The sequence below is a fragment of the Choloepus didactylus genome, chromosome 6 (assembly GCF_015220235.1).
Source record: "Choloepus didactylus isolate mChoDid1 chromosome 6, mChoDid1.pri, whole genome shotgun sequence".
NCBI lineage: Eukaryota > Metazoa > Chordata > Mammalia > Pilosa > Megalonychidae > Choloepus > Choloepus didactylus.
Window position 1 is genome coordinate 31,215,313 of NC_051312.1, and position 72,089 is coordinate 31,287,401.

Below are 72,089 nucleotides of genomic sequence, written 5' to 3' on the forward strand. Positions count from 1 at the left end.
TTGCTGAGGTTTTGCCCTCCACTTGGTGTGCATACCTTGCTTTTATTCTTCCTTTAATGTTCAGGTTAAGCATCACCTATCACTCCACACACAGCCAATTCTCCTTCATGCAATATATGGCATTCTATGGCATATTTAATGTGAGTATTTAAATTACTGTTTCTCTGTCTCCCTTACCTACTTTATTCATCTTTGTATGAACTACACACATGGTAAGTGCCTGATACATATTAACCAGATTGAATTTTAATTTAAAAACTAAGAACTTCTTCTATCACCTACACTTGGAAACACAAAATATTGTACCTTATTTCTAATTGTATCGCTCAAAATGGTTTGTGTATGATCTGTCTGTATTCAAGAGCAGAGTCTGTTACTACTTGAACCCCTTAAATACATGTGTTAACTTCTCCCAGTGGGTTCTCTCTATATATGTGTGTGTGTGTGTGTGTGTGTGTGTGTGTGTGTGTGTGTGTGTGTGTGTATTTACTCCTGCTTAAAGATAAAAGGATTAACCAGCATATTGATAAGAATTGGATTCCTTAAAGCTCTCTGTCTACATTTTCCTTTCAGTCTGTGCTGACCTCAGGTAACTCTGATGAGGCTCTATCTCACCTTGTAAAGCAATGAACAAAGTAGATCGTTATTTCGAAAGTGAACATTGTACTGCCCTGGGTCAAAGCCAGAGAAGCTACAACCTTGCATTGAAGCATTTTTTCTGCTTCATAGATTACTTAACATAAACCAAGATGATAGAATCTCAAAATAATTATTTTGTTTCACAATACACATCATTTTCCTCTGTATCATCCTGGGTTCCTTGGCAATTTTCACTTGAAATGCCAAATCTCTTATACACACAGAAACATCATATTGAGTATTCATGTTGAGAACATTACCGTAAAGGACTACATGGTGATGTTTTTTAAAAAAGCAAACAGAAAATTAATTGTGGAACTTAAGATAATTATATCAATCAGATGGTTTCATGGGATCATAGTAAGAGGAAGGAAGTGATGAATTCCAGAGATATTTTGTTCAGACTTCCGGATATTTTGTTACATTTCTATCGCTTTCTCTTTCACTATTGACCAAGAGACACACAGTAACAAACTACCTCCTCTCTCCCCCAAGACCACCTCAAATAAAACTCTTACCCTAATATCATAGATTAAATGTCACTGAGGATGTAAAATCTAGGTGGGTAAATGATGGTGTGAACTCTAACTGAGTATAATTTTATCCTCTACCATAGATCCCCAATGGGGAAAATTTTACAAGGACAAAATAGTAACATGAAGGCTGAGCAGACCTATTGCTATGAGGTCAAATTCATACCACAAGGAACTTCTTCCTCCTTCTTCCCACACAGGACCTCCATATGGTACTGCATGGAATCCCAGAACATGAGTGATGAAAGATACTTTAGCAGCCATTCTGCCCAGTCCCCTCTTTTTACAGAGGCACGAACTAAGGCTCAGAGAGGGAAAGTAACTTCCCCTAGATTACACAGTGATTTGAAGCCACTTACACTCAGTCACCCTGGAACATCCTTCTGGATGAGGAATTACCTACATTTATGTCAGGAATCTTGTTTGGGCCCTATTCAGCCTTAGAGCAAGTAATTGAACCTGGAGGCTCTTTTCCTCTCATTCAGCAAACCCTTCGCCCTCTGTTCTAAGAACTTGTCACTCAGGGGGATGTCTCAGATGAAGAGAATGAAGGGAGACATCTGGAGCACGAGGAGCTCCCCTAGAACAAGACTCTTCCACCAGGCTCCTTCATCTGCATGGAAGTTTCCCAGTAGGCTCAACACTTCATCTCAGCTAAACCACCAGGTTTAATCATTGAAACTTAAGAACTATAAGGAAAATTGGAGATCTGCTAATCAAAATCCCTCCATTTACAGAAGAAGCAACAAAGGTCCTGAGAGGTCAAGTGAATTCTCAAAGTCACACAGCCAGCTATTGGCCAATGTTCAAACGCATTTATGCACAAACAAGAGTTGCTTCCACAATACTGAGATTCTGTTCTAGTTATTCTGATTTTGTGACTGATGATGCCAAATGCCACTGATAGCATTGCTTCCACACAAAAAAATTCCATGGGTCCTGTGATGTTTAGAAAGAACAACCTATGGCGTATGGATAAATTATAAAGGGAAGGATTCAGAAATCTGTCCCATGTCCAACATTGGATCTAAGTTTAGAAACCTGAAAAAGTCTACAGGAAGCAACTAATGAGTGATTTTTAGATCTTGCTTTTTAGTTTAGTAATCCCACTCACTATCAGATCAAGACTGTGTTTCCATACTGAGATGCTTGAACTATTTAAAATAAATTGAGCCACACGCTGTGATCAGGGGACCAAATTCCCCATGGACCCTTTAGTCTCTAGCATGAAACTTTGCCAAGCAACTGTGAGTAAGGAAAAATTTCAAAATGTGCTCCAATTAATTCAATTAGAGAATGTGAAAAGTTAAAAACACCCAGTAGTTACAGCCTGAGACAGGGAAGCTAAAGATAAGACATTAGGAGAGGTTTCACCCCCAATATTCTGAGTCATAATGAGAGTACAAGACTGAAAGGAAAAAAAAAGATAGGACTGGTCTGAGGCAGGGCTGCCAGCTGGAGGACTCTAGGCAAGTCCCTTCTCCTCTCCGGTTTGATGTTCCACAGCCATAACATGATAACTGAACTAGATTATCTTCCATGTCCCTTCTCACTCTAACATTCTACACTGCAAGATAGTCTCTGAAGACATAAGGCCCCTAAATATCTTTATATTTTCCTAGAGTTCCTGAAGACTCAGTTCAGAAATTTTTGTCCCCAATCTTTTTCTTTTTCTTTTTCAGGTGGTAATTTGTATTGACCTATCTTGAGATAACAATTCTTTCTCTGCTGTGTTAAATTTACTGATGAGCTCATCTAAGCATTCTTAGTATGTTACCATTTTTGTTACAGCAGCCAGGCTTTGACCTTTATCTTTCCTGGTTCTTGTGTGGTGGATTTAAGTGTCCCTCCCCCTGAATCAGAAGACTTTTAGTTCTTTATATAGGATTTTGGGTCCAGGCCTCTTTCCTGCTCCTTCTCAAAGGATAGTGTGTTTTATTTTACCTTGTACCCTTTCCCCTGCCCCAGTGGGTCTTCACATGGACCCCAAGTAACAACAGACAGACCTCTCCCCCAGAGATAATTCAAAGAATAATTAACACCACTCCTGCCCAAATTCTTCCAAGAAACTAAAAGGAGGGAACACTTCCTACTCATTCTATGATGCCAACATCACCCTAATACCAAAGCCAAATAAAGATATCATTCAAAAAAAATTGGATACTAATTCTTTTATAAATATAGATGAACTAATCCTCAACAAAACACTAGCAGACAGATCTAACAGCATGTTAGAAGAATTATACATCATGATCAAGTGGGGTTAATTTCAGGAATGTAAGGGTGGTTCAACATAGGAAAATCAAATAATGTCATACACCACATAAAGAATATGAATGAAAAAGACCACATGATCATCTCAATTGATGCACAAAACAGTTTTCAAAATCCAGCAGCCTTTCTTGTTAAAAAAAATTTTGAGAAAACTAGAAATAGAAGGAAATTTCCTCAGTATGATAAAGGGCATATATGAAAAACCCACAGCTAATATCATACTCAAAGGTGAAAGACTGAAACCTTTCTCTAAGATCATGAAAAAGATAAGGATGCCCACTGTCCCCACTGTTATTCACCATTGGAATGGAAGATCTGGCCAGACCATTAAGGCAAGACAATGAAATAAAAGGCATCCAGATTGAACAGGAAGAAGTAAAATTTTCCCTATTTGCAGATGAGATGATGCTATATATAGAAAATTCTGTAAAGTTCACACAACAAAGCTTCTAGAGCTATAAAGGAATTGATCAAAGTGCTTGGGTACAAGATCAACATGCAAAATTCATTAGGGTTTCCACACACTAGTAATGAACAATCTGATAAAGACATCAAGAAAAAAATTCCATTTACAATAACATCAAAAAGAATTATAGATCTAGGAATAAATCTAACCAAGCATATAAAGGAATTCTACATGGAAAACTAAAATTAGACAACCTAGATGAAATGGAAAAAATGCTAGAAAACACACAAACAACCTACACTGACTCTAGAACAAATGGAAGATCTCAACAGATCTTCAATCACAAGAGATTGAACCTGTCATCAAAAACCTCCCAAGATATAAGCCCAGGACCATATATCTTCACAGGTGAATTCTACCAATCATTCTAAGAATAATTAATACCAATATTGCTCAAACTATTCCAAAATATTGAAGATGAGGAAAAACTTCATTCTATGAAGTACTTGAAAATAAATGTTAGTTATTATTCATCACAAAAATGTTGGGCATTTGATGCTGAAAGAGTACAGTATGTTCAACAGGATGGATTGTAAAGATCCAGAAAAGCATAGCACAATACTACCTGATAGTAGCACAATATTGTAAATAAACTGAAAAAAGCTGAGTGTGAGTATGTTTGAAAGATGAAGACTAGGAGCATGTCTGACACCAGAAGGAAAGATAGAAGATAAGGACTGGGACTGTATCACTCAGCGAAACTTAAAGAGGACAACGATGGTAATTAAAAGTACAAATGTAAGAATGTTTTTACATGAAGGAGAAGAAATGAATCTCAACATTGCAAGGTATTGAAATTAGGATGGTGTATGGAGAAATACAATCAATGCAAATAAGAGTCTATAGTTCACAGTCACATTGTAATATTCTTCCATGAAATGTGACAAAGGCAATATACAAAAACTAAATGTCAATAAGAGGGGGATATAAGGGAGGGGTTTGGAATTCTTGGTGTTATTGTTGTTGTTTCTCCTTTTTATTTTATTGTTTTATTTTTGTGTTTTTTATTCTTCATTTTTTTCTATTCTTCTTTCTTTGTGGAAGAAATGGAAATGTCCTCCTAAAGATTGTGGTGATGAATGCAAACCTCTGTGATTATACCAGGAAACATTGATTGTTCGTTTAGGAAGGATTGTATGATGTTTGAGTAAAACTGTTTCAAAAATAACCAGAAAGAGGCAAATGATGGAGAAAATGTGGAGAGAGGGATGTACCTATTCACTGTCGATAGGGAAGTAGAATGGTGCACCACCTCTGGAGGGCAATGTGGAATTTCCACAGGAGGCTAACTATGAGGTTGCCATATGATCCTCCAACCCCTTTTTTAGGTACACATTTGGAAGAACTGAAAGCAGGGACATGAATGGACATTTGCATACTGCTGTTTATGGTGGCAATATTCACCATTGCCAATGGATGGAGGTGGCCTAAAGGTACATCAACTGAAGAACATAAGGACGAACAGTGGTTTATACATACAATGGAATATTGAGTGGCTATAAGAAGGAATGAAGTTGTGAGGCATGAAACATCAATAAGAAGTTTGGAGGTCAGTGTTTTAAGGGTTGGTCTGTTAATTCTCTGATGCCAGCCCATTGGGTTGCTGCCTCTTCAATTCTCTTACTCTCTACTCATGGCTTCAAGGTGGACACAGCATCTCCAGGCATCATATCCCCACATGAGGGAAGGTAGAACTCTCTTGTTATTTTAGGAAATATTTCCCAGAAACTCCCCATGACAATTCCTCTCATTCTTATACGTATTGGCTAAAACAAGGTTGGTACCAAGAAGGAGGAAGGGAGAGAAAGCTGCATGACTATTCCTGACGTATCAAAGGAGGTTGAGTAATGTAATTTTTATTCCAGATGAAAGAAAGAGAAAACCAGTGTTGGGGAACACCAGAAATCTCGGCACCAGTAAATAAAGCACCTATGCTGGGCACAATTTTAGATATTCTGAGCAATTTTAGGTAAGATACTCACTTCTTTGTGGCCTCCCACCCAACTAGGTTTTGTTTTGTAATTGAGGTAAAATTCACACTCACTTAAATGCAGAGCCCTTCATTGTATTATCCAATGAATTTTGACAAATGCATACTTCTGTATAACCAACAGCCCAACCAAGATGTAGAGTATTTCAATCACCCTAGAAACTTCACTCATGACCCCTTCCAGGCAATCTTCTCTCCCAGCAGTTAATCATGGATCTTACTTCCATCATCAACGATTAGTTTAACCTGCTCTTGAACTTATATAAATGGAATTATGGAACATGAACCCTTTGTGTCTGGCTTCTATTGTTCAACATAATGTTTTCAAGATTCATCCATGTTTCAGGTTGCAGTAGTTTGTTGCTTTCATTTGCCGAGTAGTATTCCATTGTATGAACATACCACAATTGTTTTTTTATGCATGCTCTTGTTGATGGTCATTTGGTTTGACTCCTGTAAACCAAATGAAGTAAACCTTCTATGAGCATTCTTATACATAATTTTTTTAAAGTATAAATTTATATCACTTGTTTATTTTACATGCAAAATAACTTCACAAAGAATGTATGTGGATGTCTTTCTAATTATAAAGAATCTGATAGAACTAGAGAAGTGAGGGTATAGACAAGAGGTTAATTGTCACAAAGTTTAGGAAATACAATCACCTCTAGTGACAAATTGAATTATAACAATAGGTGAACAAATGCAACTTTCTACCATAATATTTGAACAGTTTTAGTTTCCTATAACAAATACTAATTAACTCAAGTTTAAAAATCTAACTTCCTTTGATATATTGACCAAATATTCAATATAGAAAAGATTTTGACTGAAAGGTTTTCAAAAAATAAACTTCATGATGACATACTACAATAAAAATATTTGCATAATTTCATTCCTAAGTTTCATTCTATAAAAAAAAGATGTTTAAATCAGTATTTGCATTCTCAAAAGCAATTATGCCAAAACCATTTTATCTTAAAATCTCACCAAAATTTTCTTATTAATCATTAGTAGAAACATGTGGCATCTTATTTCAATGCTAGTCTTAATTAAGGCTAAATCAGTGGTATTTGTGTAAAGCACTTGTGTAGAGGACATTGCATTTTACAAAGCATGCATATGGCATTTGATAAATCTTTCATTATGGAAAATTTCAAACATATACAAATGTGGTCAGAGAACTGTAATGACCCAAAACCAAGTTCCAGTGATTATCAACACAGGACTGTTTCATCTGCACCAGTGTATCTCAGCAGCAGCTCTCTTGACATCTAGGTCAGATAATTCTTTGTTGTGGGAGACTGTCCTTGCATTGCAGGATGTTTTGCAGCATCCCTGACCTCTGCCCACTTAGATGCCAGTAGCACTCCATCCTCCCAAGGTTATTACAACAAAAATGTCTCCAGACATTGTCAAATGTCCCCTGGGGGCAAAATTCCCCTGGTTTACAACTGCTGAGTTACACCCTTGCCCACATCAAAGCATGTAATTTCCATTTCCTGACTCTTGTGGCCCCTGTTCCTTCAATCTACCTGCCCTTGTGAGTAGTGCCATTTCATATAAATCCACATGACTGAACTCATGGTAGGCAGGAGCTATAACTAATCAAACTCTGAACAACCTAGAGCCCCATCCAGAATAAGCACCTATGAACACGGGTGAATTGAATTTGTTCACATTTAATGTTGATTACTGAAGTTGTTTCCAAAAGGAAGGTTGAGCTTCTTTAACCATGTTCTGATTCCCAAGAGGAAATCGCTATGGTTAGAAAAGGGAAACGGGTACGATTCACTGGGGACCACCCTCTCTTGCATGATAATCATGCCTGTCCCCTGGTATCTCTTGATCTGTTGAACTCAAGGCTAAGCTGCCAGGGTTCTTACATCTGTGGAACACCTGGGATGCAGAAGAGAGGCAGGTCTCCTTTGCTGTTGTTTTAACTCAGGTAGAATTGAGACCACATGTGGATTAGTCTCAGCATTCCCGAGCCTGAGACTGCAAGGATGACAGATTCAGAGCTCTTTGCATCCAGCAAGGTAGGAGCACTGGTTGGCATCTTACTTGTGATGCTTCTCAGTTGGTTAAACGGGAAGCCTGGGTGAGCCAGGAGCTGTCCTCAGGGTTTTATTTGTATCTCTGGATCAGAATAGAAAAGGTAACTGTGGGGAGACCAGCGCAGCCACGGAAACACTTGGGTGAGTTTGTTTTGTGGCCATGCTTTTCTTTAGCGTATGGATATGATGCACCCACTTTGCAAACATAGGAATGTTGTACGAAGCCCAGGGCATCTACAAAGTGCTCTTCGAATGGTCAGGTTACTGACTGAACACCTACCTGGAGGTAAGCTCAGTGTAGGCACTGGGATTCAGGGATAGAGAAGACATGGATTCAGTCATGAGGAACTGGTATCCTTTAGTGTTTATGGAACAGCTACAATGTACCTAGGATTCTGCTGAGAAGGTTAGGAAAGAAATATATTACCTATAATTAATTCATTCCTTTTAACCACATTTATTGTATGTTATTTCTTGGCAGCCTCCTCATTAGACACTGGAGACAGAATGGTGAGCAAGATATAATCCCTGCCCTGAGGAAGCTCACTGTCCAGTGGGGTAGATGACCACATAAGACAGTGATAATTTAGTGTGGTAAGTGCTGTGATCTCAAAATGCCCTGAAAAAAGAAGGGCCACTGATTGTCAGGTTTTACTGATTGGGTTGTTTGATTCTCTTCTTCAAAAATAATCCAAGGCAGCACAGAGGATGGGACATAATTTATCCTGGAATGGGGCTGGCAGCACATTTAATATATTTAGTACATTTAACGCCTGTGAAGTAGGTGTTATTATCTCCATGTTAAAGTGAGGACTTTGTGTTTCTGAGAAGTAAAATAACTTTCTAGATGTCACAGTGAAACTATGTGAAGAACCCTGGATGGGAACCCGGACTCCAGGCTCCCAGCTGTGCTTTTGTCACTGAGCAGCCCCTTGGTAAAATTCCCCCGCTGATCTGAGGAGGTAAGCCTGCTCCCTGACCCTGCTCTTTGTCTCTGTGATTTAAACTCCATCAGTGATTTCCTTGTGGCTCATGTCCTGAAGCACCTGGCCTTGTCCTAAAAGCTGAAGGAAGGAGCTTTGTGGTACGAAAGGAAGTCATGTGACTCCTGATCCAGGTCCCCCAGGTCTCACTCTATGAGGGGTTGTGTTGACACACACAGACCTCAGCCTCCTTGAAGGAGTCCAGCATGATGGGGAAGCCTTCACATCAGTCCCTGAGCAGTCACTGTGATGCCCTGAGTGTCTGGAGGGCTGGGCTGTGGAGAAGGACTTGCCAGAGCCTGGGCAGACCCTCACATGGGCTAATTCAGAGCTTGTCCTGACTGGGGGGCACGATTGAAAGAAATGAAGGTATCATTAAGGAGAAGAACTTCAAGGGAATAAGCTAGACCCTTGGGAAGGGACAAGGTAACCCATTGACCAAGTGTAGAGGAGAGAATACAGAATTGAGGCAGAAGTAAGAGGGTAGTGAGAGTCAACATGGGTGCATATGGATATCTCTTCAGAAGACTCTGAAGGTGGTGTGGAGAGGATTTCTTAAGGCTTTCTGAAAACCAAGGCCAGAAAGGGAGAGGGGGAGGGGGTTGAAAGAAATCTGCAGGAAAAATCAATTAAAACCATACAGTGGTAACAGAAATGCATCTAAAAAATGGAGATAGTAACTCCATCCTGGTTGCCCCATATGATTCTTGCAGATTCCAAAAGAGGCACTAATCACATAGACTTCCCTTCCTGGCTCTGTTTCCATTTAGGGATTTTACTTTCCAGTTGACTAAGATCCCTGGTGATTTCCCATTGTCTACAGGATCAACTCCGAGGTCTGTAACTTTCCTTCATAAACTGGTCCCAGACTGTATCTCCAGGTTTTTCTTTTGCTATTACCCCCTTTACTCTAGCCACACACAATGAATTCTCAGAGTTTTGTACTTGCTTCTCTGCCTTCTTGGAATGTTCTTCCTTCTACACATACTCCCACTCCTCTTTTGATATCCAGCTCACACACTTCACAGATGTGCCAGAGTTTAATACATAATTCACCCACCCAACTTATCGTCTGCTGGTGGTGACTTCATGGCTAACACACACAATGTGACTGAATTCATTTTTCTGGGACTTTCTTGCTATCAGGAGGTGCAGAGAGTTTGCTTTGTGATATTTCTGCTCTTATACCTGGCAACTGTGGTGGGGAATTTTCTTGTTGTGCTCACTGTGATGACCAGCAGAAGTCTTGGCTCCCCCATGTACTTCTTCCTCAGCTACCTGTCCTTCGTGGAGATATGCTACTCTTCTACTACAGCCCCCAAACTCATCTCTGATTTGCTGACTGATCAGAAATCTATATCTCTGTGGGGCTGCCTGACACAGCTTTTCTTCTTCCACTTCTTTGGTGGTACTGAGATATTCCTGCTCACCATGATGGCCTATGACCGCTATGTGGCCATCTGCAAGCCCCTCAACTACACCACCATCATGACCCAGCAGCTGTGTGCCACCCTGGTGGGAATTGCATGGTTGGGGGGCTTTGTGCATTCCTTTGCCCAAATCCTTCTCATCTTCCACTTGCCCTTTTGTGGCCCCAAAGTGATCGACCACTATTTCTGTGACGTGATTCCACTGCTCAGTCTTGCTTGCTCTGATACCTTCCTCATCAGTCTGCTGGTTACTGCCAATGGGGGCACCCTGTCTGTCATCAGCTTTGTGGTCCTCCTAGTCTCCTATGTGGTCATCTTGCTCCATCTGAGGAACCAGAGCTCTGAAGGGAGGCACAAGGCCCTCTCCACCTGTGGGTCCCATATCACTGTGGTTGTCTTGTTCTTTGGGCCCCTCGTCTTCATCTATCTGAGGCCTTCTGCCACTCTGACTGTGGACAAGATAGTGGCCGTGTTCTACACGATGGTCACTCCCCTCCTCAGCCCTGTCATCTACACCCTGAGAAATGCTGAGGTGAAAAAGGCAATGAAGAGGCTGTGGATCAGGGCAATGAGAAGAGATGATGGTTGGAGCTGAGTAGTGGATCCTTGGATTTAGAATGGGGCTGCATCCAAATCAAACCCGGAGAGAAGACATATGGAATGAAGGAAACTTCACAGCATGTGTTAGTTCTAGAGTTATTGTAATTCGTGCCCATCTCCAAAAAAGACAGGCTGAAAGGAAAAGACAGAAAAGAGTGGCTTGAGGCAGTTTAAAAAATTAAAATTAATTAAATTATGGGTGACAAAAAGAGTAAAATGAGAGACAAAAAAGATATGACATATAAAAAGAAAGTTTAAAATGGGTGAAGTACATACTGTCTTTACCACCAAACTGTTTTCCACAGTGGGTCACCATTTTACATTCCCACCACAGTGTACAAGTGTTCCTATTTCTCTGCATCCTCCCCAGCACTTATTATTTTCCTTTTTTTTTTTGATAATAACCATTGTTATGGGTGTGAGGTGGTATTTCACTGCTGTTTTCATTTGCATTTGCCCAATGACCACTGAAGTTGAGAATCTCTTCATGTGCTTATTGGCCTTTTTTATATCTCCTTTGAAGAAAGGTCTATTCAAGTATTTTGCCCATTTATTCATTGGGATTTTTCTGTTTTTGTTCTTGAGATGTAGGAGTCCCTTATATATTCTTGATATTAAACTCTTATCATATGTATAATAACCAACTATTTTCTCCCATTTTGTAGGTTGTCTATTCAAATTCTTGATAACGACCTTTAACGCACAAAGACCATTTTGATGAAGTTTAGTTTATATTTTTTTCTTTTGTTGATCATGCTTTATGTGTAAAATATAAGAATCCACTGCTTAATACAAGTATCTGCAGATATTTCCGTGTTTTCTTCTATGAGTTCAATAGTTTTACCTCGTACATTCTGCTACTTGATCCATTTTGAGTTAATTTTTTTATATTGTGTGAGTTTGGGGTCCACTTTCTTTCTTGCATGTGGGTATTCACTTTTCTAAGAACTATTAGTTAAAAAGATTATTTCTTCGTTAACTGTCAGGGAAATGCAAAGCAAAACCACAATGAGATGATCTCATTCATATTAGAATGACTGCTATTAAACAAACAGGAAACTACAAGTGTTTGGAGAGGATATGGAGAAAGAGGAAACAATTATTCACTTCTGGTGGGAATGTAAAATTGTAGAGCCACTGGGGAAGACAGTCAGCAGTTCCTCAGGAAGCAAAGTATAGAATTACCATATGACCTAGCAGTCCTGCTACTAGTAAATGCCCAGAAGAATTAAAAGGAGGGAAGCAAACAGATATTTACACAACAATGTTCATAGCAGCATGATTAACAATTGACAAAAGATGGAAGCAACCCAAGTCCCCAAAACTGATGAATGGATAAATAAAATGTGGTATATACATACAATGGAATATTATTCAGCTGTAAGAAGGAGTGAATTCCTGATCATGCAACATGGATAAACTTTGAGGAAATTATGCTATGTGAAATAAGCCAGACACAAAAGGACAAATATGTATGATCGCACTGATATGAACTAATTAGAATAAGTAAACTCATATAGTTTAATCTACAATATATTTTACCAGGGATAGATTGGGGTTAGAGAATGGGGAGTTGATTCTTAATTTGTACCGAATCTATATTTAGGTTGTTTTTAAAATTTTGGAAATGGATGGTGGTGTTGGGAACACATTATCGTGAGTGTAATTAATAGCATTGAATTATATATGTGAATGTAAATAAAAGGAAAAACCTGGGCTATATATGTTAATAGAATAAAAATTAAAAGATAAAGCATAAGTCTATATAAAACAATGAACCTCATTTTAGCTGAAGGACTCTAGTTAATAGTACAAGTATAATAATGTTATTTCATTAATTATAACAAATATATGATACTAATACAAGGAGTTAAAAACAGGGTGATGCAAGTGAAAAATACATCTAATGTAAAATACGAACACTAGTTAATAGTACTATTTGAATGTTTTTCATCAATTGTAACAAAGGTAGTTAATGTTAAAAAAAATAGTACAATTACAAAAAGTGCTATCATCAATTTTAGCAAATGTCCCACACAAATGCCAGGTGTTGGTGGTAGAGTGGTATATGGGAATCCTGTATTTTACATATGATTGATCTGTAAACCCACAATTTCTCTATTAAAAATTAAAAAATAATTTCACTATAGCACTCATCAAGATGGCAGCATAAGACACCACAGGGTGTTCTCCCCCAACAAAATCTTTGAACCGACAAAGAGAATAAATTCAAAGAGAACCACAACAAGACACACACAAGCCATATTTTCTAATGTCAGGGACAGGAAGAGCATTCTGAAAGCTGCAAGAGAAAACCAAAAACTTATACACAAGGGAATCCTCATAAGATTAAGTCCTGATTTCTCATCAGATCATGGAGGCAAGAAGGCAGTAAGAATAATTACTTAAAGTGTTAAAAAAAAACAATTGCCAAAAAAGAATTTTGTATCTTTCTTTGAAAAATAAGGAAGAGACTAGATATTCTCAGACAAACAAAACCTAAGGGAATTCATCATCACAGGACTTGCCTTATACACAATGCTAAAAGGAGTTCTACAGACTGAAAGAAGGGACACTAGAGAGTGGGTCAAAGTGGCATAAAGAAATAACGATCTCTGGGAAAGGTAATCATATGGGTAATTATAAATGCCAGTATTATTGAATTGTCATTTTTGGTATGTATCTCCACTCTACTACTTACAGCCTCTAAAATGCAAAGAGACAGAGTGTAATGATAAATCTGTAGTTTGGGACATACATTGTACAAGACATAATTTTGTTGTTTGTGTTTATATTGTTGAGTGGTAGCATTTCTTTACATATTCTGGATATTAAACACTTATCAGATATGTGGTTTCCAAATATTTTCTCCTATTGATTAGATTGTCTCAACATTTTATTGACAAAATATTTTGATGTGAAAAAGTTTTAATTTTGAGGTCCCATTTATCTATTTTTTCCTTCATTGCTTGAGCTTTAAGTGTAAAGTCTAAGAAACCAATGCTGACCATAAGATCTTCACAATGCTTCCACACATTTTTTTCTAGGAGTTTTATAGTCCTAGTTCTTGTATTTAGGTATTTATCCATTTTAAATTAAATTTGTGTATAATGTGAGATGGGGTCTTCTTTTGTCCTTCACATATGGATATTCAGTTCTCCTGGCACCATTTCATGAAGAGACTATTCTTTCCCAGTTGAGTGGACTTGGCATCCTTTTCAAAAATCAAGAGGAGCTAAGATGGCAGCATAGAGAGGAGTGGAAGACTGTTAGTCCCCCCTGAAACAATTCATAAATGACCAAAAAAACTAGTAAATAACCTGGAATAACTGCACGGAGACAAACGTGACTGTCCACTCATCATCCACCAACCTGAATTGGCAGGAATGCCCGAGATCGGGCATAAAATCTGTAAGTAAAAACTGTGGACCCGCGCTGAGAGCCAAGAGCCCCTCCCTCACGGAAGCCTCGCTGTGCTAGAAAGTAGCACTCTCTCAGCCCAGCTCCAACTGGGGATTTAATATTAACCACTCAATACAGACAGCAAATCCCCAACAAGCACACAGAGGCTTTTGGAGACAACTGACCTTGGGAGAATTGGGGCACATATCTGTCTCAGGACAGGGATCCCAGAGGATTGGGTGCTATCTCTGGCTGATGGGTGAATCTGGGAGCTTTCTCTCCCTTTCTCTCTCTGTGGAGAAAACCTCAGCCATTTTCAGTCCACAGCACTTTGCAGTAAAGAAAGCCTCAGCCATTTTAAAATCAAAACACTCTGATCAGCAGAGTGAGAGAAACAAAGAACTTATTGATATGCAGTGACCTCTCTGGAGGGGCCATAATATTCCAAGAGGAAAGGGAGGGGCCCAGCTCTACTGCCTGCCTTACTGGAACCAGACCCCAAGGCCTGGGGGAGGAGAGCCACAGGCCACACCTCCTTACAACAGCCAGTGACAGGCTGAAGGTGCACCTGCCAGGCAGAAAAGCACAGGTGTCTCAATCCTCTAAGAAAAACCATCAGGGAAACCAGATACTGAATATTTCCTCCTTCTGTGATCTGACCCTGTTCTCATCTGGGAAAACCCAACTGGGGTGGCCTAGGAGGTCAGATGCCTAGACAACAGAAAATTACAACCTACACTAAGGAAAACAAATTTATGGCCCAGTCAAAGGAACAAATGTACACTTCAACTGAGATAAAGGAATTTAAACAACTAATGCTAAATCAATTCAAAAAGTTTAGAGAAGATTTCACAAAAGAGATAGAGGTTGTAAAGAAAACACTGGGCATACATAAGGCAGAAATTGAAAGTTCAAAAAACAACTAGTAGAATCTATGAGAATGAAAGGCACAACACAAGAGATGAAATACACAATGGAAACATACAACAGCAGATCTCAAGAGGCAGAAGAAAACACTCAGGAACTGGAGAACAAAACACCTGAAAGCCTACATGCAAAGGAGCAGATGGAGAAAAGAATGAAAAAAATATGAGCAACATCTCCAGGAACTTAAGGATGAAACAAAGTACAAGAATGTACGTATCATTGGTATCCCAGAAGGAGAAGAGAAGGGAAAAGGGGCAGAAGCAATAAGAGAGGAAATAATTAATGGAAATAATCTCTTATGAAAGACATAAAATTACAGATCCAAGAAGCACAGCGTACTCCAAAGAGAATAAATCTGAAGAGACCTACGCGAAGACACTTAATAATCAGATTATCTAATGTCAAAGACAAAGAGAGAATCCTGAAAGCAGCAAGAGAAAAGCAATCCATCACATACAAAAGAAGCTTAATAAGACTATGTGCAGATCTCTCAGCAGAAACCATGGAGGCAAGAAGGAAGTGGTATGATATATTTAAGATACTGAGAGAGAAAAACTGCCAACCAGGAATTCTATATCCAGCAAATCTGTCCTTCAAATATGAGGGAGAGCTCAAAATATTTCCTGACAAACAGACAATGAGAGACTTTGTGAACAAGACACCCGCCCTACAGGAAAAACTAAAGGGAGCACTACAGGGTGATAGAAGAAGATAGGAGTGTGTGGTTTGGAACACAATTTTGGGAGATGGTAGCACAGCAATAAGTACACTGAACAAAGGTAACTATGAATACAGTTGAGAGAGGAAGGTTGGGAGCATGTGAGACACCAGAAGGAAGGAGGAAAGATAAAGACTGGGACTGTGTAACTTGGTGAAATCTAGAGTGTTCAACAATTGTGATAAAATGTACAAATATGTCCTTTTATGAGGGAGAACAAGCAAATATCAACATTGCAAGGTGTTAAAAATGGGGAGGCATTGGGGGAGGGATGCAATCAATGTAAACTAGAGACTGTAACTAATAGAATCATTGTATTATGCTTCCTTTAATGTAACAAAGGTGATATACCAAGGTAAATGCAGATAAGAGGCGGGATAGGGGAGACATGTTAGACACTTGACATTGGTGGTGTTGTCTGACTCCTCACTCTACTTTGATTTAAGGTTCTTTTTCCTTTTGCTGCTTCCTAGCTGTCATTTTTTCTCCTCTTTCTTTTGCCTCTCTACCTTCTTTGACTCCCCCTCCTGCCTTGTGGAAGAAATGTAGATGCCCTTATATAGATAGCGGTGAAGGTGGTGAACACATAAATATGTGACCATACAGAGAACCATTGATTGTTTACTTAGGATGGAATGTATGGTGTGTGAACAAAACCATCTTAAAAAAAAAAATGGGTTGATGACAAAACCTCGAGGGCAATATACTGAGTGAAATAAGCCAGACACATAAGGACAAATATTGCAGGGTCTCACTGATAGGAACTAATTATAATATGTAAACTCATAGACATGAAAATAAGGTACCAAGATATAGGATGAGGCTTAAGAATGGGGAGCAGTTGCTTAGTATGAGCAGAATGTTCAACTAGGATGAACTTAAATGTTTGGAAATGAACAGAGGTGTCAGTAGCAAGATGTGAGAATAATTAACAGTGCTGAATGGTGCATGAATGAGGTAGAAAGGGGAAGCTCAGAGTCATATATGCCACCAGAAGGAAAGTTGGAGATCAAAAGATGGGAATGTATAAAACTGAATCCTATGGTGGGCAATGTCCATGATTAACTGTACAAATATTAGAAATCTCTTCCATGAACCAGAACAAATGTATGACAATACAATTAGAAGTTAATAATAGAGGGGCATATAGGGAAGAAATATATATCTATTGCAAACTATATACTACAGTTAGTAGTATTTCAACGTTCTTTCATAAACAATAACAAATGTACTATACCAACACTATGAGTCAACAATTGAGAGGGGTTGGTTAGGGATATGGGAAGATTTGAGTTTCCTTTTCTTTACTTTTTTTTTTGTTGTTTTTCATCTTTCACTTTATTTCTTGTCTGGAGTAATGAAAAGGTTCTAAAAATTGAACAAAAACCAAGTGTGGTGATGGATGCACAGCTGTGTGAGGGTGCCGGGGGCAACTGATTGTGCTCTTTGGATCTTTGGATGATTGTATGGTATCTGAACAATCCCAATAAAAATTAAAAAAAAAAAAATCAATTGACGAGAGATGTGAGGGTCTGTTTCTGAACTCTCACTTAGATTCCATTTTTCAATATATCTATCCTCATACCAGTACCATGTTGTTTTCATCATTTTAGCTTTGTAATATAATTTAAAGTCAAAAGTGTGAGTTCTCCAATTTCATTTGTCTTTTTTAAGGTGTTTTTGGTTATTCAGGGCCACTTTCCCTTCCAAATAAATGTGAAAGATGGCTTTTCCATTAATGCAAAGTGGACTTTTGGGAATTTGATTGAAATTGTATTGAATCTGTAAATCTGTTGGGTAGAATGGAGATCTTAATGATATTTACTCATCCAATCCATGAACACGGAATGTCCTCCCTTTTATTTAGGTCATCTTGTTTTCTTTTAGCAATGTTTTTGTAATTTTCTGTGTATAGATCCTTTCCCTCCTTTGTTAAATTTATTCCTAGATAGTTAATTCCTTTATTTGCTATTGTGAATGGAATTTTTTTCTTCATTTCCTCTTCATATTGTGCATTACTAATGTATAGAAACACCACTGATTTTTGCATCTCTTCTTGTATCCTGCCAATTTCCAAAACTTGTTTATTAGCTCTACTACCTTTGTTGTAGATTTTTCAGGACACTCTAGGTATATGATCATATCTTCTGCAAAAAAAGAAAGTTTTGCTCTTCCTTTCCGATTGTGATGCCTTTTATTTCTTTTTCATATCTAAAATCTCTAGCTAGAACTTCTAATACAATGCTGAATAAAAGTGGTGATCGTGGGCAATCTCATCTTGTTCCAGTTCTTAGAGGACAAACTTTCAGTCTTTCAACATTGAGTACAATATTAACTGTGAGTTTTTCATAGATGCCCTTTAATATCTGGATAAAATTTCTTCTATTGCTATTTTTCTAAGTGTTTTAATCAAGAAAGGATGCTGGATTTTGTCAAAGGCTATTTCTGCACAAATTGAGATGATTGTGTGTGTTTTTTTGCTTCATTTTGTTAAAGTGGTGTAATACTTTAATTGATTTTCTTGTGTTGAACCACCTTGGCTACTGAGATAAAACACACTTGATCATGATACACTATCCTTTAAATGTGTTGGATTCAATTTTCAAGTATTTTCTTGAGGATTTTCCTATCCATATTCATAAGAGAATTTGGTCTGTAATTTTCTTTTCTTATAGTATTATTATCTGGGTATGATATAAGGGTGATTTTCACCTCATAGAATGAGTTAAGTAGAGTTCCTTCTCTTCAATTTTTTGGAAGAGTTTGAGAAATATTTAAGTCTTCTTGGAGTGATCCCAGTTTTTCCCTCATATATTTTGGGGCACCATGGTTAGTGCATAAATATTTATGATTGTTATTTCTTCTTGGTGGACTGTCCCTTCTGTTAATATGTAGAGTTCTTCTTTGTCTCTTATGACAGTTTTTCATTTAAAGTCTATTTTGTCTGATACTATTATAGCTACCACAGCTCTTCTTTGGTTACTACTATGCATGGAATAACTTTTCTCCATCCTTACAACTTAAACCTGTTTGTATCTTTGGGTCTAAGGTGAGTCGCTTGTAAACAGCATATAGTTGAATCACAATTTTTTATCCATTCTGCCAATCTGTATCTTCTGATTGGGGAATTTATCCATTAACATTCAATGTTATTACTGTAAAGACAGTATGTACTTCACCCATTTTAAACTTTCTTTTTATATGTCATATCTTTTTTGTCTCTCATTTTACTTTTTTTGTCACCCATAATTTAATTAATTTTAATTTTTTAAACTGCCTCAAGCCACTCTTTTCTGTCTTTTGCTTTCAGCCTGCAGAACTCCCTTTAGTATTTCTTGTAGGTCAAGTCTCTGGTTAACAAACTCTTTTTGGTTTCTGTTTATCTGTGAATATTTTATACTCTCCTTCATTTTTCTGGGACATTTTTGCTGGATAAAGAATTTTTAGCTGGAAGTTTTTCAGTATCTTAAGTATATCATACCATTACCTTCTTGCTCCATTATCTCTAATGAGAAAATGGCACTTAGTGTTACTGTGGATCCCATGTATCTGACAAATTGCCTTTCTCCTACTGCTTTCAGAATTCTCTATTTATCTTTGGCATTTCACATTCTGATTAGTATGTGGCTTGGAGTAGTTTTTTTTCCCATTTATTCTGTTTGGATTACATTGCACTTCTTGGACATGTATATTTATGTCTTTCATAAGAGTTGGAAAATTTTCAGTTACCACTTTCTCAAATATTCTTTCTGCCCCCTTTCCCTTATCTTCACCTTGTGGGACACACATGACACATGTGTTTGTATGCCTCATGCTGTCATTTGAGTCCTAAGACCCTGCTCAATTTTTTCCATTTCTTTCTCTAGCTGTTCTTATGTCCATAAGATTTCAATTTCCCTGACTTCTAATTCACTGATTCTTGCTTCTGCCTGACAAAATCTGCTGTTGTATACTAGTAGAGTATTTTTAATCTCTTCTATTGTGTGTCTCTTCCCCATAATTTCTCTTATGTTTCTTTTTATAATTTCAAATTCTTCTTTTTGCTCACACATTGTCTTATTAATATCCTTTAACTCTTTAGCCTTATTTTCCATTATCTCCTCAAATTGAGGGAGGATATTCTTTGAACTTCTTTGATTAGTTGTACCAAATTCTGTCTCCTGTGAAGTTTTCATTTGGTCACTTGACTAACCATGTCTTCCTCATTCTTAGTATGGCTTGTGATTTTTTGCTGATATCTAGGCATCTTGGTTATCTTGAGTTTACTTGGAAGGTAAGTTTCTCTTTGTTACTAGGGTTTTACTGATGATTGACATGTAATAAAGCTCTTCTTTTGGATGCTTAGCCTGCCTTATTCTAGACCTTTACATTAGCCTGTGTTTAACTGATCAAATTTTTTTTCAACACTTCTTCATCTGATGCTTGCCCTGGATATTGAGTAAAATTTTTACAATTGCACTTTTTTGTATAATTGTTTTGCCTCAAGGAGAGACCTTCTTTTCCTCTGTTCCTTCTCCAGAAATCTTGATCTGTCTTGGTTTTTAATTGCTTCTATAGTTTATTTCTCTAGCTGCTTTTGTCTGGAGGGCAAATTTTGGAGGATGGCATGATGGTTAGTTTCATGTGTCAACTTGGCCATGTGATGGTGTCCAGGTGTCTGGTCAAGCAAGTGCTGGCCTAACCATTACTGCAAGGACATTTGTGGCTGTTCAATAAATCAGCAGGCTGGTTTATTAAATCATCAGTCCATTGGCTGCAGCTGTGATTGATTACATCAATGAAGGGTATGTCTTCCACAATGAGAGAATTCAATCAGCTGCATTTAATCCAATCAGTTGAAGACTTTGAAGCAAGGCATATAGATAGAGGACATTCACTTCTTCTTCAGCTAGCCAGTGAAGTGTTTCCTGAGGAGTTCATCAAACACACTCATCGAGTTGCCAGTTCACTGCCTGAGGAGTTCATCAAACACCTTCATTGGAATTGCCAGCTGCTGCCTGCCCTATGGAATTTGGACTCGTGCACCCCCACAGTTTCTTGAGACACTTCTATAAAACCTTTTATTTAGATATCTCTTGTTATTCTGTTTCCCTAGAGAACCCTAACTAATACAGAGGTTCAAGCCACAGAGGATTTCTCCAAGCATTATTTCCCAGCCAAAACAGGGCCAGGGACCTATGAAGGGGGTGCAAGCAAGTTCCAAAGTGCACTGGTGAGGGGATCAGGAAGAGCACTAAAATTCTCTTTGACACCTCCCCTAAGTTGTGCTTTACTGGCTTGCCCAGCAAATGTAGCCCTTCAGCTAACTGCTCCCTGCATCCCTTAGGCAGCACTGACTCTTTAAATCTTCACTGTCTCTGCCTGTTTCTGGAGTGGGGTTGAAACAACAGCTGAATGCTGCAACCCAGTTATCCAAATTCACTAATCAAAAGCCATGATCAGTGCTCAGCTATGCCTACTGCTGTTCTTGGGGAAGAGGATAATTTATGTTCCTTTCTGCCAACCACAAGCTAGCTAGGGGCTATATCTCAAGGTACCAGTAAGAATCAGAGATGGGCATCAGTAGCTCACACCCAGAGAGGGCAACTCAGTGTTCTTTACCATAGTTTATCAGCCTCTTCCTCTTCCTCTTCCATAAATGATGTAAAGTGTTTTTCTGGCCTGCAGAACCCTAGAACAGTTGTTTCAGACAGTTTACACCTCTTGAATAGGTGTTTTGGTGCAAGGACTGAGTCCTTGAGCTCCCTACTCCACCATCTTCCCTGGGAGTGTCTCAAAATCTTTCTTCTTTTTTAATATAAGAATTTATAGCTATGACTACTCAGTGGCCACCATGGAGGTGAGAAGGCAGTGGCATGACATATTTAAAATTCTGAGAGAGAAAAATTTCCAACCAAGAATATTTTATCCAGCAAAATTATCCTTCAAATTTAAGAGAGAGCTTAAATTTTTCACAAACAAATGTTGAGAGATTTTGCCAATAAAAGACCTGCCATACTTCAGATACTAAAAGGAGCCCTACTGCAAAGAAACAAAGAAAGGAAAGAGAGATACAGAGAATTTTAACGGACATATATAGAACCTTACATCTCAAATCACCAGGACACACATTTTCCTCTAGTAATCATGGATCTTTCTCCAGAATAGACCATATGCTGGGACATAAAGCAAGCCTCAGTAAATTAAAAAAAAAAAAAAAAACAATTGAATGTATTCAAAGCACATTCTCTGACCACAATGGAATACAACTTAGAAGTCAATAATTTTTCATTTGTAACTCCACTATTTACTTCCTACAGGATATAAAATACATAAACTCTAATAACAAATCAGTGGTTTTTGACTCAGTGTAAAATATGTAATTTTTGGCAAGAACCATATAAAGGTGGGGGAATGGAGGAGTATAGGAACATAGTTTACAGGTTCTATTGAAGTTAAGTTGGTATCAAAGAAAAACAAGATTGTTATGGATTTAAGAGGTTAAATTTAAGCCCCACAGTAAATACAAAGAAATTATCAGAGAATATGACCATAGAGATGAAAAATAGAGTATGGGTTACGAGATGTGGGGGAAGGGGCAATGAGGAGTTAAGAAATGAGTGTAGGGTTGCTGTTTGAGGTGAAGGGAAATTTCTAGTAATAGATGGTGGGAAGGTGATAGCATTACAACATTCTAAATGTAATTAATCCCACTAATGGAATTCTAGGGAGGAGGTGGAATGGGAAGATTTAGGCTGTATATATGTTTCCACAACTGGGGGGAAAAAAAAGTCTAAACAGATGACAACTGAATGCCAAGGATGATCCTGGATGGGATCTGAGGATGGAGGACAGGAGGCTAAAGGGACACAGTTGGGACATAAGGGGAAAAAAATGAAATATAGAATGTAAACTTTGTATCAGTGTTGAATTTCTTGAATTTCTTAGCTGCGCTTAATGGGATTGCATAAAAGAATGTTCTTGTTCATGGGAATTGTATATGTGAATTATAGTGTTTGTTCAAGGTTGTGTGCAGCTTGCTCTCATATGTTCAGAAGACAGAGCAATAGATGATTGATGACAGATAGGGAGGGAGGGAGGGAAAGAAATAGTGGTGTGACAGGATGTTAACGTTTGTGGATCGGGGTATCGGGGGAGGGGGGTCAGGGTATGCTGGAGTTTTGTGTATGGGGTTTGTATTGCTTTTGCAACTGTTCCTGTAACTTTGAATTTATTTCAAAATAAAATTTTAAAAAAAAACAGAACTACAAACTGGACTTAAACAGTTTTGCTAATTGTTCTTTTCCAATTTTTTTTTTTAAGCCAAACCATAATTACTCAATTTGTGTGGTTTTTTATGTTGCAACTCTGAGTTTGGTGAGTCAATACCAGCTCATGAGTATCTTTAAATACTTATGAATTAAAATTCAAACCAGTTTTTAACCTGGGGAATGAGAAATCAGTATTACCATCAGTCCTCTGTTCTTTGAGGACTTTACAATCCAGTGGGAAAGACAAGATAGAAACCATAATGAATTCACTAATTAAATAGTTGAGAATTCCCATTTGCTGCAAGTCATTGTATTATATTTTATATAATTTAGTCCTCACAACTATTAAATGAGATTGGCATTGTAGCCATTTTATGGAAGAGGAAACTGAGGCTTTGAGAAATTAAGAAACTTGCTCAAGGTGGCAGGATTGCAAGTGACTATATGGCTCCAAAGCAAATTCTTTTCCTTCTCTACCACTTGGATTATCTAGTTCAATGTTCTCCATTAAGAAATTAAAGAGTTAACATGTGAAAAATAACTTACTTCCTAAGTCAGTGATTTTTAATCATGGCCATTGTTAGAATCATTATAACAAGAAAAAGGGCCATACTGATGTAAGAAACTCTCAGCAGACCATTGGATCCATAAGAATGTGTATTGTGTGGAGCTACGTTCTATAAAGCAAAAATGTTTAATCTAACATTAAAAATATTTAATCTAAATTTAATTTCAGTTTTAAAATACAGCTACAGTGCCAGAATCTATCTTGGAAGGTAGACATGGTTTGTGCAGGGATCATTTAAATCAGCCCCGAGAAGATACGATAAACAACCAGGCATCCAAGGCTTGTTTATGGAAGAATGGGAAGAAACCAAAATGTCTCCTACTTAGATTTTGTAGCTGGTTTAATTGAGATCCATACTGGTCAGCATTGATCGTGCCATCTGTAGATCAAAGCCAAGTTGTCTCCAATGTATTCAACCAGCCTGCTGGCGCCATACCCCGGAAACTCCTAGGACTTAGAATGAAGGGTAGAGGTTTATCCCGAAATACACTTGTATTAGGAAATGATCACTTAGGTAAAAAGCAAGGGAGGAAAAGAACCCAGCCTAGGCTACCAGCAAAGCAACCAAGTCATCAAGATTATGTTACCAGAAATTTGTGATTAATGTTCACACAGAACAAAGTACTCAGGTGTTTTTTCTGTTGGATGAGAGTATATGGAAACTCTATACTATCCCTGTAACTTTTCAGTAAATCTAAAATTATTCCAAAATAACGTTTGTGTTTTAAAATAATAAAAAAAAGAATTTATAGTTAGAAATTTCCCTCTCAGCACTACCTTTGCTGCATCCCTTCAGTTTTGTTATATCATGTTTTCATTTTCATTCATATCAAGATAATTTCTAATTTCACTTTTGTTTTCTTTTCTATACCCTTTTCTTGTTTAAGAGTGTATTGTTTAATTTCCATGTATTTATGAATTTTCCAGTTCTCCCTCTGGTATTTTTTTTCACATTTCTTAAATTTATTTCAACATTTAAAATATTCACAGATGGGAGTATTATATTCATTGACATCTCCATGGTGCATATACCAAATAAAGTATACAGGCATTCCACAATTACAGAATTGCATCTTGTAACTATGTAAATGTGTATCCCTAGGATTTATCTGGGAAAAACACTACTTCAGGAAAAAAAAAAGAACTTTTGAACTTTCTCACGGCATTGATTTCCATAGAAAGTGCACTGCAAAGAATTTCAGAAGTACCTAAATTTATTCAGCAATTTTTTAATTTTTATTTTTAAATAAATTCAAACTTACAGTAACAGTTGCAAAAATACAAATCCCATACACAGAACTCCAGCATAACCCAACCCTCCTCCACTGATACCCTGATCTACCAACTTTAATATTTTGTCACTTGACCATTTCTTTCTTTCCCTCCCTCCCTCCCTCCTATCATCCATCATCTATTGCTCTGTCTTCTGAACATATGAGAGCAAGTTGCACACATCCTTGAACAAATAATGTAATTCACATACATTTCCTATGAACAAAAATATTCATTTATGTAATCACATTAAGTGGTTAAAAAGTTCAAGAAATTTAACACTGATATAAAGCTTACATTCTGTATTTCATTTTTTTCTTATGTCCCAATTGTGTCCTTTTGAGCCTTTTCCCCTCTATTCTTAGATCTCATCCAGGATCATCTATGACATTTAATTGTCATTATCTATTTAGACTTGTCTTTTTTTCAATTGTGGAAACATATGTACAGCATAAATCTTCCCATTCCAACCCCTCCCAAGCATTCCATTTAGTGGGATTAATCACATGCACAATGTTGAAATGCCATCACCTTCCCACCATCCATTACTAGAAATTTCCCTTCACCCCAGACAGAAACCCCACACTCATTTCTTATTAACTCCCCATTGCCCCTTCCCCCACTTCTCATAACCCACACTCTACTCTTCATCACTATGATAATATTCTCTGATACTCTCTTTGTGTTTACAGTGGGGCTTAATTTAACCTCTTAAGTCTATAACAATCTTGTTTTCTTTGATACCAACTTAACTTCAATAAGACAACATAAATTATGTTCCTATACTCCTCCATTTCCCCACCTTTATATAGTTCTTGTCAAAAATTAAATATTTTACATTAAGTCCAAAACCACTGATTTATTAATACACTTTATGTATTTTAGATCCTGTAGGAAGTAAAGAGTGTAGTTACAAATCAAAAATACAGTAGTATTGGTATTTATATTTACCATGTGATCTTTACTGGAAATCTTTATTTCCTCATGTGGTTTCAGTCAATTGTTTAGTGCCCTTTCCTTTCAGCCTGCACAATTGCCTTTAGCATTTCTTATAGGACTGATCTAGTGGTGATGAAGTCTCTCAGCTTTTGATTATCCGGGAATGTTTTCATCTCCCCCTCATTTTTAACCTCCAGGTATTTGTGAATTTTCTAAGTCTCTGATGCTTATTGACTTCTATTTGTATTCCATTGTGGTCAGAGAATGTGCTTTGAATAATTTCAATTTTTTTAAATTTATTGAGGTTTGTTTTATGTCCCAGCCTGTTCCAGTTTGCTAATGTTGCGGAATGCAAAACACCAGAGATGGATTGGCTTTTATAAAAAGGGGGTTTATTTGGCTATACAGTTACAGTCTTAAGGCCACAAAGTGTCCAAGGTAACACATCAGTAATCGGGTACCTTCACTGGAGGATGGCCAATGGCGTCCGGAAAACCTCTGTTAGCTGGGAAGGCATGTGGCTGGCGTCTGCTCCAAAGTTCTGGTTTCAAAATGGCTTTCTCCCAGGACGTTCCTCTCTAGCAAGCTTGCTCTTCTTCAAAACGTCACTCACAGCTGCACTCTGTTTTCCCTCTTTGAGTCAGCTCATTTATATAGCTCCACCGATCAAGGCCCACCCCGAATGGGTGGGGCCACGCCTCCATGGGAACATCTCATCAAAATTATCTCCCACAGCTGGGTGGGGCACACTCCAAGCAAATCTAACCAACACCAAAACTTCTGCCCCACACAAGACCACAAAGATAATGGCATTTGGGGGACACAATACATTCAAACTGGCACACAGCCTATGGTCTATTCTGGAGAAAGTTCCATGATCACTAGAGAAGAATGTGTATCCAGATGATTTGGGATGTAATTTTCTATATATGTCTGTTAAATTTCTCTATATCTCTTTCTCCTTTCTTTGTTTCTCTGTCAGTAGGGCTCCCTTTAGTATCTGAAGTAGGGCAGGTCTTTTATTGGCAAAATCTCTCAGCATTTGTTTGTCTGTGAAAAATTTAAGCTCTCCCTCAAATTTGAAGGAGAGTTTTGCTGGATAAAGTATTCTTGGTTGGAAATTTTTCTCTCAGAATTTTAAATATGTCATGCCACTGCCTTCTCGCCTCCATGGTGGCCGCTGAGTAGTCACTACTTAGTCTTGTGTTGTTTCCTTTGTATGTGGTGAATTGCTTTTCTCCTGCTGCTTTCAGAACTTGCTCCTTCTCTTCAGTATTTGAGAGTCTGATCAGAATATGTCTCGGAGTGGGTTTATTTGGATTTATTCTATTTGGAGTTTGCTGGGCATTTATGCTTTCTGTATTTATAATGTGTAGAAGGTTTGGGAAGTTTTCCCCAACAATTTCTTTGAATACTCTTTCTAGACCTTTACCCTTCTCTTCCCCTTCTGGGACACCAAAGTCTTACATTTGGGTGTTTTATTTTATCTATCATATCCCTGAGATCTATTTTGGTTTTTTTTCCACATTATTTCTTTTGTTCTTTCATTTTCTGTTCTGTGGTTCTCGAGATCACTGAGTCATTGTTCAGCTTCCTCTAGTCTTGTACTATGAGTATTCAGAATCTTTTTATTTCAGTCAACAGTTTTTCTAATTTCCATAAGATCATCTGTTTTTTTTAATTTACTCTTGCAATTACTTCTCTATGCTCTTCTAGGGTCTTCTTGATGTACTTTATATCCTGTGCCATGCTCCTGTTGTTTGTCTTTAGTTCGTTGATTAATTGCTCCAAGTACTGTGTCTCCTCTGATCTTTTGATTTGGGTGTTTGGGTTTGGGTTATCCATATCATCTGTTTTTTTCATATGCTTTAAAATTTTCTGTTGTTTTGGGGCTCTTGGCATTTGCTTTAGTTGATAGGATTCTTTTAGGATATGAAGGATTATTCAGACACCAATCAACTTGTCAGATCTACAGCTTTGTGGCATACACTTTCTCTAACTAACCAGCAGGTGGCGTCCACGAGTCACCTATTCCCCTCAAGTCAGTTCTCCCCAACTTTGCCTTTGTGGTGTGTGGGGCTCTGGTTCTTGTGGGGTCCAATTGGTGCACCAAGTTTGGGTGTGTTGTTGGTGCTGTCTGCCCTGAATGTGGGGCATGTGTCTGAGCAGTTAGGGAGACAGGGCAGCTTTAAAAATCAAACCTCCCAGGTGTTTCAGGAGATTTAAGGTTGTTGCAGGAGTCTAAACCTTAATTTATTCTCACCACAGATTGTCTCTGCTGCTGACCCACAAGTCCTAGGTCCCTGGGTTTTCTGGGTGGGTTCTTCTTCCCAGCCGTGCCCTTCTAGGGCCTTTGCTGAGTGAAGGCTGTGCTACATCACAAGCATGTGCCGTACCTCCAGGGAAGCCCTGGGCTGCCAGGCCATGCAGGGGCGTTCACAGCCTGCTGTAAAGGTGGCTGAATTGGTTGTGTTAATTTCTCCCTTTTCACACAGCTCTGCCTTTCCAAATATGGGACAATTAGCTGTGGGAGCATGAAAGGCTATTGTCCATGCCCAATATTGTGTCATGTGCACAGTATTGCCAGAAACACTTCCCGTCACACTGGGTCCCTTGGCGCGGCTCTGGGCTGTGGTTCTGCTGCCGGGCAGGAGCATCCCCAGCCTGCCGGGAAGATGGCTGCAAAGGGCGTGGCTTTTTTCCCCTTTTGGCTCTCCTCTGCCCTCCTCACTCTGAGACAACTAGCAGTGGGTGCATAAAAGGCTATCTTCCATGCCAGATATTGAGGCATTCGCACAGCCCATTCCTGCCACACTTCACTATGTGTTTCTCGCTGCCATATCTGCAGCCGCTTTTGGGTTTTTTTAAAAAAGAACTAGTCCACCTACAAACGCCAACCCACAGTTTCCCCACACCACAGCATGGCTGCCAGAAATTCAGCCAACTTACTCTTTTCAGAATGCAGACTCCCGGTTTCACCAAGTGCACAGTCCCTGTGGATTTAGCAGACCTTGTCCAGCTGGTGCATCACTAGAACTGGTGTTCTGGGTCACTTTCTGGCTTCTATCTAGTATTTTTCATGGAGGTGTTTTTTTGCCCTGTCTCTCCTAGCTGCCATCTTAGTTTCTCGTCAGCACTTTTTAAAAATTTCAATATTTTATACCACTCTTCTAATACCATACCTCTGTCAGAAACACTTAATATTCAATTCTCTCTCTTTTCCCTTCAATAGGAAAGACAGGATGTACTTTCTTTTGATTTTTCCTAATTCTTTTTCTCAACACTTTCTGTAGAATAGGTTTACCATCACAGCATCTTTCCTAGCTAATGAGGTAGGAGGTATTTTTCAAAATAAGTTCTTAGTCATTTATGAAGCAGAGCAAGACAATAATCAAATTTTAAAGAACTTTTCTTTTTCAGTGGTTTTCTTTAAATAAAATACAAGAGAAATGGCAATTAGTCAAATGTTGCTTACACTTTAAAAGACAAAGAAGGAAAGCACATTAAATATCCCTGCTACTCAGTATATATATTTACAGACAAAACCGAAGTAGTGGCATTAATTAAATTCATTCAGGCATTACAAGGTAAGTACTGATACTGAGTTCAAAATGCCAAGCTTTCCTTCTGGGAGAAATCTTTCCAACAAGAAGAAGTTTAAACAGAAAACAAAAGTGCCTCATTCTTTCTTTTCAGTACAAGTTCATTTCTTTCTTCTTTTATCCCACTTCTCATATCCTTTCCTACACACACACAAAAAAAAATTAACAATTTCTATATATTGCATATCCAGTAACGTACTCAAAGAATTTAGCAGTCAACTTCCCAAATCTACCCGAAAAACACTCCATATATAAAGACTTCACCGGTACACTGCTAAACAGAAAATGCCTATGTAATAAACTCCAGCATCATCTCTGAATCAGCAGATTGTTTTAAAAGGCATACACCCCTGAATTCATATAAACCTAGGAAGTTTACTCACTATTTCTTCTTCATCTGCACCAAACTCAAATTTCTATGTTCTAACTACCATTCCTATAAGACAAAAACAGGGAATGCTTTCCAAATCTACCTAAGTAAGCCAATAGGACAGACACATATTCCTAAATAAGGGAAAGAAGGTAATAAGCTGGAGCTGTCTAAAATATGTATTTTCAACAGTATATTACCAATTATTTGAAGAAGGCTAATACCAGAAAAGAGGTTTTCTTTATTTCCCTAATTGGGCACCTATTGGGGGACTGCTAAAATTACTAAAAAGTCATCTAAAAAATATAAAATTTCATATTTAAACAGAATAGCTAACAGAAACAAATTGATAACTACCTGCATGCTGGCAGATGGTTTTGAAATCAAGTCCCTGACAATCCTAATACAAAATGATTTAGTCATAGGAATCAAATTTGGTAGCAGAATAATGCAACTCTCTCATATGGCAGCCTTTAACAGCAGTAACCTTTTGAGAATTGCTACAACTACTTTATTAATGAGAATTTTACAAGTCTTTAAAATTTTCTTTCTACTATTCTATCTAGAACTGTGTCCTATTGGTATGATCAAAATTTCAAAATATTTATAAAGTATCACTTTCTGTTTATCATTTAGTTTGAAAAGAATTCTCACTTAACTACCACATTCTTTCATTCAAATTATAGTTCCATTTCCACACATTGTTTTCCCAATGCATGCCATGCCTTATTTATTGCTGCAAAGCCCCTGAAATCTGGGCATCGATATGAGTCTGCTTCATCACTAAGAAAAATCATTTAGGAATGTATGCTAAAACTTAGTACATCAAGACTAGAATGCCATTGTCCAGTAGATTAACTGCAAAATAACCAAGTCTACTTAAGGAAGGCCAAAAAAACACAAGTATATGCTCTTTCCCCTAAAAATTGCCATTCCCTACGATGACAGTAAAGCTCAATGATATCTCTGGCTATATATAATCCCTACTCAATGTTATAAAATAAAATGTTAGGTAAGTAAGCTTTCACAATTTTTATTAAATTGTAGTCTAATTTAACATCTGATTTTATAGACATCATTCCATGGTGAATATATTTAATAAGTGAAAGCAAATCAGACATCTAAGCCATTATTTTCTGCAGACTAAACAATAAGGTAACAACTATACAGAACACCATACACTTGCTCAGCTTTCATACAAGCCATATTGTTTATCAAACTATATCTCCTAATGTTCGATACAGTAAAATTACTGATTGTAGTTCCCATGTTTTAATTACAATGCCTTACTAAGATAACTAACATTCTGACAGTTTCACTGATGTTTCTAAATTAGTATAACATATTCAAGGAAAAGAGTAAAAACTGAACATGAAAAGATAAATTATTAAAGGAAACTGAAGAAAAAAAGGAAAAGTGAAATATCCTTGGGGTGGAAAAGCCAAACAAGTGTAGACATTTGGTTGGAAGACAACAGATCAACTATGGATTTCACAAATCAAGAGTTTATAAATTCAATGCTATGCAAATCCTTCTTAATGTAAAAGGTAAGTTGAAACTGAAAGGTCTATAAACTGTTAGTTTTGGTCTCAAACAATATCAACTCTTCTGATCAAAAAAGGCTACAACCATTAAGACTGTATTACTTGATTTTATTTTACACAGGGAGTTGGTACGAAGCAATCCTACTTAATAAAGCTGACAATTAGTTTCACTCACAACATTTTTAATAATGCACATTAAATAAAAAGTATTCACCTTACAAATTGTTCTGCAATCCAAATATATAATAGCTTGAAAGCAATGTTTAGAAAACAAAAGCTAATGTCAAAAGACACATTAAAACAACTAGAACACTACAGGTTTTTTATATATGGTTTGATTTTACAGTTTTCTTACTACATCGTCAGTATCAAAAATCTGTCCTTCACCTGGCTCCATTGCTCAGGATTTAAAGAAACACCTTTTTTTTCTGGTTATACTTCTTTTATCTTCTGGTTGAATTGACCCATTATTCAGTAAATAGTGAATAATGTCTTATTTCTTTGTCCCTCATAACAGTTTTTGACTTCACGACTATTTTATCTGATATAAGTATGGCTAGGCTAGCTATCTTTGATTACTATTTGTATGGAGTATTTTTTCCATCCTTTTACTTTCATCTACTTATGTCTTTGAATTTAAGGTGAGTCTCTTTATAAAGAGCATATACTTGGGTCTTACTTTTTATCCATTGCCAATCTCTGCATTTTGACAGGAGAGTTAGTGTCAAAAATTACATATTTACATACTATGAGTCCAAAAGAATTGATTTATCCTTACTGTTCATGCATTTGCATTTTAGATACCCTAAGAAGTAAAAAGTGGATTTACAAATCAACGGCTGACGTGAAATTTTTTCCTAATGTTTTAAAGTTGCCTTATTCTTATTTCAGCACTGCCCAGTATTTACAACCCTTCAACTGCCTTCCAGAGACCTGAGGAAAATGGCTCTGCCTGTCTGTTAGCGATAAAAAGATTCTGGAGCGTGTAGACCACTATGTTGTTCAACTGGACACAAATCAATAATTTGAATATTAGTTTTATTTATGGATAGTGGATATGGTGAAAAGACCCACAGAGACTTAAGTACCATCCTTTGAGCCAAAATAACAGAAAGGCTGAAATTTCTCCGGGGACTTTTCTAGTACTTATAATGAGAAGGTCTGTGGCAAAGATGCTGAGAACAAAACAGAAGAATATAAAAATACCTGGATGCAATTTTTAGAGACATACCATACTCCCACAAATATCACCAGATAATTCTTCAGGTTGGTATATTTTATTTCAATGAAACATTGATTGATATCAAGTGGGAGTTAAAAAAAAAAAGATGGATGGAAGGAAGGAGAAACAAAGGAATGAAGAAATGTGGTCACAGGAAGAGAAATTTTAACCTACAAAAACTTTTACCAAATTATTCCCCTTCACATTTGCCAAAATGTTCTCCTTCATAATTGCACATGGTTTAAGTCTTCGTAGTGCCCAATCCTATGATATTTGTGGATATCTTGGAATCAGTCAGGTTTCCTAGGATACAGCAAGCATCTAAATTCTGGCCTTGGAACATTATACCAGGATACCCAGGAATCTTTGATTACTAAACAGAATCAAAACATAAGTAACAGTAAGTCCATATATATGTTTCCGAGGGTTTTTAAATATCCTGCTGAAGTTAAAATCCATTTACGGTGTTAGAATAATCAGACATATCTTTGATTTACTACTTTGAGTTCACTTTCTTCCCCACAACCTCCATATGGCATTTTTCACCTCTGCATTTCTGAGTGTGTAGATGATGGGGTTCAGCATGGGGGTGATCAGTGTATAGAAGACGGCCACTAGTTTGTCCTCAGTAAAGGTGGAGGAGGGTCGGATGTAGAGGAAGATGGCAGGTCCAAAGAACAAGATGACCACTGTGATGTGGGAGGCACAGGTGGAGAGGGCTTTGTGCCTCCCCTCTGCAGAATGGTTCCTCAAGATGACCAGGATGACGATATAGGAGGACACCAGAATGAGGAAGGAACACTGGGTGATTAAGTTGTTGACTAATATAGTGACCCCCTCTGCAAAAGTGTCGGTGCAGGCAAGCTTGAATAATGGCTGGAGGTCACAGAAGTAGTGGTCAATTACATTGGGGCCACAAAAGGGTAATTGGATGGTGATGAAAATCTGAATTATGGAGTGTAAAAAGCCCCCCAGCCAGGAACCAGCAACTAGTATGTGACACAATCCACGGCTCATAATGGTCGTATAACGAAGAGGCTTGCAGATGGCCACATAGCGGTCATAAGCCATCACCACCAGCAAAAAGACCTCAGTGACCCCAAAGAAATGGAAGTAGAACACCTGAGCCAGACAGCCCTCCAGGGAGATGGACTTGACCTTTGCAAGTAAGTCTGTGATTAATTTAGGGACAACAGTAGAGGAGTAACTGATCTCCACCAGGGACAGGTAGCTAAGGAAGAAGTACATGGGGGAATGCAGACTCTTGCTGACGCTGACTGTCAGGATGATGAGGCCATTGCCCACCACTGTGGCCAGATACAAGGGAAGAAAGACCACAAAGCACACTTTCTGCACCCCTGGATCCTGGAAAAGTCCGGTAAAAATGAACTCAGTCACATTATTTCTACTGGCCATGGATTCCATTTGGGGAAGATGATTCGTAGAACAAGAGCCCTGTGACATAAAAAAATTCAGTCATAACACATATCCCTCATGTTTGTTTAACATTGCAAGTTTATAAGAACTTCACATGTGTATTATCTCACTGATTTGTTTTTTTTATTCAGTTAGTTGTAAAAGTTTATCAATTCAGTGCTCAACTGTCTACTCTGTGCAAGATACTCTTCAAGACAGCTCACAAAAATTCCATGGCTCTGATATTACAATTAAGAAAAATTAGGTTCAGAGAAGTTATGAATTAGCAAAGTCTCCCTGTAAGAAGTGGACCCAAAATTAGAACCAGATCATTTTATTCCAACTTTATTTTTTCAAGTACACCACATAGAAAATAAAAATCTCAGCATTAAAACTCACCCATATTAATTGCTAATGTTTCTCTCAATCACAGTATTTTTCATCAAGCTTTTGGCTTAAGAGCTTCTCAAGAGAACGTCCCCTGATCTGTTGTTTCATCCATTTATCCCTCAAGAATGCCATTCTCATAGATACTTCTTCAGTTCTAAAGACTTTCTTTGATATTTTCTTTACTTGAGCTACATAAATTTCTGTATGGTCTCAGGCCCTATAACGTCCCACAATCCCATGGCCTCATGAAGTTTTACGAACATTTTGAGAAAATTATGACACCTGAAAGTGAAGCAGACATATAGAACATGATTAGAATACACCCACAATCAAACAATAGTTTCAACATAATAGATGGGTATGCACAGGTTTCCCTGTTTCTGTGTTAAAGTTTGCTGTCCACTGGCAATCACTTGGCAGCAGGTAGGATTTATTTTAATTCATTCTGGAACCAAATGATTTTCAAGCTATGGCCATGTGCCTAGTGATTCAGGATATATTAAAGAAGAGTGAAAGGCAGTCCTTATCCTCATAACGCATACAAATCTGTGTGATTTAAAGAGCACACTTGTGAAATGAGATAGAAAAATACCTCAAGATATTCTCTGCTTTTAAATTTACTTCAAAGAATCTCTTTTTTCCCTCATTTTTCCTTCTTCCACCTGTGCTTCCATCCTGAAAATGGATTATATACACCCCAAATTAATTTCATGATGAAAATTTGAAAAGATATGCAAAATGAAAATCTGCTGAGAGAATCTTCAGTTTTTTTGCCTCAATAGAAGCTGGAGAAGAATGTGGGTTAAAAAAGCTTAAAAGAAGGACCCCAAAGAGCAACCTAAAGGATGAGTAGAAGCAACATAGGGCTTGCTAATTGTTGGATCAGAGGAAGGGAAATTAGGGGGGCATCAAAAACAACCTAAGAAGACTGGGAGTCTAGTGGTCTGCAGGAAATTAATGCTCATGGTTACCTGATGACCAACACGTTTGTAGTCATCCCAATAACCACTCAATCTCCCATGCTTCTATTCGGCATCTTTATGTGCTGGGATGTAGTAAGTACTTCACAACCATCCCTTCACTTAATTCTTCAACTTTCCCGTAGGTGATAGATAGATGAGGACACTGAGGCTGAGAGGTTAAGTAACTTGCCCAAAGAAACACACCTCATGCATGAGTGGTGGAGCCAGGGCTGAAAACCAAGTCTATCCAAAGGAAAGCCAGGGGATATGACCACATCTCACCCAGAGGAGAAAGGGCTTATCATTAGAGAAATGACATCAAGACCCACGGCTAATGCAAAAACTTATCCAGGTCCATTTATCGTGCTTCCCCCATAGACAGCAGGAGTATTACAGGAAACCCCAATTCATGGGATGATTTGGTCCCATCTACTCTGTAAATGAAAGACCAAGATACAGAGGAGAGTGTGACACTCAAGTATTTCCCTTTTCTTCACGACTCCAAGGATTTGGACAGGAGTTAGAGCTGCAGTTAGTGAGTCATTATCTCCATGAGGGATGACCTGACACTGCACCTGTCACAACAAGGTTTAACTACAGTATTATCTCATTCCTCATCCCTAAGCCTGAAACATTAGTCACCTCTGACCCATACCTCTCCCGTCTCCAGTATATCTACAATCTACTCTTCCTGTCTATTTTACCAGTTCTTTCCTCTGTCTTCCTGCAACCACATCTTCAGGCAGGACTATAAGCTCCTGTGAGGATTACTGCAGCATCTCACATGTTCTATTTGTCTCCCAGTGTGCCAGCCTTCACCCCCCAGTTTATTCTGCAAATGGAGTTAGAAATTCTTCCTCACGCTTCTCTGCTTGAATCACTCTGAAATCACTTCTGTCTCCTGTTCCCTGCAATCAGGCCTAAAATCCTCTACCTGATCTTTAAGACCCTCCACAATACTTGCCCAGCCCTCTTCCAACCAACCTCAATGCACACTAATCAACAGCATAACCTCAGTCTATTGAGATCTCCTTGCAAACTCATGAATACAAGTTGATTCCCTGCAAAAGAGCATCCCTTTTATTTTTCACATTATCTGATGAGCCCATCATCTCTGTGCCTTCTCATAATCTTACCCACTCAATCATGCCAATTGTTTATGAAGCCTTCCCTGATTGCTTCAACTCCCATCCATTTTGCTCTGCACTCAACTCTGGAAATTAAATGAAGTGATCATTATGTTCAACGGAATAAGGAACATGGTGTTCAGCTCATCATATGCATCTAATAAATGTAAACTATGTTTATTATTCACTCCTAAAATGCAAATCTCATCAAGCCATGCATTTCCATTGCCTACAAGATTAAGCCAAATATCAGCATGGCATATAAGACCTTGTTCATCTTTCCAGATTCAACTGTCATCACTGCCCTGAACCTACACCCCATCCACTTGAACTGTCTCATTCTCCCAACTTGCTCTCACACCTCCATGCCTTTGCTAGGCTTTGCCCTCCACTTGGTGTGCACACCTTGCATTCATTCTTCCTTTAGTGCTCAGGTTAAGTATCACCTATCACTGCACTCCCAGCCACTACTCCTTCATGTAATATACATCTTCCAAATGAGTATTTAATATGTTATTAAAGTTAGTTTTCTCTATCTTTCTCCCTTACCTACCTCACTCATCTCTGTACAAACTAGGCACATAGCAAGTGTTCAATAAATATTAAGAGAATTGAATTTAAAAACTAAGAACTTCTTCTAGCACCTACACTTGGTAACACACAAACTATCACACCTTATTTCTAATTGTATCACTCAGTATTGTTTGGTGTCATCTCCTTGTATTCATGATCAGTCTGTTTGTTACTCCCTGAACTCCCTAAACACCTAAGTCTTACCGTCTCGCACTGGGTTCCCGCCTCCCCCATATATATATGTGTATATATAGATAACAAAATGATTAACCAGTAGATTGATAAGAAAAAACTGGATTCCTTAAAGTAATCTGTCTACATTTTCCTTTCACTCTGTGTTGACCTCATGTAACCTTGATGAGGCACCTTCTCGCCATGCAAAGCAATGAACAGTGTAGATCATTATTTCAAAAGTGAACATTTTACTGCACTAGGTCAAAACCACACAAGCTACAACCTTGCAACTGAAGTATCATTTCTGCTTAATAGATTACTTTTCATAAGTCTAGATGATAGGCTCTCAAAATAATTATTACGTTCCACCAAACATATCATTTGGCCTCTCTGTCATCTAGGGTCACTGGGCACAAATTGTCCAAATCTTGATAAAATACTAAATCTCATACACACACACACACACACACACACACACACACACACACACACACACACCATATTGAGACTTCATGTTGAGAACACTACCATAAAGGACTACATGACGATGTTTTAAAAAAAATCCGTTGTATAAATTAAGACACTTATGTCAGATGATTTCATGGGATCATAGGAAGAGGAAGGAGGTAAGGAATTCCAGAGGACATGTGCCCTGCTTTTTGTGGAAAGACAGTTCCAGGTGCACAAAACTACTGAGGAAAATGAAACAAGGCACCTGGGCAAGCTTTCTCACTCTTTCAGAGAACAGCCTGAGGTGGGATTGAATGTGGTGGGCACTGCACTCAGCTCCTACTCTCAGCTCTCCCACCTACATATCATATGTCCTCGGAATGCAGGTTCATATTTTTTGAAGGGGTTATGATTCACATTAGACGTGTTTGTTGCAAGAATTTTGTGAGGTAAAATACATAAAGCACTTAACAGGATGGCCTGAAGAATAAGAAGCTCTCAATAAAAGGTGGCTATTATTTGTTCAGACTTCATAGTACTTTGTTACATTTCTATAGTTTCTCTTTCACTATTGCCCAAGAGACACACAGTTAGTTACAAACTGTAACAAACAACCTCCTCTCCCCAAAAACACCATCCCAAATAAAACACTTACCCTAAAATCATAGAATCAAAGTAGCTGAGGATGTAAAATTCTAGGTGGGTACATAATGGTGTGAACTCTAACAAGGTATAATTTTATCCTTTATCATAGATCTCCGATGGGAGAAATTTTAAAAGGACAAAATAATAACATGAGAGCTGAGCAGTCCTGTTGCTATGAGGTCAAATTTAAACCACAAGGATCTCCTTCCTTCTTTTCCCACATGGGACCCTCATATGGTACTGCATGGAATCCCAGAACATCAGTGATGAAAGATACTTTAGAAGCCATTCTTCCCTGTCTTCTCCTTTTACAGAGGCAGAAACCAGGCTCAGAGAGGGAAAGTGACTTCCCCTAGATTACACAGTGATTTGGAACCACTTATAATCAGTCAGCCTGGAACATCCTTCTGGATGAGGAATTACCTACCTTTAGGTCAGGAATCTTGTTTGGGCCCTATTCAGCCTTAGAGCAAGGAATGAAACTGAAGGCTCCTTACCTCACCTTCAGCAAAGTCTTCGCCCTCTGTTGTAAGAACTCGCCACTTAGAGGGACATCTCGTGTGAATAGAAAGAAGGGAGATGACTTGGAGTACGGGGGCTCTCCTAGAACAAGACTCTTCCACCAGGCTCCTTGGTCTTCATGGAAGCTTCCCAGTGGGCTCAACACTTCATCTCAGCTAAACCACTAGGTTGAATATGAAACTTTAGATCTGTAAGGAAAATTGAAGATCAGTTAATCGAAATTCCTCCATTTACAGATGAAGCAACAAAGGTCCAGAGAGGTTAGGTGAATTCTCAAAGTCACACAGCTAGTTATTGGCCAACCTACAAACCTATTAATGCACAAACAAGAGGTGTTTCCTTGATACTGAGCTTCCTTTCTAGTTATTCTGATTTTCTGATTGATATTGCCAATTACCACTGAAAGCGTTGCTTCCCATGACAAAATTCCATGGGTCCTGTAATGTTTAGAAAGAACAACATATGATGGTATGGATAAATTACAGAGGGAAGGATTCAGGAAATTTGTTCCATGTCTTATCTTTGGGTCTAAGTTTTGAAACAGAAAAAGTCTAGAGGAAGCAACTAATGAGTGATTTTTAGATCTTGCTTTTTAGTTTAGTAATCCCACTCACTATAAGATCAAGACTCTGTTTCCATACTGAGATGCTGAACTAGGTAAAATAAATTGAGATACATGCTATGATCAGGGGACCAAATTCCCCATGGAGTCTTTCATCTCTAGTGTGAAACTTTGCCAAGAAACAGAGAGGAAAGAAAAATTTCAAAATGTGCTCCAATTAACTCAATTAGAGAACTTTGAGAAGTTACAAACATCCAGTAGTTACACCCCAAGAAAGGAAAGATAAAGATATGACATTAGGAGAGGTTTCATCCCAAGATTCTGAGTCATAATGAGAGTAGGAGACTGGAAAGAGAAGAGAAGACAGGTCTGGTCTGGGGCAGGGCTGCCAGCTGAGGGACTTTAGGCAAATGCCTTCTCCTCTCCAGTTTGATGTTCCATAGCCATAACATGACATGACTGAACTAGATTATCTTCTATGTGCCTTCTCATTCTAATATTCTGCACTTCAAGATCATTAGACTCTGATTATATAAGGACCCTAAATGTTTTCATATTTTCCTAGATCTCCTCAAGACTGTTCTAGAGATTTTGTCACCACTCTTTTTTGTTTCTATTTTTCAGTTCCTAATTTGTACTTATCTGTCTTGAGATAACTGATTCTTTCCCTGCTGTGTTAAATCTACTGATGAGCTCATCTAAGCATTTTTAATATGTTACCATAGTTTGTTATGGCAGCCAGGATCTTACTTTTATCTTTCCTGGGTCTTGTGTGGTGGATTTAAGTGCCCCTTCCCCTGAATCAAAAGACCTTTAGTAACTTATATAGGATTGTGAGCCCAGGCCTCTTTCCTGCTCTTTCTCAAAGGATAATGTGTTTTTAGAACTTGCACCCGTCCCCCTGCCCCGGTGGGTCTTTACATGGACCCCAAGGGACAACACACAGACCTCTCCCCCAGAGATAATTCAAAGACTAATTAACACCAAACCTGCCCAAACTCTTCCAAAAACTAGAAGGAGGGAACACTTCCTACTCATTCTGTCAGGCCAACATCACCCTAACACTAAAGGCAAATAAAATATCACACATAAAAGAAAACTGCATACCAATTTTCCTCATAAACATACATGAAAAAATCCTCAAGCAAATACTAGTAGACAGATGTAACAGCACATTAGAATAATTATACACCATGATCAACTGGGATTAATTCCAGGTATCTAATGGTAGCTCAACACAATAAAATCAAGTAATGTTACATACCACATAAATAATATGAAGGAAAAGAAATATATCTTCTCAATTGAAAAAAAAAAATCACTTTTCATAATCCAGCAGCCATTTTAGATAAAAACAGTTAGAAAACTAGAAATAGAAGGAAATTTCCTCAATATGATATAAGATATATATGAAAAACCCACAGCTAATATTGTATTCAATGGTGAAAGACTGAAACCTTTCTCTCTAAGATCATGAACAAGATAAGGAGGCCCACGGTCCCCACTGTTATTCAACATTGTAATGGAAGATCTAGACAGAGCAATTAGTCAAGAAAATGAAATAAAAGGCACTCAAATTGGAATAGGAGAAGTAAAACTTTCCCTATTTGCAAATGAGATGATGCTATATAGAGAAAATCCTGAAAAGTTCACAACAAAGCTTCTAGAGCTATTAAGGAATTTATCAAAGTGCTTGGATATAAGATCAAAATGCAAAATTCAGTAGAGGTTCCACACACAAGTAATGAACAACCTGACAAAGATATCAACATAAAATTCCATTTACAATAACAACAAAAAGAATTGCATATCTAGGAATTAATTTAACAAAGTGTATAAAGGACTTGTACATGGAAAACTAAAATTAGGCAACCTAGATGAAAGGGACAAAATCCTAGAAACACACAAACAACCTACACTGACTCTACAACAAATAGAAGATGTCAACAGACCAATTACAATAGACTGAATCTGTCATCAGAAACCTCCCAACACCCCTATTCCAGTTTGGCTGTATTATGTCCCCCAAAATGCCATGTTCTTTAATGCAATCTTGTGGGCATCAATGTATTGGTGTTGATTAGGTTGGAATCCTTTGATTGAGTGTTTCCATGGAGATGTGACTTAATCAACTGTGAGTGAAATGTTTGATTGGATAATTTCCATGGAGAGATGGACCCTGCCCATTCAGAAAGCATCTTGATTTAATCGCTAGAGTCCTGTGAAAGAGCTCACAAACAGAAGGACCTCAGAGAAGCTGTGAGTGACATTTTGGAGAGCAGCCAGGAGAGACATTTTGAAGATGGCCATAGAAAGCAGATTTTTTGCTAGCCCAGAGTTTACCTGGGAGAAATTAAGAAACCACCTCCAGATGCCTAAAGAGGAATGTCCTGGGTGAAAGCCATTTTGAAACCAGAACCCTGGAGCAGATGCCAGCCATGTGCCTGTGCCTTCCCAGCTAACAGAGGCTTTCCAGATGCCATCAGTGTTCTTCAGTGAAGGTAGCCTATTGTTGATGCCTTTGTTTGGACACTTTTATGGCCTTAGAACTATACATTTGTAACCAAATAAACCCACTTTATAAAAGCCAATCCAGGAGGCGGGGCAAGATGGCAGACTGGTGAGCTGTATGTTTTAGTTACTCCTCGAGAAAAGTAGGTAGAAAGCCAGGAACTGCGTGGACTGGACACCACAGAGCAATCTGACTTTGGGCATACTTCATTCAACACTCATGAAAATGTGGAACTGCGGGACACTGATTACGTGCTTCAACTTGGCGGGCCTGGGCTGGGGGACCGGATCCACCCCTGGGGAGGGTAGTGGGCACGGGCGACAGCGCCCTCTACAGCCCCCCGGGCCTGGGAAAGTGAGGCCGGAGGCAGGCCCCATTTCCTCACCCAAAATACACCACTGTTAGGGGAGGCTTGCCGGAGGGAACCGCCTTTTCCCCACCCCCTTATCTTGCCCGGACACTCCCCGTTGCCAGCGCAACTCCCATCACCACCGGTGTGCATACATTGTTGCCGGACACCGTTACGGGAGCAACTTTCGCCCCTTTTCAATCAACCTCCGCGCCCTCTCAGAACCAATCCAAGCCTTTAACCTCTACAGCTACCCCGCCCTCTAAACCGCCCAATATAAGCTTGTACTCTCCCCTAATAAACTCTCTTGGTTTTCTTCATCCTAAAAGAAACGTGTCCCGCCTGTTCCTTTCTCGCCGCCCTCCATACTTTGCACGCCTCCCGCCGGGGACCTGGCCAAGTCCCCCGCCTCGCCCTCGCCTCCAGGAAAGAGCCCCCGCCGCCGGTACCCTCGGAGCAATCCTGGGAGCCTAGGATTTAGCAACCGGCCGCCACCCTCCCCCAGACGAGTCAACTGCGACCGCAACTGGCGCCCAACGTGGGGCCCCTGGAATTAAAAGTCCTCTCTAAGCAGCGGTCCAGTAAAACCACCCGCTCGCCTGGACGCCTCTCCAGCTCCCCTTCTCCTCGCCTGCAAAGTAAGGGCCGCCTCTCCCTCGCCGCCCCGCAGAGCCGCCTCTCCCTCGCCGCTCCACGTCTGGGGCCGCCTCTCCCACGCCGCTCCGCGCCCGGGCCGCTCTTCCTTTCCCGCATTAACCTAACTCTTGCCCCCGACTACCTTTCGTCTTCTCTTCCTATATCCCCCCCATTCCTCCTAACACTCTTCCTCCAGTAGCTTTCCCTCTTCCCCTCCATTACTTTGCTGTGGTCCTCTGTGTCTTTGTTTCTTTGTTTAGCGCGGTGTGCCTCTTTGCAACCGCCCCCCCCCCAAACTGCTCTCGCTACTAGAGGGTCCTGCCTTCTATTCTCACCGTCTCCTTTGGCCTCGCGGCCACGGTTTACCTCATTTTCTTTACTCAATAATCAACCCCCCTTTTTTTCTTTTCTCACTCCGCTATGGGTAATCGTCTATCTGCACGCCAAGCACCCCAAGTTCGTGCTCTGGCTGGTCTCCTAGACACACATCGCTGTAAAGTGTCTGTCCGGCAGCTGCAAGTATACTGGGACCTCCTGCTGCCCTTTAACCCATGGCTCACCACTTGCCATCTTTGGGACCCTGTTACTTATGATCGCCTTATTGATCGGGTCACCAACGCCATGGAACATGAGAGCAAGCGCTTCCCTCCCGGCTTGCTCCCCACCTTAATAACCGTCCGCTCCTGCCTTCAAGGCTCCCTCCCCCCTGATCGAGGCCCCATTAAATCCAAGGAGGCCCTATCAACCCAGTCTACAGATTCAGACAGCGATACTAATGTAGACCACGATTCGGACACAGAATCCTTAGTCGAGCAAATTAACAACGCGCTCGAAGTCGCCCCCCAAAAACAAAGCAATACTAAGCCTCACCAAGATGGCGAACTTCCTCCTTCTTCTTCCATCGAGGGGAGGAAGTGCTCCGGCAATGACGTCAGCCCTAAGCTGGGCCGGAAACCGCATGCGCTTTACCCCGCCCTTTCACAGGGCGGAGTTAGTCCGCCATCTTATGCCTTGGGCCCCGCCCTTTCACAGGACGGAGCTAGTCCACCATCTTATGCCTTAGCCACTCCCACCGCGCCGCCGTCTTGCGACGCTTGGGGCCTCCCACTTCCGCCTCCCCCTCCGGCGAGCTCCCCCTCGGAGCCGCTACCGGCAGCTGCCGCCGCTCCTCCCACCCTGCCGACTAACAACCCCTGGCTGCCTTCTACACCTCAAGGCAACCCTTGGGGCAACGCTCCCCCTACCCCCACTCCCGCGCCAAGCCCTCTGCAAGCGCGTCCTCCTTTCTCTCGTGCTTTTCGCTGCTTTCCTCTTAACCTTACCCCCACACCACAGAAACCGTATGACTGGTATCCCATTGACTCTGATACTATCAAGCAGCTTCGCAGGGCCGTCAAGGAAGACGGGTTAGGTAGCCCATACGCTTCCCAATTACTACAGGATATCGCCATGAACTTTTGCCTCCCCCAAGACTGGGCCTCGCTTGCCCGTTCCATTCTTAACCCCGGCCAGTTTGTAGATTGGCGTGCTCACTTCCAGGCGGAAGCAGCTAAGCAAAGCGAGCAAGACGCAGCCACTGGAGTCTATCATCACCCCGAAGCCTACTTGGGCACGGGAGCGTTTATAAATGCATCCGTCTATATTAATGCGCCTGCCGCCTTTTGGCCTATCCTTCAGGGAATCGCCTTGCGAGCTTTTGCCAACTGTTCCGCCTGTCGGCCTACTAAATTCACCAAGCTCCTCCAGGAGCCAAATGAGCCTTTTGCCACCTTTGTCTCTAGGGTTGAGGAAACCTGCGCTCGAAAGGTTAATGATCCCCAGGCCCAACTGGCTCTCGCTCGAGAACTCATTCTCGAGGGATCCAATCCCCCTTGCAAGCAGGCTATTCTTCCCTTGCGGGAGAAGAGCCTATGCGATTGGATACTCGCCTGCAGCGCCTGTGACCCAGCTGCCGCGTCCCTAGCCCAGGCCGTCTCTGGCGCTGTCACTGCCGCCTTAGCCGCCACCACAGGTTGTTTTAAGTGCGGGCAGAGCGGTCATTTTGCCCGGGAGTGCCCCAATGCAGAAGTCAACCGCCCGCCTTTCATGCAGCGTAATGGACGCCCCCCTCCCACTCCTTGCCCACGCTGCCAGCGTGGCTATCACTGGGCGCGCGATTGCAAGAGCAGCCCCAGAGATCTTAGCAAGGATAGCTTAAAAAACCTCTGCTATCCCTGGTGCCCTGACGGCAGTCAGCGCCAGGGCACTGAGCAAGCTTTAAACTCCAAGCGGGGCAAGCCTCAGCCCCGCCCCTAAGAGGCAGCGTGCCGGCCGGTTCTAATAAAACTAATCACTTCACCGGCAGTAAAACGCTTCTCTGGACAGTCCCTATCACCCCAGAAAAGCCTATTCGTAAGTTAAGAATAGAGGGGCAATGGTACACAGGCACGCTCGATTCAGGGGCAGAGGTCTCTTGCATGCCCGCTCAGTATGCCACCATGTGCATGGTTCTCGATGGTCCCTCGGTAGTGGGAGCCACTGGTACCTCCACCTCTCTTCAGGCCATAGGGCCCATTAAGTGGGAGGATGAAGAGGGCCACTCAGGCACCTTCCGCCCATTATTTCTACACACCATAGACCAAATTTTATGGGGCCGTGACATCCTCGCCGCCTCTGGGGCAGTGCTTACCACGCAGCCCCCCCAATAATGTGCGCCACTGCTCGTTTAACACCTCCAGCGCCCGTTCCTCTGCAGTGGGATACTGAGGAACCTATATGGGTGGAGCAGTGGCCCCTTCCCACGCATATTCTCATAAAAAAAGAGGCTGCAAACCAACCAGGCCAAAATACTGCATTAAAAACACCCTCTGGCATAAGTCCCAACCAAGTCATTAACCCCCTTTTTCCACAGCCCCCCAGCCGCACCTCAAGTACAAGCAGCACACCCGGAAACCGCACCTCAGCTGCAAACGGCGCGTTGCCAACACCACCACCCCAACCTTTTCTGCCCCCCTCTCGTTACTCCTCTCCCCTCCTCGACCTTATCCAAGCGGCCTTCACCTCAGTGAATTCCTCCAACCCCAATCTTACCTCCTCTTGTTGGCTTTGCCTCTCCACTTCCTCCCCCCTGTATGAGCCAGTTGCCTCCAACCTCTCCTTTTCAGAAAACACAGAGGACAGCCCCTCGGAATGCAATTGGAATACCTCTGCCGTCCCCCTAACCTTTCATTCAGTCTCCTTTACAGGAAAGTGCATCCGCCCTCGCTCAAGTAACTCTCCCAACCTCACAGCTTGCGCCGACTACTCATCTCCCAGCAGCTCTGCAAAATTTCTCATTCCTCATAACTCCTCCCAATGGCTCTGCTCCTCTACAGGGCTTACCCCCTGCCTTAACGTGCAAACCCTCAATACAACTAATGAAACTTGCCTCCTAATTGTCCTTATCCCTACGGTCCTATACCACAGCAAGGAAGACTTCTTCCTCCGCCTGGAAACAACTGCAGCTTCTGCCCCACTGCAAAAGCGAGAGCCCATCACCGTCCTCACGATTGCCTCCCTCCTAGGTCTTGCAGGCGCTGGCACCGGAATCGCTGCATTAGCCAGTCAAGACTCCGCCCTAACTCACCTCCGGGCGGCTGTTGACGAGGACATTCGTCACCTACAAGACGCTATTTCCCATCTTAAAAATTCTGTCAATTCCCTCTCTGAGGTAGTGCTCCAAAACCGCCGAGGTCTCGACCTTCTCCTCCTCAAAGAAGGAGGCCTCTGCGCCACCCTAGGAGAAGAGTGCTGTGTATATGCCAATTCCACAGGTCTCGCCGAGGACAGCCTAAAAAAGGTCCGAGAGGGACTAGAACAACGCAAAAAAGACCGTGAAGCCACCAGCTATTGGTCCCACATCTTTACCCCCCTCCTCCCATACCTCCTCCCTCTCCTCGGTCCCCTACTAATGATTATTCTAGCTCTCACCTTAGGACCCTGCATTATCCGCAGAATTGTCCAGCTTGTAAGGAAACAAACGGATGCTATTTTTTCCTCGTTCGTGCAAGTCCAGTACCAGCGACTCGCCACCTCTGACGCTCCCTACTCCGAGATGACAACCAACCCTCCGCGACCTCACCGCCACCGGTCAACCCGCCGACCGCGAGGCCCTTCTCGATCGCCTGAACATCGCACCAACCTCGAGCTCCAGCTTCTCTGAACCTCCAACTTTAAACCCCCCACCCTTGTCCATCCCGCAAGCAGCAAGGCCCCTGTCGAGCGCCCGGGCGCCACACCAACGCCGAGCTCCAGCCTCGCTGAGCCACCGTCAACCCCTTTTCCCCTCCCCGACCTCCCCCTTCCCTCATCCCTTAGCGGACCTCTCCGGTAAGCTTCTTCCTTTAATTAGAAAAGAAGGGGAAAATGCGGGACACTGATTACGTGCTTCAACTTGGCGGGCCTGGGCTGGGGGACCGGATCCACCCCTGGGGAGGGTAGTGGGCACGGGCGACAGCGCCCTCTACAGCCCCCCGGGCCTGGGAAAGTGAGGCCAGAGGCAGGCCCCATTTCCTCACCCAAAATACACCACTGTTAGGGGAGGCTTGCCGGAGGGAACCGCCTTTTCCCCACCCCCTTATCTTGCCCGGACACTCCCCGTTGCCAGCGCAACTCCCATCACCACCGGTGCGCATACATTGTTGCCGGACACCGTTACGGGAGCAACTTTCGCCCCTTTTCAATCAACCTCCGCGCCCTCTCAGAACCAATCCAAGCCTTTAACCTCTACAGCTACCCCGCCCTCTAAACCGCCCGATATAAGCTTGTACTCTCCCCTAATAAACTCTCTTGGTTTTCTTCATCCTAAAAGAAACGTGTCCCGCCTGTTCCTTTCTCGCCGCCCTCCATACTTTGTACGCCTCCCGCCGGGGACCTGGCCAAGTCCCCCGCCTCGCCCTCGCCTCCGGGAAAGAGCCCCCGCCGCCGGTACCCTCGGAGCAATCCTGGGAGCCTAGGATTTAGCAACCGGCCGCCACCCTCCCCCAGACGAGTCAACTGCGACCGCATGGAACTGCTGAGATCAGCGAAATCTGTAAGTTTTTGTGGCCAGGAGACCTGCGCCCCTCCCTGCCAGGCTCAGTCCCATGGGAGGAGGGGCTGTCAGCTCCGGGAAGGAGAAGGGAGAACTGCAGTGGCAACCCTTATCAGAAACTCATTCTACTGATCCAAACTCCAACCATAGATAGACTGACGCCCGACACCAGAGAATCTGAGAGCAGCCAGCCCAGCAGAGAGGAGACAGGCATAGAAAAGAACAGCAAGAAAAACTCCAAAATAAAAGCAGAGGATTTTTGGAGTTCTGGTGAACATAGAAAGGGGAAGGGCAGAGCTCAGGCCCTGAGGCTCATATGCAAATCCCGAAGAAAAGCTGATCTCTCTGCCCTGTGGATCTTTCCTTAATGGCCCTCATTGCTTTGTCTCTTAGCATTTCAATAACCCATTAGATCTGTGAGGAGGGCCCTTTTTTTTTTTCAATCCTTTTTTCTTTTTCTAAAACAATTACTCTAAGAAGCCCAATACAGAAAGCTTCAAAGACTTGCAATTTGGGCAGGTCAAGACAAGAGCAGAACTAAGAGAGCTCTGAGACAAAAGGCAATAATCCAGTGGCTGCGAAAATTCACTAAACACCACAACTTCCCAAGAAAAGGGAAAAAAAAGGGGGGTGTCCGCTCACAGCCATCATCCTGGTGGACAGGAAACACTCCTGCCCATCGCCAGCCCCATAGCCCAGAGCTGCCCCAGACAACCCAGTGTGACAGAAGTGCTTCAAATAACAGGCACACACCACAAAAGTGGGCATGGACATTAGCCTTCCCTGCAACCTCACTTGATTGTCCCAGAGGTGGGAAGGTGGAGCAGTGTGAATTAACAAAGCCCCATTCAGCCATCATTTCAGCAGACTGGGAGCCTCCCTACAAAGCCCAGCAGCCCAGAACCTCCCTGGGGGGACGGCACTCACCTGTAACATACCACAGTCATCCCTCAACAGAGGAACAGGGGGTGCACGGCCTGGAAGAGGGACACACTCGCAAGTCTCAGGAGCCATACGCCAATACCAAGGACTTGTGGGTCAGTGGCAGAGACAAACTGAGGCAGGACAGAACTGAAGGATTAGACTATTGCAGCAGCTTTAAAACTCCAGGATCACCAGGGAGATTTGATTGTTAGAGCCACCCCCCTTCCCTGACTGCCCAGAAACACACCCCATATACAGGGCAGGCAACACCAACTACACACGCAAGCTTGGTACACCAATTGGACCACACAAGACTTACTCCCCCACTCAACACAAAGGCAAAGCAGGGGAGAACTGGCTTGTGGAGAACAGGTGGCTCGTGGACACCACCTGCTGGTTAGTTAGAGAAAGTATACTCCACGAAGCTGTAGATCTGATAAATTAGAGATAAGGACTTCAATTGGTCTACAAATCCTAAAAGAAACCTATCAAGTTAAGCAAATGCCAAGAGGCCAAAAACAACAGAAGATTATAAAGCATATGAAAAAAACAGACGATATGGATAACCCAAGCCCAAGCACCCAAATCAAAAGATCAGAAGAGATACAGCACCTAGAGCAGCTACTCAAAGAACTAAATATGAACAATGAGACCATAGTACGGGAGACAAAGGAAATCAAGAAGACCCTAGAAGAGCATAAAGAAGACATTGCAAGACTAAATAAAAAAATAGATGATCTTATGGAAATTAAAGCAACTGTTGACCAAATTAAAAAGATTCTGGACACTCATAGTACAAGACTAGAGGAAGTTGAACAATGAATCAGTGACCTGGAAGATGACAGAATGGAAAATGAAAGCATAAAAGAAAGGATGGGGAAAAACTTTGAAAAAATCGAAACGGACCTCAGGGATATGATAGATAATATGAAACGTCCGAATATAAGACTCATTGGTGTTCCAGAAGGGGAAGAAAAGGGTAAGGTCTAGGAAGAGTATTCAAAGAAATTGTTGGGGAAAACTTCCCAAATCTTCTAAACAACATAAATACACAAATCATAAATGCTCAGCGAACTCCAAATAGAATAAATCCAAATAAACCCACTCCAAGACATATTCTGATCACACTGTCAAACACGAAAGAGAAGGAGCAAGTTCTGAAAGCAGCAAGAGAAAAGCAATTCACCACATACAAAGGAAACAGCATAAGACTAAGTAGTGACTACTCAGCAGCCACCATGGAGTCAAGAAGGCAGTGGCAAGATATATTTAAAATCCTGAGTGAGAAAAATTTCCAACCAAGAATACTTTATCCAGCAAAGCTCTCCTTCAAATTTGAGGGAAAGCTTAAATTTTTCACAGACAAACAAATGCTGAGAGAATTTGCTAACAAGAGACCTGCCCTACTGCAGTTACTAAAGAGAGCCATCCAGACAAAGAAACAAAGAAAGGACAGAGAGACTTGGAGAAAGGTTCAGTACTAAAGAGATTCGGTATGGGTACAATAAAGGATATTAATAGAGAGAGGGGAAAAATATATATGACAAACATAAACCAAAGGATAAGATGGCTGATTCAAGAAATGCCTTCACGGTTATAATGTTGAATGTAAATGGATTAAACTCCCCAATTAAAAGATATAGATTTGCAGAATGGATCAAAAAAATGAACCATCAATATGTTGCATACAAGAGACTCATCTTAGACACAGGGACACAAAGAAATTGAAAGTGAAAGGATGGAAAAAAAATATTTCATGCAAGCTACAGCCAAAAGAAAGCAGGAGTAGCAATATTAATATCAGATAAAATAGACTTTAAATGCAGGGATGTTTTGAGAGACAAAGAAGGCCACTACATACTAATAAAAGGGGCATTTCAACAAGAAGAAATGACAATCATAAATGTCTATGCACCCAATCAAGGTGCCACAAAATACATGACAGAAACACTGGCAAAACTAAAGGAAGCAATTGATGTTTCCACAATAATTGTGGGAGACTTCAACACATCACTCTCTCCTATAGATAGATCAACCAGACAGAAGACCAATAAGGAAATTGAAAACCTAAACAATCTGATAAATGAATTAGATTTAACAGACGTATACAGAACATTACATCCCAAATCACCAGGATACACATACTTTTCTAGTGCTCACGGAACTTTCTCCAGAATAGATCATATGCTGGGACATAAAACAAGCCTCAATAAATTTAAAAAGATTGAAATTATTCAAAGCACATTCTCTGACCACAATGGAATACAATTAGAAGTCAATAACCATCAGAGACTTAGAAAATTCACAAATACCTGGAGGTTAAACAACACACTCCTAAAAAATCAGTGGGTTAAAGAAGAAATAGCAAGAGAAATTGCTAAATATATAGAGACGAATGAAAATGAGAACACAACATACCAAAACCTATGGGATACAGCAAAAGCAGTGCTGAGGGGGAAATTTATAGCACTAAACACATATATTAAAAAGGAAGAAACAGCCAAAATCAAAGAACTAATGGATCAACTGAAGAAGCTAGAAAATGAACAGCAAACCAATCCTAAACCAAGTACAAGAAAAGAAATAACAAGGATTAAAGCAGAAATAAATGACATAGAGAACAAAAAAAACAATAGAGAGGATAAATATCACCAAAAGTTGGTTCTTTGAGAAGATCAACAAGATTGACAAGCCCCAAGCTAGACTGACAAAATCAAAAAGAGAGAAGACCCATATAAACAAAATAATGAATGAAAAAGGGGACATAACTGCAGATCCTGAAGAAATTAAAAAAAATTATAAGAGGATACTATGAACAACTGTATGGCAACAAACTGGATAATGTAGAGAAAATGGACAATTTCCTGGAAACATGTGAACAACCTAGACTGACCAGAGAAGAAACAGAAGACCTCAATCAACCCATCACAAGCAAAGAGATCCAATCAGTCGTCAAAAATCTTCCCACAAATAAATGCCCAGGGCCAGATGGCTTCACAGGGGAATTCTACCAAACTTTCCAGAAAGAACTTACACCAGTCTTACTCAAGCTCTTTCAAAACATTGAAGAAAATGGAACACTACCTAACTCATTTTATGAAGCTAACATCAATCTAATACCAAAACCAGGCAAAGATGCTACAAAAAAGGAAAACTACCGGCCAATCTCCCTAATGAATATAGATGCAAAAATCCTCAACAAAATACTTGCAAATCGAATCCAAAGACACATTAAAAAAATCATACACCATGACCAAGTGGGGTTCATTCCAGGCATGCAAGGATGGTTCAACATAAGAAAATCAATCAATGTATTACAACACATTAACAAGTCAAAAGGGAAAAATCAAATGATCATCTCAATAGATGCTGAAAAAGCATTTGACAAAATCCAACATCCCTTTTTGATAAAAACACTTCAAAAGGTAGGAGCTGAAGGAAACTTCCTCAATATGATAAAGAGCATATATGAAAAACCCACAGCCAGCATAGTACTCAATGGTGAGAGACTGAAAGCCTTCCCTCTAAGATCAGGAACAAGACAAGGATGCCCGCTGTAACCACTGTTATTCAACATTGTACTGGAGGTGCTAGCCAGGGCAATCTGGCAAGACAAAGAAATAAAAGGCATCCAAATTGGAAAAGAAGAAGTAAAACTGTCATTGTTTGCAGATGATATGATCTTATATCTGGAAAACCCTGAGAAATCGACAATACAGCTACTAGAGCTAATAAACAACTTTAGCAAAGTAGCGGGATACAAGATTAATGCACGTAAGTAACTAATGTTTCTATATGCTAGAAATGAACAAACTGAAGAGACACTCAAGAAAAAGATACCATTTTCAATAGCAACTAAAAAAATCAAGTACCTAGGAATAAACTTAACCAAAGATGTAAAAGACCTATACAAAAAAAACTACATAACTCTACTAAAAGAAATAGGAGGGAACCGTAAAAGATGGAAAAATATTCCATGTTCATGGATAGGAAGGCTAAATGTCATTAAGATGTCAATTCTACCCAAACTCATCTACAGATTCAATGCAATCCCAATCAAAATTCCAACAACCTACTTTGCAGACTTGGAAAAGCTAGTTATCAAATTTATTTGGAAAGGGAAGATGCCTCGAATTGCTAAAGACGCTCTAAAAAAGAAAAACGAAGTGGGAGGACTTACACTCCCTGACTTTGAAGCTTATTATAAAGCCACAGTTGTCAAAACAGCATGGTACTGGCACAAAGATAGACATATAGATCAATGGAATCAAATTGAGAATTCGGAGATAGACCCTCAGATCTATGGCCGACTGATCTTTGATAAGGCCCCCAAAGTCACTGAACTGAGTCATAATGGTCTTTTCAACAAACGGGGCTGGGAGAGTTGGATATCCATATCCAAAAGAATGAAAGAGGACACCTACCTCACCCCCTACACAAAAATTAACTCAAAATGGACCAAAGATCTCAATATAAAAGAAAGTACCATAAAACTCCTAGAAGATAATGTAGGAAAACATCTTCAAGACCTTGTATTAGGAGGCCACTTCCTAGACTTTACACCCAAAGCACAAGCAACAAAAGAAAAAATAGATAAATGGGAACTCCTCAAGCTTAGAAGTTTCTGCACCTCAAAGGAATTTCTCAAAAAGGTAAAGAGGCAGCCAACTCAATGGGAAAAAATTTTTGGAAACCATGTATCTGACAAAAGACTGATATCTTGCATATATAAAGAAATCCTACAACTCAATGACAATAGTACAGACAGCCCAATTATAAAATGGGCAAAAGATATGAAAAGACAGTTCTCTGAAGAGCAAATACAAATGCCAAGAAACACATGAAAAAATGTTCAGCTTCACTAGCTATTAGAGAGATGCAAATTAAGACCACAATGAGATACCATCTCACACCGGTTAGAATGGCTGCCATTAAACAAACAGGAAACTACAAATGCTGGAGGGGATGTGGAGAAATTGGAACTCTTATTCATTGTTGGTGGGACTGTATAATGGTTCAGCCAGTCTGGAAGTCAGTCTGGCAGTTCCTTAGAAAACTAGATATAGAGTTACCATTCGATCCAGCGATTGCACTTCTCAGTATATACCCGGAAGATCGGAAAGCAGTGACACGAACAGATATCTGCACGCCAATGTTCATAGCAGCATTATTCACAATTGCCAAGAGATGGAAACAACCCAAATGTCCTTCAACAGATGAGTGGATAAATAAAATGTGGTATATACACACGATGGAATACTACGCGGCAGTAAGAAGGAACGATCTCGTGAAACATATGACAACATGGATGAACCTTGAAGACATAATGCTGAGCGAAATAAGCCTGGCACAAAAAGAGAAATATTATATGCTACCACTAATGTGAACTTTGAAAAATGTAAAACAAATGGTTTATAATGTAGAATGTAGGGGAACTAGCAATAGAGAGCAATTAAGGAAGGGGGAACAATAATCCAAGAAGAACAGATAAGCCATTTAACGTTCTGGGGATGCCCAGGAATGACTATGGTCTGTTAATTTCTGATGGATATAGTAGGAACAAGTTCACAGAAATGTTGCTATATTAGGTAACTTTCTTGGGGTAAAGTAGGAACATGTTGGAAGTTAAGCAGTTATCTTAGGTTAGTTGTCTTTTTCTTACTCCCTTGTTATGGTCTCTTTGAAATGTTCTTTTATTGTATGTTTGTTTTCTTTTTAACTTTTTTTTTCATACAGTTGATTTAAAAAAGAAGGGAAAGTTAAAAAAAAAAAAAAAAGAAAAACAAGGAAAAAAAGATGTAGTGCCCCCTTGAGGAGCCTGTGGAGAATGCAGGGGTATTGGCCTACCCTACCTCGATGGTTGCTAACATGACCACAGACATAGGGGACTGGTGGTTTGATGGGTTGAGCTCTCTACCATAGGTTTTACCCTTGGGAAGACGGTTGCTGCAAAGGAGAGGCTAGGCCTCCCTATGGTTGTGCCTAAGAGCCTCCTCCCGAATGCCTCTTTGTTGCTCAGATGTGGCCCTCTCTCTCTGGCTAAGCCAACTTGAAAGGTGAAATCATGGCCCTCCCCCCTACATGGGATCAGACACCCAGGGGAGTGAATCTCCCTGGCAACGTGGAATATGACTCCCGGGGAGGAATGTAGACCTGGCATCGTGGGACAGAGAACATCTTCTTGACCAAAAGGGGGATGTGAAAGGAAATGAAATAAGCTTCAGTAGCAGAGAGATTCCAAAAGGAGCCGAGAGGTCACTCTGGTGGGCACTCTTACGCACACTTTAGACAACCCTTTTTAGGTTCTAAAGAATTGGGGTAGCTGGTAGTGGATACCTGAAACTATCAAACTACAACCCAGAACCCATGAATCTCGAAGACAGTTGTATAAAAATGTAGCTTATGAGGGGTGACAATGGGATTGGGAAAGCCATAAGGACCACACTCCACTTTGTCTAGTTTATGGATGGATGAGTAGAAAAACAGGGGAAGGAAACAAACAGACAAAGGTACCCAGTGTTCTTTTTTACTTCAATTGCTCTTTTTCACTCTAATTATTATTATTATTATTTTTGTGTGTGTGCTAACGAAGGTGTCAGGGATTGATTTAGGTGATGAATGTACAACTATGTAATGGTACTGTGAACAATCGAAAGTACGATTTGTTTTGTATGACTGCATGGTATGTGAACATATCTCAATAAAATGAAGATTAAAAAAAAAAAACCCATTGAAAAAGACAAACCATTTATGGTATATTGCATTCCAGCAGCTTAGCAAACTGAAAGACCATCCTTGGTTAAATTTACTACTAGATATTTGATTCCTTTATTTGCTCTTGTAAATGGAATTTTTTCTTGATTTCCTCCTCAGATTGTTCATTACTAATGTATTGAAATACTACTGGTTTTGTGTCTTGTTCTTGTGTCCCACCAATTTTCTGAACTTTATTTATTAGATCTCATAGCTTTGTTGCAGATTTTGGGGGGCTTTCTAGGTATATGATCATATCATCTCCAAAAAGTGAAAGATTTACTTCTTCCTTTCTGATTTGGATGCCTTTTATTTCTTTTCCATGCCTAATAGCTCTAGCTAGAACTTCTAGTACAATGTTGAATAACACTGGTGATAGTGGGCATTCTTGTCTTATTCCAGGTCTTAGAGGACAAGCTTTCAGTTTATCAACATTGAGTATAGTATTAGCTGTGTGATTTTCATATATGTCCTTTATCATGTGGAGGAAATTTCTTCTATTCTTATTTTACTAAGTATCTTAATCAAGAAAGGAGCATGGATTTTGTCTAATGATTTTTCTGCATAAATTGAGAAGACTGCATGTTTTTTTTTCCTTTGTTTTGCTAATGTGGCGTACTACATTAATTGATTTACTTGTGTTGAACCACACTTGCATACCTGAGATAAAACACACTTGATCATGATGCATAATTCTTTTAATGTGCTGTTGGTTGCAATTTTCAAATATTTTTTTAAGAATTTTTGTATCTATATTCATAAGAGAACTTGGTCTGTAATTTTCTTTTCTTGTAGTATCTTTACCTGGCTTTCATATGGGGTGATTTTGGCCTCATAGAATGAGTTAAGTAGTATCCCTTTATATGCAATTTTTTAGAAGAGTTTCAGCAATACTGGTATGAAGAATGCTCACAGTGTTTGCCTCACATATTTTGGGCACCATGGTTAGGTGCATAAATATTTATTATTGTTATTTCTTCTTGGTGGATTGGCCCTTTTGTTAATACGTAGATTCTTCTTTGCCTCACTTAACAGTTTGGCATTTAAAGTCTATTTTGTATGATATTATTATTGCTACCCCAGTTCCCTTTTGGTTAGTAGTATGCATGGAATATCTTTTTTCCATCCTTACACTTTCAACTATTTGTGTCTCTGGGTCTAAGGTGAGTCTAATGTAAACAGCATATAATTGGATCATCCTTTTCTATCCATTCTGCCAATCTGTGTCTCCTAATTGGGGAATTTCATCCATTAACATTCAATATTACTACTGTAAAGCCAGAATTACTTCAGCCATTTTATGTTTTCTTTTTATGTCATATCTTTTTTGCCTCTCATGTTACCCTTTTACTTACTCTTAATCAATTAACGTTAATTTCTTCACACTTCTCCAAGCTGATCTCTTCTGTCTTTACCTTTCAGCCTGCAGAAATCCTTTTAGTATTTCTTGTAGGTTAGGTCTCTGGTTGATAAACTCTCAGTTTCTGTTATCTATGAATATTTTAATATTAATATTTTAATTTCCCTCATTATTCAGGGACATTTTTACTGGATAAAGAATTTTTGGCTAGCAGCTTTTCTCTTTCAGTATATTAAATATATCATACAACTGCCTGCTTGCCTTCATGGTTTCTGATGAAAAAATAGCACTTGGTCTCATTGTGGATCCCATGTATGTGACAAATTACTTTTCTCTTGCTGCTTTCAGGATTCTTTCTTTATTTTCGGCATTTCACATTCTGATTAGTATGTGTCTTGGAGTAGTTCTATTATCGTTTACTTTGTTTGGAGTACTTTACCCTTTGCGAACATGTATACTTACGTCTTTCATAAGAGTTGGAAATTTTCAGGTATTATTTCCTCAGATATTCTTTTCAGCCCCCTTTCCCTTCTCTTCTCCTTCTAGGACACCCATGACATACATGTTTTTGCCCCCTGCAGTCATTCAAATCCTGAGACCCTGCTCAATATTTTCCATTTCTTTCTCTATCAGTTCTTCAGTTGATAAAATTTCAATTACCCTGTATTCTAGATGGCTAATTCTTGCTTCTGCCTGTTCAAATCTGCAGTTGTATACTGTGCCAATTTGAATGTATTATGTCCCCCAGAAAAAAAGCCATATTCTTTGATGTAATCTTGTGTGGGCAGATGTATCAGTGTTAATTAGATTGTAATTCTTTGAGTATTTCCATGGAGATCCACCCCACCCAACTGTGGGTGATGACTTTGGTTGAATAATTTCCATGGAGGTGTTGCCCCACTCATTTAGGGTGGGTCTAAATTAATCACTGGAGCCATATATAAATGAGCTGACAAACAGAAGGAACTCAGTGCAGCTGTGAGTGACATTCTGAAGTGGAGCTACAGCCAAGAGGGACACTTTGAAGAACCCATGGGAACTGAGAGAGGAGCTTCAGCTTACAGAGACATTTTGGAGACAGCCTTTGAAAGCAGACTTTTGCTCCAGAGAAGCTAAGAGAGGACAAATGCCCCAAGAGCAACTGAGAGTGACATTTTGTAGAGAAGCTGAAGTGTAGAGAGGAAAGTCCTGGGAGAAAGCCATTTTGAAACCAGAACACTGGAGCAGATGCCAGCCACATGACGTCCCAGCTAACAGATGTTTTCCAGAGCCATTGGCCATCTTCCGGTGAAGGTACCTGATGGTTGATGCATTACCTTGGACATTTTATGGCCTTAAGTCTGTAACTGTGTAACCAAATAAATCCCCTTTATAAAAACCAGTCCATTTCTGCTATTTTGCATTCTGGCAGCATTAGCAAACTAGAACATATACCAATAGTGTTTTTAATATCTTCTATTGTGTCTTTCATCCCCATAATTTCTGTTATGTTTCTTTTTATACTTTCAAATTCTTCTTTATGTGCACACATTGTCTTATTAATATCCTTTAACTCTTTAGCCATATTTTTCTTCATATCCTTGAAGTGAGATCAGAGATTTGTTTGAAATTCTTTGATTAGTTGTTCCAAATTCTGTGTCTCATCTGAAGTTTCCATTTGCTCTCTTGACTAAGTCATGTCTTCCTATTTCTTAGTATGGCTTGTAATTTTTTGCTGATGTCAAGGCATCTGATTATGTTGATGACTTTACTCTGAAGGTCAGTTTGTTTCTCTTACCTAAGGTTTTACTAATGATTGGCATGTGTTAAAGTTCATCTTTTACGCTTATCCTGCCTTATTCTTGACTTAAAATAGCCTGTGTTTGATCAGATTTTTCCAGATCCTTTTCATCTGATTCTTGCCCTGGATAGGTGGTACAAATTTTAATATTGCACTTTTTGTCCAACTGCTTCACCTCAAGGAAAAACCTTCCTTTCCTGTTTCTTCTCCGGATCTTGATCTGTTCCATTTGTTTTTTACACTCCTTTCATTTTCTCTAGATGTTTTTCCTGGAAGGCAACTTCTTGGAGGAGGGCCACCCCAGAGAGGACTTCTTCAAGCATTATTTCCCAGCCAAAACAGGGCCAAGGACCTATGGAGGGGGTACAGTTCAGCTCCAAAGTGCCCTTGGGAGCAGATCAGTAAGAGCACTAAAATTCTTTGACAGCTCCCCTAAATAGTGCTCTACTGGCTTGCCCAGCAAATGTGGCCCTTCAGCTAACTGTTTCCTGCATCCCTGAAGTAGCACTGTTTCTTTAAATCTCCACTGCCTTGCCCACTTTCTGGGGTGGAGTTGAAACAACAGCTGAGAGCTGTGACCCAATCACCCAAATCCCCTATTCAAAAGCCATGATCAGTGATCACTTATGCCCACCCCTGCTCTTGGAGAAGAGGATAATTTATGTCCCTGTCACCTCAAGCTAGCTAGGGACTATATCCCAAGGAACCCCATGAGAGTCATGGATTAGCATCAGCAGCTGCCACAGAGAGGGCAACTCACTGTTCTTTACCATAGTTTATCAGCCCCTTCCTCCCACTCTTCCCTGGATATCGTGCAATGTTCTTCTGACCTCCAGAACCCCAGAATTGTTGTTTCTGACATTTCCACCAGTTTAATAGCTATTTCAGTGGCAGGACACCACCATTTTCCTTGGAAGGGTCTCGAGATCTTTCTTCTATTTAATGTAAGAATTTAGAGCTATAAATTTTGGTCTCAGCACTAGATTTGCTGCATCCCTTAAGTTTAGTATATCATGTTTTCATTTTCTTTCACTTCAAGATATTTTCTAATTTGCCTTGTATTTTCTTCTTTGACCCATTTCTTATTTAAGAATGTATTGTTTAATTTCCACATATTTATAAATTTTCCAGTTCTCCCTCTGGAATTGTTTTCCACTTTCATTCTATTGTGATCAGACTAGATATATTGTATGATTTAAATATTTTTAAGTTTATTGAGACTTACTTTGTGATGTAACATATGGTCTATCCTGGAGAATTATCCATGTGCTCTAGAGAAGAGTATGTATTCTGCTGTTGTTTGGTGAATTGTTTGAAATATGTCTGTTAAGAGTAGTTGGTTTACCATATTATTCGAGTCTTTTTTTTTTTTTTTAATTTATTACCTGTCTAGATGGCCTATCCATTACTGAAAGTGCTATATTGAATTCCACTAATATTAATGTGGAAGTATCTATTTCTCCCTTCAAATTTGCCAATATTTGCTTCATATATTTTTGGCTTCTCTGTTAGTTGCATATGTATTTATGGCTGTTTTATCCTCTTGTTGAGTTGATCTATTTATCAGTAAATAGTGACCTTCTTTGTCCCTCATAACAATTTTTGACTAGAAGACTGTTTTATCTGATATTAGTATGGTTATCCCAGCTCTCTTTGACTGCTATTTGTATGGAATATTTTTTCATCTTTTCACTTTCAATCTACTTAGGTCTTTGAATTTAAGATGAGTATCTTATAAAGAGCATGTACTTGGGTCATACTTTCAACCACTTGTTAATCTCTGTCTTTTGACAGGAGAGTAAATGTCAAAAATTACATATTTACACAATATGAGTACAAAAGCATTCATCGTTACTTTTCATGCATTTGCATTTTAGATCCTCTAAGAAGTAAAAAGTGGAGTTACAAAACAGCTACAAGATTTTTCCTTCTGTTTTAAAGTTGCCTTATCCTTAATTCAGCACTTGTCCAGTTTTGGTAATCCTTGAACTGCTGTCCAGAGATCTGAGGAAAATGGCTCTGACTGTCTGCTAGTGGTACAAAGATTCTGGAGCATGTAGACCACCATGTTGTTCAACTGGACATAAATCTGTAATTTGGATATTAGTTTTATTTATGGATAATGGGCACAGTGAGATGACCCAGAGAGATTTAAGTGCTGTCCTTTGAGCCAAAATGTCAGAAAAGCTGAAATTTCTCCAGGGACTTTTCTAGTACTCATGATCAGATAGTCTACAGCAAAGATGCTGAGAACAAAATAGAAGAATATAAAAATCCCTGGATGCAACTTTTAGAGACATACCCTCCTACCACAAATATTGCCAAATAATTTGTCTGGTCAGTATATTGTTTTAATGAAATATTGATTGTTATCAAGTGGGAGTTAAAAAAAAAAGATGGATGGAAGGAAGGAAAAAGGAAGGAATGAAGAAATGTGCTCAGAGAAAGAGGAAATTTAACCTACAAAAAATTTGTCCATGTTCTCCTTCACATTTTCACATGGTTTAAGTCTTCATAGTGCCCAATCCTATGATACTGGTGGATATCATGGAGTCAGTCAGCTTTCCTACAATACATAAGACCATGTAAATTCTGTCCCTGGGAGTTTTGGGTTACTAAGGAGAATCACAACAGAGGTAACATTAAGCCCTTATATTAGTTTCTGAGGGTTTCTTAATATCGTACTGAAATTAAAATCCATTTAAGGTGGTAGAATAGTCAGACGTATCCTTGATTTACCACTTTTCCCATTTTCACTATACCCCTGTCTCATTTTCTTCCCCAAAACCTCCTCATGGCATTTTTCACCTCTGCATTTCTAAGTGTGTAGATGATAGGGTTCAGCATGGGTGTGATCACCGTGTAGAACACGGCCACTAGTTTGTCCTCAGTGAAGGTGGAGGAGGGTCGGATGTAGAGGAAGATGGCAGGTCCAAAGAACAAGATAACCACTGTGATGTGGGAGGCACAGGTGGAGAGGGCTTTGTGCCTCCCCTCTGCAGAATGGTTTCTCAAGTGGAACAGGATGATGATATAAGAGGACACCAAGATGAGGAAGGGGCACAGGGTGATTAAGCCGCTGTTGGCCATTACAGTGACCCCCTCTACAAAGGTATCAGTACAGATAAGCTTGAATAATGGCTGAAGATCACAGAAGTAGTGGTCGATCACATTAGGGCCACAGAAGTGCAACTGGAGGATGATGAAAACCTGAATTATGGAGTGCAAAAAGCCCCCCAGCCAGGAACCAGCAACTAGTACATGACACAAGTCACGGCTCATAATGGACATATAATGAAGAGGCTTGCAGATGGCCACATAGCGGTCATAAGCCATCACCACCAGCAAAAGGATCTCAGTGACCCCAACGAAATGGAAGAAGAACACATGAGCCAGACAGCCCTCCAGGGAAATGGACTTGATCTTTGCAAGTAAGTCGGTGATTAATTTAGGGACAATAGTAGAGGAGTAACTAATCTCCACCAGGGACAGGTAGCCAAGGAAGAAGTACATGGGGGAATGCAGACTCTTGCTGATCCTGACTGTCAGGATGATGAGGCCATTGCCCACCAATGTGGCCAGGTACACGGGAAGAAACACCACAAAGCACACTCTCTGCACCCCTGGATCCTGGAAAAGGCCGGTAAAAATGAACTCAGTCACATTATTTCTATTGACCATGGATTCCATTTGGGGAAGATGATTCATAGAAGATCCCTGTGACAGAAAAAAATCAATTATAACACTTATCCCACATGTTTGTTTAGCACTGCAAGTTTATAGAAACATTTCACATGTATTATCTGATTGATTTTTTTATTTACTTAGTGATAAACATTTATTTATTCAGTGCTCAACAGTTTACTCTACGCAAGATACTATTCAAGACAGCTCACAAAAATCCCATGGTTCCAAAGTTACATGTAAGAAAAATTAGGCTTAGAAAGGTTATGAATTAGCAAAGCTTCCCTGTAAGGAGTGGACACAAAATTAGAACCAGATCATTTTATTCCAACTTATTTATTATTTCAGGTATACCACACTTAAAAAACAAAAAATCTCAGCACTAAAAATCACCCATATTAACTGTTACCAATTCTGCCAATCACAATATTTTCTCATCAAGCTTTTGTTTTAAGAGATTCTCAAGGCAGCATCCCTGATCTGTTGTTTTCCCCACTGATCCCTCAAGAATGCCATTCTCACTGATATTTCTCCCATTCTAAAGAGTCTCTTTGATATTTTCTTTACTTGAACTAAATAAGTTTCTGTGTTGTCTCAGGCCCTATAGTGTCACCCAATCCCATAACCTCATTCATTTTTACAAACATTTTGCAAAAATTTTTGACACCCAAAAGTACAGCAGATGTATAGAAGTTGATCAGAGTATACCTCACAATCAAACAATAGTTCCAGCATAATGCATGGGTATGCACGGGTTTCCTTGCTTCTGTGTTAAAGTTTTCTGTCCATTGGCAAAAACTTAGCAGCAGATGAGGATTCAACTTAATTCAATTCCTGAACCAAATGATTTTCAGGCTCTGGCCATGTGCCTAGTGATTCAGGACACATCAAAGAAGAATGAAAGGCAGTTCTCATCCTCATAAAGCATACAAATATGTGTGATTTACAGAGCACACTTGTGAAATGAGATACATACCTCAAGATTTTCTTTGCTTTCAAAGATAATTCAAAGAATCTCTTTTTTGCCTCATTTTTCCTTGTTATACTTGTGCTTCCATCCTGAAATTATACCCCACTAATCTTTCATGCTGAAAAGTTGAAATATATACAAAATGAAAATCTGCTGAGAAAATTTTCAGTAATTTACCAAGACAGAAACTGGAAAAGAATATGCATTGAACAGGCTTAGAAGAACAACCCCAAAGAGCAACCTAAAGGGCAAGAAGAAGCGAGATTAGATTAATCCAATAAAATGAATCCTTATTGGATTAGAGGAAGAGAAATTAGGGGGACATCAAAAACAACCTAAGAAGACTAGGAAATAGTCTAGTGGTCTGCAGGAAATTAAAGCTTATGATTACCTGATGATCAACATTTTCGTAGTCATCCCAACAGCCACACAACCTCATATGTTGCTGTCCTTTATTCAGTATCTCTATGTGTTGGCCTGTAGTAAGCATTTTACAATCATTCCCTAATTAAATTCTTCTACTCTCAGGTAGGTAATTGATAGGTGTTGATACTGAGGCTAAGAGGTTATGTAACTTGCACAAAGAAACACACCTCATGAGTGGTGGAGCTAGGGCAGAAACCCAGGTCTATCCAAAGGAAAGAGAGGGAAAGTGACCACATCTCACCCAGAGGAGAAAGTGGTTAGCCATTCCAGTGTGTTACAGAAATGACATCGACCCATGGCCAATGCAAAAACTTATCCATGTCCATTTATTGTGCTTTCCCCATAGACAGCAGGAATATTACAGGAAACCCCAATTCATGGGAATGATTTGGTCCCATCAACTCTGAAAATGAAAAACCGAGATACGGAGAAGACTGTGAGATTCAGGTATTTCCCTTTTCTTTGTGACCCCCAGGATTTGGACAGGAGTTAGAGCTGCAGTTAGTGAGTCATTATCTCCTGGAGGGATGAACTGACACTGCCCTGTCACACCAAGGTTTAACTACAGCATTATCTCACTCCTCATCCCTAAGCCTGAAACATTAGTCACCTCTAAATCATGCCTTTTGTCTACTTCCCATATTAATACAATCTGCTCTTCCTGTCTATTTTACCAGTTCTTTCCTCTGTCTTCCTGCAACCTCACCTTCAGGCAGGACTGTAAGCTCCTGCGAGGATTACTGCAGCATCTCACATGCCCCATCTGTCTCCCGGTGTGCCAGCCTTCACCCCCCAGTTTATTCTGCAACTGGAATTAGAAATTCTTCCTCATTCTCCCTCCACTTGAATCACTCAGAAATCACCTCTGTCTTCTGTTGCCTGGCAATCACACCTAAAGTCCTCTACCTGACCTTTAAGATTCTCCACAATACTTAACCAGCCCCCATCAAACCAATCTCAATGCCCACTAAGAACAACATAATTTCAGTTCTGTTGTGATCTCCTTGCAATCTCATCAACACAAGTTGATTCCCAGCAAAAGAGCATACCTCTTATTTTTCACATTACCTGATGAGCCCATCATCTCTGTGCCCTCTCGAAATCCTACCCAATCATGTCCATTATTTATGAAGCCGTCCATAGTTGCTTCAACTCTCATCCATTTAGCTCTGCACTCAACTCTGATCAATAGAATTGATCATTCTGTTCAATGCACTAAGGCATTTGGTGTTCAGCTCATCATAAGCCCTTAATAAATGTAAACTATGTTTATTATTCACTCCTAAAATGTGAATATCATCAAGCCATGCATTTCCATTACCTACAAGATTAAGTCAAGTATCAGCATGGTATATAACACCTTGTTCATCTTTCCAGAGTCAATTGTCATCACTGCCCTGAACCTATACTCCATCCACTTGAACTGTCTCATTCTCCCAACCTGCTCTCACACCTCCATGCCTTTGCTGACGTTTTGCCCTCCACTTAGTGTGCACACCTTGCTTTTCTACTTCCTTCAGTGCTCAGGTTAAGTATCACCTATCACTGCACTCACAGCCAATTCTCCTTCAGGCACTATACGTCTTTCTGTGAAGTATTTAACACATATATTATAATTAGTATTTGTCTCCATTACCTACCATATTCATCTCTGTAATCACATAGTAGTGCTCGATAAATATTAACAGAATTGAATTTAAAACTAAGAAATTCCCCTGGCACCTACACTTGGATCTCTCCTCCCTACCTTTTCTGCATATATATATACTTCTGCTTGACGATAAAATGATTAACCAGTAGATTGATAAGAAAGAACTGGATTCCTTAAAGCACTCTGTCTACATTTTCCTTTCAGTCTGTGTTGCCCTCATGTAACCCTGATGAGTCTCATCATATAAAGCCATGAACAATGTAGATCATTATTTCAAAAGTGAACATGTTACACTAGATCAAAGCCAAACAAGCTACGACATTGCAATTGAAGCATTGTTTCTGCTTCATAGATTATCTTCCATAAACCTAGATGATAGGCTCTCAACATAATTATTACGTTCAACAGTTCATATCATTTGTCCTCTGTAAAATCCTCTGATACAAAATACTAGAATTTTAAGTCCAATTCTGCTTAACACACCAAATCTCTATATACATAGACACACATCATATAGAGTCTTCATGTTGTGAACATTATCATAAAGGACTACATGATTGTGTTTTTAAAAAGCAAACAAAATATCCATTGTAGAAATTAAGACAATTACGTCAGATGGTTTCATGGGATCATAGTAAGAGGAAGGAAGTGGTGAAATTCCAGAGGGACAAGTGACCTGCTTTTAGTGGAAAGACAGCTCCAGGTGCACAAAGCTCTAAGGTAATTAGGAAAAAAAAACAAGGCACCTGGTCAAGCTCTCTCACCCTCTCAGAGAACAGCCTGAAGTGGTATTTAAGGTGGTGGGCACTGAATACAGTACCTACCCTCAGTCCTCCCATCTAAATGTCGTATGTCCTTGGAAATGCAGTTTCATATTTTTTGAAGGGTTTACAATGAACATTAGACATGGTTGTTGCAAGAATTTATGTGAGGTAAAATACATAAAGCCCTTAACAGGATGGCATGGAGAACAGGAAGCTCTCAATAAAAGGTGGCTATTATTTGTTCAGACTTCCTAGTATTTTGTTACATTTCTAGCTAATTCTCTTTCACGCTTGCCCAGAACACACAGTAACAAAACAGCTCCTCTCCCCACCAAGACCACTACAAATAAATCACTTACCCTAAGATAATAGATTAAAGGTAGCTGAGGATGTAAAAGTCTAGGTGGGTAAATGATGGTGTGAACTCAAAGTGGGTATAATTTTATCCTCTACCATAGATCCCTGATGGGGAAAATTTTACAAGGACAAAATAATAACATGAAGGCTGAGCAGACCTATTGCTATGAGGTCAAATTCACACCAACAGGACCTCCTTCCTTTCCCGCAAGGGACCCCCAAATGGTACTGCATGGAATCCCAGAATGTGAGTAACAACAGATACTTTAGAAGCCATTCTGCCCTGTCATCTCCTTTTACAGAGGCAGAAACTGAGGCTCAGAGAGGGAAAGTGACTTCCCCTAGATTACACAGTGATTTGAAGCCACTTATACTCAGTCAGCCTGGAACATCCTTCTGGATGAGGAATTACCTTCTTTACATCAGGAATCTTGTTTGGGCCCTATTCAGCCTTAGAGCAAGGAATTGAAGCTGGAGGTTCTTTTGCTCACATTCAGCAAAGCCTTCACCCTCTATTGTAAGGACTCATCACTCTGGGGGACGTCTTCTGCTGAAGAAATGAAGGGAGATGGCCTGAAGCACAGGGGGCTCTCCTAGAATGAGACTCTTCCACCAGGCTCCTTTGTCTGCACTGAAGCTTCCCAGTGGGCTCAACACTTCATCTGAGCTAAACCACCAGGTTGACTCAATGAAACTTTAGAGCTGTAAGGAAAATTTGAGATCAATTAATCAAAATTCTTCCGTTTACAGATGAAGCAACAAAGGGCCAGAGAGGTTAAGTGAATTCTCAAAGTCACACAGCCAGTTATTGGCTGATGTTCAAATGCATTAATGCACAAACAAGAGTTGTTTCCATGATACTGAGCTTCCTTTCTAGTTATTCTAATTTCATGATTGATATTTTTCATTACCACTGAAAGCCTTGCTTCCACATAACAAAATTCCATGGGTACTTTGATGTTTAGAAAGAACAATTAATGGTGGTATGGATAAATTATAAAGGGAAGGATTCAGGAAATCTGTCCCATGCTTTTGGATCTAATGTTTAGAAACAAAAAACTACAGGAAGCAACTAATGAGTGATTTTTATATCTTGCTTTTTAGTTTAGTAAACCCACTTGCTATTAAGATGAAGACTGTGTTTCCATACTGAGATGCTTGATCAGGGGACCAAATTCCCCATGGAGTCTTTCATCTCTACTGTGAAACTTTGCCAAGAAATTGAGAGGAAGGAAAAATTTCAAAATGTGCTCCAATTAACTCAATTAGATAATTTTAGAAGTTAAAAACATCCAGTAGTTACACCCTGAGAGAAGGAAGCCAAAGATATGACATTAGGAGAGGTTTCACCCCAATATTATGAGTCATAATGAGAGTAGGACACTGAAAGGAAAGAAAAAGACAGGTCTAGTCTGGGGCAGGGCTGCCAGCTGGGGGACTTTAGGTAAGTCCCTTCTCTCCAATTTGATGTTGCACAGCCATAACATGACATAACTGAACCAGATTACCTTCTATGTCCCTTCTCATTCTAACATCTACACTTCAAGATTATTAAATTCTGATTACATAAAGACCCTAAATGTTTTCATATTTTCCTAGAGTTCCTCAAGGCTCTGTACTGCAGTTTTTGTCACCACTCTTTTTTTCTTTTTTTCAGTTTGTAATTTTTATTGCTCTGTCTTCGATTCTTTCCCTACTGTGTTAAATCTACTGATGAGCTCATCTAAGCATTTTTTAATATATTACCATAGTTTGTTATAGCAGCCAGACTCTGACTTTTATCTTTCCTGGTTCTTGTGTGGTAGATTTAAGTGTCCCTCCCCCTGAATCAGAAAACCTTTAGTTATTTATATAGGATTGTGTGTCCAGGCCTCTTTCCTACTCCTTCTCAAAGGATTATGTGGTTTTTTTTCCTTGTACCCTTCCTCTGTCTGTCCTGTCCTGATGGGTCTTTACATGGACCCCAAGGGACAACAGACAGACCTCTTCCCCAGAGATAATTCAAAGAATAATTAACATGAATCCTGCTCAAACTCTTCCAAAAAACTAGGAGGGAACACTTCCTACTCATTCTGTGAAGGCAACATCACCCTAATATCAAAGCCAAATAAAGATATCACACATAAAAGAAAACTGCTTACTAATTTCCCTCATAAATATGGATGAAAAAATCCTCAACAAAATACTAGCAGACAGAATCTAACAGCATATTAGAAGAATTATACACCACAATCAAGTGGGATTTATTCCAAGTATGCAAGGGTGGTTCAACATAACAAAAGCAAATATTGTCACCACATAAATAATATGAAGAAAAAAAAACATGATCATCTCAATTCATGCACAAATATAGTTTTCAAAATTCAGCAGCTCTTCTTCATAAAAACACTTAGAAAATGAGAAACAGAAGGAAACTTCCACAATATGATAAAAGGCATGTATGAAAAACCCAAGCTAATATCATACTCAATGGTGAAAGACTGAAACCTTTCTCCATATGATCATGAACAAGATAAGGTTGCCCAGTCTCCCCACTGTTATTCAACATTGTACTGGAAGATCTAGCCAGAGCAATTAGGTAGGAAAATGAAATAAAAGATATCTAAATTGGTAAGGGAGAAGTAAATGTTTCCCTATTTACAGATGAGATTATGCTATATAAAGAAAATCCTCAAAAGTTCACAACGAAGCTTCTAGAGCTATTAAGGAATTTATCAAAAGATCAACAGCAAAACTCAGTAGTGTCTCCATACACTAATAATGAACAATCTGATAAAGATATCAAGAAAAATTCCATATACAATAACAACAAAAAGAACTGTATATCTAGGAATAAATATCTAGGCAGAACTGTCTCTGCCTAGCAAAATAGTAATATGATAAAGGGCATATATGAAAATCCCACAACTAACATTGTGCTCAATAGTGAAAGACTAAAGCTTTTCCTCTAAGACATGGAACAAGACAGGGATACCCATGGTGACCACTGTTATTCAACATTGTGCTAGAAGTTCTTTCCAGAGCAATTAGGAAAGAGAAAGAAATAAAAAGCATCCACATTGGAAAGGAAGAAGTAACACTTTCACTATTTGCTGATGACATGACCCTACTACAGAATGTCACATGCAAAAAAAGCTACTAGAACTAATAAACAAGTTCAGCAAAGTGGTGGGGTACTAGATCAACATGAAAAATCAGCAGTGCTTCTATACACTAATAATAACAACCTGAAGAGGAAATCAAGAAAAAAATTCCATTTAAAATAGCAAATAAAAGAATCAAATATATAGGAATATATTTATCCAAGGATGTAGAAGCCCTGTACACAGAAAAGAAAAAAAATTGTAAAAAGAAATCATAGAAGACCTAAATAGAGGGATGGACCTTCTAGGTTCATGGATTCAAAGACTAAATATTGTTAAGATGTACATTCTACCCAAATTGATTAACAGACTCAACACAATCCCAATGAAAATCCCAGCATCATACCATGCAGAAATGGAAATGACAATTTTCAAATCTATTTGGAAGGGTAAGGGGCCCCAAATAAACAAAAACATCTTTAAAAAGAAGAATAGTGCAGGATTCACACTTCCTGACTTTAAAGCATATTACAAAGCTACAGCAGTCAGAACCTCATGGTACTGGCATAAGGATACATGTATCAATAAATGGAACCAAATTGAGAGGTTAGAAATAGACCTCCAAATTTATGGCCAATTGACTTTTGACAAGGCTTACAAGTCCACTCAACTGGGAAAGAACATTCTCTTCAACACATGGTGCTGGAAAACTGGACATCCATATACAAAAGAATGAAAGAAGACTCCTCTCTCACACCACGTACAAAAACTAACCCAAAACATCACTCTGGTCCACCAGACAGAGTAGAGGCTTACAGAGGTCACGTGAATGATGGAGTTTTAGCTCGGGTCCATCTCACAGTGGGCTCAGTGGGTCCCTGGACACATTCTGTGGTTATTTCCCCAGTTCCGGAATGAGTAATTGGAATAGACATACTCAGAAACCCCACATTGGTTCCCTGACTCATGGGGTGAGGGCTATTATGGTAAGAAAGGCCAAGTGGAAGGCACCAGAACTGTCTCTGCCTAGCAAAAGAGTAAATCAGAAGCAATACCAGATTCCCAGAGTCATTGCAGAGATTAGTGCCACTTTTAAGGACTTGAAGGATGCAGGTGTGGTGATTCCTACCACATCCCCATTCAACTCTCCTATCTGGCCTGTGCAGAAAACTTATGGGTCTTGGAGGATAACAGTGGATTATGGTAAGCTTAACTAATCCTAATTAATTGGTGATTACTCCAATTGCAGCTGCTGTTCCAGATATAGTATCATTGCTTGAGCAAATCAACACATCCCCTGGTAACTAGTAGGCAGCTATTGATCTGGCAAATACTTTTTTTCTTAATAGCTGTTAGTAAGGGCCACCAGAAACAGTCTGCATTCAGCTGACAAGGCCAGCAGTATACATACACTGTCTTACCTCAGGGGTATATAAGGTCTCCAGCCTTATGTCACAATATTGTCCGCAGGGAACTTGATCATTTCTCCCTCCCACAAAATATCACACTGGTCCATTATACTGATGATATCATGTTGATTGGACCTAGTAGTAACTATTCTAGAATTATTGATAAAGTATACATGTCAGAGGATGGGAGATAAATCCAGCAAAATACAGAGGATATTCCTTCTAAGGTGAAGGATAAGCTGTTGCATCTGGCCCGTCCTACAACCAAAAAAGAGGCACAATGCCTACTTGGCCTTTTTGGATTTTGGAGACACTGTATTCCTCATTTGGGTGTGCTACTCTGGCCCATTTACCAAGTGACCAGAAAAGCTTCTAGTTTTGTTTGGGAACCGGAACAAGATGAGGCTATGCAACAAGTCCAGGCTGCTGTGCAAGCTGCTCTGCCACTTGGACCATATGCGCCAGCTGATCCAATGGTGCTGGAAGTGAGTGTCAAATAGAGATGCTGTTTGGAGCCTTTGGCAGGCTCCTATAGGAAAATCACAATACAGGCCCTTAGGATGTTGGAGTAAAGCCTTACCATCCTCTGCAGATATCTACTCTCCTTTTGAGAAACAGCTTTGGCCTGCTGTTGGGTCTTAGTAGAGACAGAATGCTTATCCATGGGCCACCAAGTTACCATGAGACCTGAGTTGCCTATCATGAACTGGGTGTTGTCTGACCCACCAAGCCATAAAGTTGGGTGTGCGCAGCATCACTCCATCATAAAATGGA

At 39.9% G+C, this 72,089-nt stretch overlaps 3 protein-coding genes across 3 annotated transcripts; 1 reads left to right on the forward strand and 2 right to left on the reverse strand.

Moving 5' to 3' along the window:
- Window positions 1-10,031: 10,031 nt before the first annotated feature.
- Window positions 10,032-10,967, forward strand: LOC119536889 (olfactory receptor 4X2-like). The gene has a single exon (XM_037839591.1). It carries the CDS (start codon window positions 10,032-10,034, stop codon window positions 10,965-10,967), a length of 936 nt encoding a protein of 311 aa, XP_037695519.1.
- Window positions 10,968-32,939: 21,972 nt separating this feature from the next.
- Window positions 32,940-34,202, reverse strand: LOC119536028 (olfactory receptor 4B1-like). The gene has a single exon (XM_037838480.1). The coding sequence runs from the start codon at window positions 34,200-34,202 to the stop codon at window positions 33,294-33,296; it is 909 nt and encodes a 302-aa protein (XP_037694408.1). The 3' UTR covers window positions 32,940-33,293.
- Window positions 34,203-61,740: 27,538 nt separating this feature from the next.
- On the reverse strand, window positions 61,741-62,652 carry LOC119536027 (olfactory receptor 4B1-like). Its single transcript, XM_037838479.1, has one exon. The coding sequence runs from the start codon at window positions 62,650-62,652 to the stop codon at window positions 61,741-61,743; it is 912 nt and encodes a 303-aa protein (XP_037694407.1).
- Window positions 62,653-72,089: the final 9,437 nt, after the last annotated feature.

Excerpts from the sequence above, each read along its gene's own strand:
- LOC119536027 (XM_037838479.1), bottom strand. The coding sequence starts at position 62,652 with ATGGTCAATAGAAATAATGTGACTGAGTTCATTTTTACCGGCCTTTTC.
- LOC119536028 (XM_037838480.1), bottom strand. The coding sequence starts at position 34,202 with ATGGCCAGTAGAAATAATGTGACTGAGTTCATTTTTACCGGACTTTTC.
- LOC119536889 (XM_037839591.1), top strand. The coding sequence starts at position 10,032 with ATGGCTAACACACACAATGTGACTGAATTCATTTTTCTGGGACTTTCT.